General features: G+C 41.5%; 2 protein-coding genes across 4 annotated transcripts in view; both read left to right on the forward strand.

The window, feature by feature from the left end:
• The first annotated feature begins 234 nt into the window (after positions 1–234).
• BORCS5 (BLOC-1 related complex subunit 5) lies at positions 235–28173 on the forward strand. Its single transcript, XM_074109255.1, has 7 exons — positions 235–828; positions 2060–2170; positions 3214–3380; positions 7275–7350; positions 9360–9472; positions 12547–12681; positions 27936–28173. The coding sequence occupies exons 1-7, from the start codon at positions 735–737 to the stop codon at positions 28017–28019; spliced, it is 780 nt and encodes a 259-aa protein (XP_073965356.1). The 5' UTR covers positions 235–734; the 3' UTR covers positions 28020–28173.
• Positions 28174–52247: 24074 nt separating this feature from the next.
• The window catches only part of LOC141443957 (fatty acyl-CoA reductase 1), a 97075-nt gene continuing 77233 nt past the window's right edge, over positions 52248–72089 (forward strand). Inside the window, exons 1-2 of one of the 3 annotated variants that reach the window (XM_074109387.1) lie at positions 52248–52314; positions 71942–72089. The exon at positions 71942–72089 is cut by the window's right edge and continues 3 nt beyond it. In XM_074109387.1, the coding sequence (XP_073965488.1) occupies positions 71953–72089 (137 nt within the window). In that variant the 5' untranslated portion in view covers positions 52248–52314; positions 71942–71952. Of the gene's footprint in view, positions 52405–71941 lie in introns of all 3 variants that reach the window. The other 2 variants (XM_074109389.1, XM_074109388.1) reach the window with 2 other exon arrangements.

Below are 72089 nucleotides of genomic sequence, written 5' to 3' on the forward strand. Positions count from 1 at the left end.
TCATACATTTCATAATGGTTGCGTTCACATTTATCTGCTGCAGTGTGTTGTGTCGCATCATAAGCTATAAAAAGAGAAAGAGAGACAGAGAGCATCACAACACAACACGACAGATAAATGAGAATGCGGCTTTATTTTGAAGTCCTCGCTTGTTATTTTGCTCAAAACGTAAACGGTAGCATGGGCTTAGCGTCCTTTGCTTTTTTTGTTCAAGTAAAAAAATGCCATGACATTTGGCATCATGACATTTGTTTGACAATTTTGGCAATGTTTTTATCGTGGTTTCCTCAGGTTCACTATGTGAGAAGTCTATTAACAAACCAAAATAATAATTATTGTATTTATTTTGCTCATAGTAACTTAAAACTTAAGTTCTCAACATACCGTTAATAGTTTGACGGGCAACGGTCCAGTCAGTCATAAAACGTGCGAAGTATCCGTGTGTGAAAAATTACCATAGTACAGCATTACTTTTATTACATCCTTATGGACTGATTTGTTTTGTATTTTCAATACATAGGTCATTGCTACGTGCTAGATTATTATCCATGTGTTAAATATTAGGAAATATCCGGCCTATTACGCTTACTACATCGAGTATGTGTTGCCTAGTGCATTCATAATTCACCTTCGTGTATACATCCCACTGCTGTAGACTGTAGTTCCTACGCGGGCCCAGTGCGGATTGTGAACTTCACACGCCATTTGCTTCTCTGTTTGAGTACATTTCGTCAATGGGGTCTGAGCAGTCGTCAGTGCCGCGGCAGAAGGCCCAGCGGGCGCCGCCGGTGCGCCGCGGGCATACCATAGCAGTCAGCAATGTACCAGGTCAGTCAAACCAGTAATACTAGTACTTCACGTGGCATGTTTGTCGTAATATTTCTGGGAGTGAAAAAGATGCCTTTGGTGAAAGAGACAACCCGATTCGTACCAGATTGCCTATATTTTCAGTAGCGGCGGTAGGGTAGGGCGCGGTGGGGCGGCCGCCCAGGGCGCCGGACTTAAAGGGGCAGTTGAAGCCTATAGCAGTATACCTTCTAGAAAATACCCGAAAGTTGGGGGTGCCGTGGACTCTCGCCCGGGGTGCTGGAAGTGCTAAAACCGGCACTGTATATTTTTTTCATCACAGTGGGCAGTATGATTGCAAAGAGATGTAGTGAATAAAGGTCGGGGAGAAAGACCAAAGATGTGTGCGAGTAAAGACATAGATTTTACCATCAGTAAAAGTAACCAAGCAGTAATACCATCCAGTTTTAGGTTTCCTTTCTTTTCCTCCTAAATCAAAATATTATATACGTAAACCAAACATCATGCCCAGCAGGCAGGTCTCTGTGAGGCCCTTTGTCCTTCGTGAATAGTATGTGATGGCTTATCCAGTATTGGAATGTGAGATGTGCTGCGACTGGCCATCCTCACAGGGACCAGTCTGAAAAGCAGCGCCGGGAAATTAAGCCCAGCATATGTTGAGACTGGGGACCCATTGTCCAAACTTTTTATTTTTCTCCCACATTTTTTTATTTTTATAACAATGTGTAATTTTAAGTTGTGGCAATAAAGGTTTTTTTTTTAATATATAGTTAAAAAAATCTATATTTTTTTAAAATTTCGTTCGGTTGTTGCGCGAGGCCCCTGCAGGAGCGTGGCCCCGGGCGATTGCCCTGTTCACCACCCACTAAGGCCGTTGTTGATCATGCCTCATGTGGTCCTCGCATCTACATTGGTAAAATACATCATGGTACAACAGCAAGTGTGAAAGCCATATAAAAATACTGTTTAAAAGATAATCAAGAATTAAAACAATTATGTAATTATGTGCAAAACATTTAATCTAGTATTCTACCGAAGATCATGTGTCCATACTCAACCTAAAGTTGACTGGCAGTGTCTTATCCAACCTCGACATTGACATTGGCAGAATCATTGCATTGTTCGAAGGGGCCATTATAATCCCAATTGTCTACAATATACCAGGTAGTTTCTATCAATGAACTTTGTCGAAGTTAATTGAATTCAAGAAAGATACATGGTGTATATGATTTTAATCTAGTCTTGTGTATAGAATCGCGGAGAGTGGAGCCTTCTGCCAGCGGCAACAACTCTCCAGGAGCCAGTGTGTGCTCCGACTCCGAGTTACCATACATATCTTACACTGTGGACAGGCCCATCGGAGGTAGGTGGAACTGATTTAATCTTATTACAAGCTTTTATTACATATTAATTTAGTTTCACCTGTCCTGTTGTCTGTATGTCTGTACTGTAGTCAAATCTTGTAAGCTAAATTCGACCAACTTCCAGTAGTCGGATTCACTTGAAATTTGGCATACTTATGTAAATTGCATGACAATACAATAATCTGGTAGTGACATCCTGGTAGCCCGGCCATTGACTTGAAATTTGGTATGCTAATGTAGTTTGGGTGACAATGCAAATAAAGTCGACAAAAAGTACAGTCAGCAAAAAAGCTTGTATGAAAAATGATTTTTTTACCAAAAACTTATATAACTACAGTTTAACTTCACTAGTTTCACTAGTTGTTTAGTAGCTTTGCATACCTTAAATATTAGATCAAATTCTCTCCTTCCAATTCATCCTTAGATGTACATAGATTTTATCAAGTTCCCATGGGTATTCCTAAAGATCACATTAAAAAATGTTGTTTATAAAATACCTGCACTAAGTTTCATCACAATCCATGTTTTAACTGATGATGCATTGAGTCTTCCGATAAGGCTGGCATGGTCACACAGGTGGACTTAATGGTGATTTTTGAACGGCGAGGCGAAACGAGACGAGAAATGAAATTTGTATGCAATCTCGCGCGCCCGCCGCGGGCGCCGTCATACAAATTTCAATTCTCGTCTCGCCTCGCTGGTTGTAAATCACCTTAATCCTCGCAAAAAAATAGGATAAAAAATTGATGATGATGATGATGATGATGATCCGACCGATTCCGGCCGTGTCAGTACTTAATCACGAAAAACTTTTTCACGAATTACTTTATCACGAATAGACTTTATCACAAAAAAAATCAAATCACGAAAACTGTTTCAAGAAAACTTTATCACGAAAACATAATCAGGAATAGACTTCATGGCAACCATCGACTCCTAATTGTTATAATTATTTGCACCTGTTAAAGGGCCCACTCGGTTTAATAGGAACTGTGGCCTGACTGCCCCTGACATGACTGACCTTTCTAATCTTCCCATCCAGATTCCCCAAAGGCATCGCTGAAGAACCAGAGTCAGAGCTCGAAGAAGTCCCTGCTCCAGCGACGACAAGCCTCCCTCCAGGCGCGGAAGACCAAGCGCGCGAGGGACATCGTGGTGGTCAAGCCGGCCACGGACACTGCCCTGGATGAGGACATACGGCGACTGCAGGTAGCCTGACTCGTCATCATCATCATCATCATCATCATCATCATCATCATCATATATCATCACATCGTGGTGGTCAAGCCGGCCACGGACCCTGCCCTGGATGTAGGGCATGGATACCGGTATTCGGTATTACCGAAAAACCGGGATACCGGTCATTTTTTTCCCCTCTTTTAATACCGGTATTAAATATCTACAAAACCGGTTTTTCGGTATTTTGACTTGTGCTTAAAATAGTAATAGTCGACTTTAATTTGAAACAAGAAGCACTTTTAATAACTTGTCTTCAGACTTATGGCTTTTGAAGTTACTTACCTCTTAATCTACTTTCAAATTTCAAATTTACCGCGCACAAGTTTGCTTTGCTTATTTGTAGTGTAAGCTTTCTCGAAGTTGGACCTACCTAACTGGACCGTTTGTCCCAGGTATAGGTACATAGTCGTCAACAACTTCGAGCGCAGAGCCCCCGACTATTGCGGGAGTTGGGACAACATGGACATTAGTTAGACATGACTTTCGTCTTGCCCATGTTCATTTTTAGGCCAACTCGGTTGGAACCTGCTGAAGTCGGCGAGCATAGCACTGAAGTCTTCCATGGTCTCAGCCATGACTACAATATCGTCGGCGAATCGAAGGCGATGCCTCGTCCTTTCCAGTCCAGAACCTTAAAAGCATCCTCCAATGCAACGGTGAACAGTTTCGGAGCGATCACATCTCCTTGTCTGACTCCCCGCTGCAGAGGAATAGGCTTCGTGCTCTGGTCATGTAATCGGACGGACATAGTGGCGTTTTTGTACAGACACTAGACACTTCAACACTTCGGTATACCGGTAGTCAACTGGACCGCTGGAGAGCCTGCATCACAGTCCAAGTCTCGATCGAATCGAAGGCTTTCTCGTAGTCCACAAATGCAAGGCAAAGGGGGAAGTTATACCCTTCGGTCTTCTGTATAACCTGCCGCAACGTACATGTGTTCTACGGTACGATAGGTTTTCGGAAGCCGGCTTGTTCGGGAGGCTGGAAATCGTCAAACCTGCTTGCGAGACGATTTGTGATGACCCTGAAAAACAGCTTGTAGGTAAACATGGCTCAGAAGTGAGATGGGTCTATAATTCTTCAGCAAGGTGTTATCACCTTTTTTGAAGATGAGCACCACCACTGTCTTCTGTTCCATGCTTTCGATGTTCCCCCTTGGTGGAGGACGGAACTAAACGGCGTCTTAGTCCTTAAGGACTGGTTTACCACCCGCCTTCAAGAGTTTCGGCTGTAATTTCATCGTCACCCGGGGCTTTGTCATTCTTAAGCTATTTGAGGGCCATACTAATCTCGTACAGGCTGACGTCTGGGATGTCTTCGTGATAGTGTCGGGTTAATCTAGCCCTCGGGTCTTTAGCTAGATTTTCGACGGGTGTTCGGTTTGTCGTGTCACTATCCATAAAACCTCTCGTTTTCCCCCAACAGCTCAGGTTTGGGTGAAATGATTCTGCTGTCGTCGGTCTTCAACTTCATTAACCTGCTTTGACTTACAGACAGATCCCTGGTAAACACCTTAGAGCCTCTGATACGCCCAATAGCCTCTTCAATGCTATTTATTAGTATTAAATCGGCGTACATCGCGCTTCAGAGATTTTGAGATCTGCCTATTGAACTGCTGATAAAGCGTCACCAGAAGACTGTAGCAGCATCTCACGCTTCACCTGCATGAGCCTAAGGCCAGAGCGCGAGAGCTTATTGGTTCTAGTACGGCGGGTTTTGAAGAAGTTAGATCCGATCGTATGAACAGCTTCCATAAACCCGTCGTTGTAATCGTCCACGTCGCTACCTAGGCATTCGAAATGGTTTTGAAGTTTTAGCTGAAAGCTCTCGGGGTTTTGGAGCTGAGCTGGTTCCGGGCGGAGCGTATATTTCATCAGTTGAGACCTTTCAAGCTTGAACTGGATATTTAATGAGCCTCGTACAAGCGAAAGAAATTATGCGAAAATTTGGTTGGGAACTAATAATCGGTGAAACAATTTTCACCGAAGAATTAGAGAATCCAATTCCATATTATATAAGTCATCATCATCATCATCATCAGCCCGAAGACGTCCACTGCTGGACAAAGGCCTCCCCCTTAGAACGCCACAATGAACGACAACTTGCCACTTGCATCCACCGGTTTCCCGCTACTCTCACGATGTCGTCAGTCCACCTGGTGGGAGGCCTGCCAACGCTATATAAGTATTGGTTAACAATTAACAACTTAAGTTTTTTTTTTTAATACTTGCTCATTAAAAGGGAAGTTTATTAAATCTTGCTTTTCATGTATATTGGTTATATTTCAACAAAACAACAGACTTATACAGAAAGAAAGAAAAATAAAGGGAAAATATGGAATATACCGAAAAATTACCGAAATACCGGGATACCGGTTTTCAAAATTTGAATACCGGAATAATACCGGTATTGCCATCAAGCCCAATACCGGCATAGCCCTACCTGGATGAGGACATACGGCGACTGCATGTAGCCTGACACTTCGTCATCATCATCATATATCATCACATCGTGGTGGTCAAGCCGGCCACGGACAATGCCCTGGATGAGGACATACGGCGACTGCAGATAGCCTGACACGTCGTCATCATCATCATATATCATCACATCGTGGTGGTCAAGCCGGCCACGGACACTGCCCTGGATGAGGACATACGGCGACTGCAGGTAGCCTGACTCGTCATCATCATAATCATCATCATCATCATCATCATCATCATCATCATCATCATCATCATTATCATATATCATCACATCGTGGTGGTCAAGCCGGCCACGGACACTGCCCTGGATGAGTCATACGGCGACTGCAGGTAGCCTGACTCGTCATCATCATAATCATCATCATCATATATCATCACATCGTGGTGGTCAAGCCGGCCACGGACACTGCCCTGGATGAGGACATACGGCGACTGCAGGTAGCCTGACTCGTCATCATCATAATCATCATCATCATATATCATCACATCGTGGTGGTCAAGCCGGCCACGGACACTGCCCTGGATGAGGACATACGGCGACTGCAGGTAGCCTGACTCGTCATCATCATAATCATCATCATCATATATCATCACATCGTGGTGGTCAAGCCGGCCACGGACACTGCCCTGGATGAGGACATACGGCGACTGCAGGTAGCCTGACACGTCGTCATCATCATCATATATCATCACATCGTGGTGGTCAAGCCGGCCACGGACACTGCCCTGGATGAGGACATACGGCGACTGCAGGTAGCCTGACACGTCGTCATCATCATCATATATCATCACATCGTGGTGGTCAAGCCGGCCACGGACACTGCCCTGGATGAGGACATACGGCGACTGCAGGTAGCCTGACTCGTCATCATCATAATCATCATCATCATCATCATATATCATCACATCGTGGTGGTCAAGCCGGCCACGGACACTGCCCTGGATGAGGACATACGGCGACTGCAGGTAGCCTGACTCGTCATCATTATCATCATCATCATCATATATCATCAGTATCTAGTGTCTATGTCGCAGACAGATCGTATAATCCGCCGTTATCAAAAACAGGGTCGTTTTGAAATGCAGCGGTTCAACGATTAGCCGTATTGAATGCGGCTGGATACGTTCTTCAACACGGCTAGCCGAAATGTAACACGGCTAGCCATAATGTAATACAGCGAGTCATTAGCCGCCGCTTTGACAGTTTTTTTAGTTCTTTGGCTCTAAATCGACGGAGCTCCGCTATTTCGCGTGGCTAAGGCGCTTGTATAACCTAACCTATGTTTTTTTTATATGTTTTCTATGTTTTAAGGAACACAACATAAACAATATATTGCATGTTTGAGAAAACTCATTCCACCATACTGTTTGTCCACAGGAAATTCCCACTTTCCTGCCTATAATGCGTGGCACGCTGGGCCTGCCTGGCGCCCGGGACCCGGAGGTGTTGGAAGGTATGTCGTTGCGTCTGTTTAATATTCCAATACGTCTGTAGAGCTAAATATCGCCGAGTGTAGGCTGGCGTACCCTCTGATCGATACAGCGCCATCTATAGTTCATTTGCTGAACTATGATCAATGCCTGTTGACAACCACGCGCCTCATTAGTTCCAATATAAAACGTAATATGTGGCGGCGCTAATATCGAACATCAATATAAATAAAGTAGTTTAGAGTTCGTTTGTCTCTGTTCCATGGCATTCAACCTCGAAGTATTAAGTTCCAAAATACCAAACGTTCTCTTATTTTGGGCACACAATTTTACACCACCAATGCACGCCATAGTGTATGTATGTATGTCTATTTCTTGGATCCTCTCTACAGTCATAACGGATTCATCATAAGAATCATAACTGTCGGAGTGACATAGGGGGGACGTACCTCGCCGTATTTTTTTTTGTAGACGCCATATTTATGTAATATTTCAAAATGGCGTCCGCGAAAAAAATAGGTACCTCGCCATATTATATAGTAAATAGGGATGGGTTGATATTCATTTTACATTTGGTTTAACCTCATATCGGCAGCTTGAGCCGAACTTCGGCATTCGGCCGAAATTCGGTTTAAATGCCGAACATTGGGTACCGGAATTTGTTTTAACAAAAAAATTAAACCGCCAAAAAACTGAAAAGTAAAAGATAATAAACCTTTTTTTTATTTAACCTTTATCTAGGTGCTAGTTTAAGTCGGTGCCTCAGCACGAGCCAGAAGGAGTGATATAAGCCCAAGACAAATATAGGTCCACTCCTGATGGCTTGTGCTGTGCTGAGGCACTGATTTCAAACTAGTACCTAGATTAAGGTTAAATAAAAAAGGTTTTTTTTGCTTTTCAGTTTTTTTTGGCGGTTTTTATTTTTTTGTTAAAAAGTTTTTGTTTTATCCGTTTTTTCCACTCTTGGAATATTTTTTTTCTAAATTTATATAGTACCAACTTCGAGGGATATCCAATATTTTTTTTTTTATCAAAATTGGACTACTCAGAAAAAAGTTATGCCTGGTCATACATAAAAAAATATATACGTGTCGACTCGAGAACCTCATCCGTTTGTTTTTCGTCGGTTAAAAAGCCCTATTATTTTATTTATTTAATGTAGACAATCTCAAGCGACACGCCGATGACGCATCTGCTTATGACCGGCCGGCTTCGGGCCACGCGGGGGAAATTGAAATGCAAGTCAGCGTGGGGAAATTGAATAGACGTTCGGGTGAATTTTTTATTTTTACCCAATGTTCGGTCAAAGTTCGTATTCAGACCTTTGCGTTCAAACCACATTCGGCCCATCTCTCGTAAAATCCGTGTATTTTTATGGTTCCGTAGCCAAAATGGCAAAAACGGAACCCTTATAGTTTCGCCATGTCTGTCTGTCCGTCCGCGGCTTTGCTCAGCATCAATGCTAGAAAGCTGTAATTTTGCACGAACATATATATGTAAACTATGCCGACAAAATGGTACAATAAAAATTCAAAAAAAATTTTTAGAGTTCCTCCCATATAGACATAAAAGGGGGGTGTTTTTTTTGTCATCCAACCTTTTAGTGTGGAATATCTTTGAATAGGTTTTTTAAAACCATTAGGGGGTTCCTAAAACGATTTACACGATAACGATTCAGTGATTTGTTTGCAAAATATTCAACTTTAAAGTCCAAATTTTCATTAAAAATCGAGCGTCCCCCCTCTAATATCTAAACCGATGGGTAGAAAAAATTAAAAAAAAATCAGAATGGTAGTAAGCGTATCAAACTTACAAGGAAAACTTGAGAATTATTAGTAGTCTAAGAGTAAATAGCAGCCTAAGGTATAAAATATACCTAAACTTGGAACATTCCGTATAAAATACGAAATCCTTAGAAAAATATTACTTATTTTTTTCGTAACGGCTACGGAACCCTATTTTGGGCGTGTCCGACACGCTCTTGGCCGGTTTTTGTTGATCCAATGGGCTTGACTGATCTGTGTTGTGTCAGGTCTGGACGCGCGCGGCTGGGAGCGGCTGGCGACGCGGCTTCAGGCGCACCTCGCGGCGTGCGCGGTGCCGCTCGCGGCCGACCAGGTGGCGCTGGCGACGCAGGGGAAAGAGGTGGGTGCCGGCACTAGTGTGTGTGTGTGTGTGTGTGTGTGTGTCGGGAGGGGGGACGCGCGAGGCTGGTAGCGGTTGGCGACACGGCTGCAGGCGCAAGGGAGGGAGGTGGGTGCCGGCACTAGTCGGCTCAGCAGAAAAGCAAGTAAACATCGTAATAAAAATCGTAGTAATATGTTGGTTTGTTTGTTTACTCTTTATTGTACAAAAAGGAAATACAAAATGGTAACAAAAAAAGTGTAAATTAACAAACGTAAGAAACAGATTTACGAACTTTCGCGCATTTATATAACCTACTTGCGGTTATCGCGCGCTATTCCCTCGGGAACTGTGCATTTTTCCGGGATAAAAAGTAGCCTATGTTGCTCTCGGGCCCATAAACTATCTCTATGCCAAAAATCACGTCGATCCGTCGCTCCGTTACGGCGTGAAAGACGGACAAACACACAAACACACTTTCGCATTATTTTAAGTATATTAAGTATTAAGTAATTAAGTATAAGTATGGATGTGTAACGTATCGCAGTACTAGTGATTACTCGCGGCTTCGCACGCGTAAATCATTAGATACAGCAGTTGAATTGAAATTACGGGATTTTACAAAATTCTCGCGTGATTTTCATTGACGTTGCGTTGAAAATTGCTCGCTAATCCTGCCGTGAAGCAGCAGTGCTTGCACTGTTGTGTTTCGGCGTGGAGAGTAAGACAGCCGGTGAAATAACTGGCACTTGAGGTATTACATCTTAGGCCTCTAGGTTGGCAACGCATCTGCAATACCCTGGTGTTGCAGTTGTCTATGGGCGGTGGTGATCTCTTACCATCAGGAGACCCACTTGCTCGTTTGCCAACCAGTCGAATAAAAAAAAAAAAAAAAAAGAAAACAACCATGCCAATTTGCATGTCGCCCAGCGGTTGTTATTTCGAATTATAACATTTACTTTGCTCATTTGCTTTTTATTTCGAGATTTTATGGAGAGCTATCTATATACCTAATTTCATCCAAATCCGTCCAGCTGTTTTTTGCGTGAAGAAGTAACATGTCTATATGTTCCGTCACCTACTAGATTTCTTTTTCGGCCTCGTTGTCGCCATTTATTTGCGAAACCGGTAGCGCGTAGTGTGTCCCGCCGAAAATCGTCTCTAGTTCGCGCTTTACAACTAATGAACTCGCTCCTCGAATCGGCCCCAAGCTTCGATGTGTTTGCGAGTAGTTGGTTAAGCTGGTGTGATGAATGTCTGAAGTTCTGCGAGAAGATGGATGTACGACCGTCCTCTGTTAAAGTGTAATTGCTTTTATTGTATTTGTTCCATAATGTACTATTTGTGTTAATCCGTATATAAATTTCACAGTGCGTTGGTTAAACTGTAATGCTGTGAAACTTTTTATGAATTAAATAAATAAATAACACACACACACACACACACACACACACACACACAATGTCAGATGACGCGTAGAACACGGATTTGAAGCCCCGCCTACTAGGGCACGCAAGGCCATTTTTCTAACACAGTAACAATTCCTGACTTATTATTTTATTCGTAGATTGAAACGGGTACGTATCTTAATGGGTCGATCAACTTTTCCCTGTACCGCGTTGCCATGCTTACGTCCCCTGGACAACTCTTTAAAACCACGAGTTTCTCCATGTTTTCTGTGGTTATAGTTCATAGAGCGTACATTTTTGTCGTAGTTAAAAGTCCGTTATTTCATGGACAATCTCCTGAGCGCATTAGTAGCATATATCATAATAACAGTCTTTAAGAAACTCTGTCACTGATGTCTCTTGGTTGTCCAAGCCCGGGTGCCCGTGCCCAGTGCCCGGGACAGAATAAAAAACAAGAAAAACTTGATCGACCCTACAGATGTGCAAGTTGCAGAAAGTTTCCAAAAAGTAGGAAAAGTTCTCGGAAATTTTTGGAAATTTTCACAAGAAATATAGGAAATTTAAATTTAAAAAACGGAAAGTTTCAATCCCCATACAAAATTGTGAGAAGTTTCCGAAATTTTCCTATATGACAAATTCCGCAATTTTGGAAAGTTTAGTACAAGTACAGAAGCTTCATTGCACCAAATGACAGTAAATCATATGCGGCTTTAACCTCTGGTCTGCCGTGTGACGGATCCGTCCGCCCCCCAATGTACCTAAGAGATTCCTCGTTAGAACCCAATTTTCTTCTTTCTTTCTACGCTGTACGGAGGGTTAATGGCAGACAAGCTACTAAGCCTCCCTTCATACTTAAAGAAAAAAAAGAGATGTAATTATGGAGAATATTGTTGTCAAAATTTGTCAATTGGGCATTTCTGTCTACCGTTGTATCTTTAGTTTATCTCCAATTTCAACAAAATCCATGATTCCGAGGTGTAAAAACAGTGTTTCCAGATGTGTCCCCAAAAGATTGTATGGAAGTGTCCATTTTGTTACGAAAATTATTAAGAAAAAAACGTAACAAAACGGACACATGCCCGGAAGGACAAAAGTCGATGCCATTAACCGCTGAGGAGTTCCATCCTGCGGAGACGATCCCGGCCGGACTACCAGGATGTCACTACTAGATTATTATAATTGTCACTAGATTTACATAAGTATGCCGAATTGAAGTCAATCTGACTACTGGGAGTGGGTCAAATTCAACCCGCAAGATTTGACCCGCACATAATATGTACAGTTACATTGCAAGTTAAGTAAAAGCTTGTAAAAGAAAAACAATTCTGGTATTTAGTATAGATTTTTACAAGCTATTTAACATGCAATGTTTGTGCGGGTCAAATCTTGCAAGTTAAATTTGACCCACTTCTAGTGGTCAGATTGAGTTGAAAATTTGGCATAGGTACTTGTGTAAATCTGGTGACAGTACATACAATAATCTGGTAGTGAAATTATGGTGGTTCGGCCAGGATCGTCTCCGCAGGATAGAACTCTTCAATTCAACGGTTACTGGCATCGACTTGTTTGGCACTCAAATGTAGTTTGGATGACAATGCAAGTACAGCCGATAAAATGTGCAGTTGGCAAAAAAAAGTCTGTTTGTGAAAATATAATTTTAATAAAAAGTTATATTGTTGCCCTCAGGCTGATACGGAGATATCGCGGTTATACAGCATGATGGTGGAACGGCAGCGCGGCAACGCGCGGCACGCGGAGCGACTGTCGCGGGTGCACGAGGTGCAGCACCAGCTGGCGCGCAGCTGCTCGCTGCTGCAGCAGGTGACTGCTGACACACTGACACACTGACACACTGACACACGCGGAGCGACTGTCGCGGGTGCACGAGGTGCAGCACCAGCTGGCGCGCAGCTGCTCGCTGCTGCAGCAGGTGACTGCTGACACACTGACACACTGACACACTGACACACGCGGAGCGACTGTCGCGGGTGCACGAGGTGCAGCACCAGCTGGCGCGCAGCTGCTCGCTGCTGCAGCAGGTGACTGCTGACACACTGACACACTGACACACTGACACACGCGGAGCGACTGTCGCGGGTGCACGAGGTGCAGCACCAGCTGGCGCGCAGCTGCTCGCTGCTGCAGCAGGTGACTGCTGACACACTGACACACTGACACACTGACACACGCGGAGCGACTGTCGCGGGTGCACGAGGTGCAGCACCAGCTGGCGCGCAGCTGCTCGCTGCTGCAGCAGGTGACTGCTGACACACTGACACACTGACACACTGACACACGCGGAGCGACTGTCGCGGGTGCACGAGGTGCAGCACCAGCTGGCGCGCAGCTGCTCGCTGCTGCAGCAGGTGACTGCTGACACACTGACACACTGACACACTGACACACGCGGAGTGACTGTCGCGGGTGCACGAGGTGCAGCACCAGCTGGCGCGCAGCTGCTCGCTGCTGCAGCAGGTGACTGCTGACACACTGACACACTGACACACTGACACACGCGGAGCGACTGTCGCGGGTGCACGAGGTGCAGCACCAGCTGGCGCGCAGCTGCTCGCTGCTGCAGCAGGTGACTGCTGACACACTGACACACTGACACACTGACACACGCGGAGCGACTGTCGCGGGTGCACGAGGTGCAGCACCAGCTGGCGCGCAGCTGCTCGCTGCTGCAGCAGGTGACTGCTGACACACTGACACACTGACACACTGACACACGCGGAGCGACTGTCGCGGGTGCACGAGGTGCAGCACCAGCTGGCGCGCAGCTGCTCGCTGCTGCAGCAGGTGACTGCTGACACACTGACACACTGACACACTGACACACGCGGAGCGACTGTCGCGGGTGCACGAGGTGCAGCACCAGCTGGCGCGCAGCTGCTCGCTGCTGCAGCAGGTGACTGCTGACACACTGACACACTGACACACGCGGAGCGACTGTCGCGGGTGCACGAGGTGCAGCACCAGCTGGCGCGCAGCTGCTCGCTGCTGCAGCAGGTGACTGCTGACACACTGACACACTGACACACTGACACACGCGGAGCGACTGTCGCGGGTGCACGAGGTGCAGCACCAGCTGGCGCGCAGCTGCTCGCTGCTGCAGCAGGTGACTGCTGACACACTGACACACTGACACACTGACACACGCGGAGCGACTGTCGCGGGTGCACGAGGTGCAGCACCAGCTGGCGCGCAGCTGCTCGCTGCTGCAGCAGGTGACTGCTGACACACTGACACACTGACACACTGACACACGCGGAGCGACTGTCGCGGGTGCACGAGGTGCAGCACCAGCTGGCGCGCAGCTGCTCGCTGCTGCAGCAGGTGACTGCTGACACACTGACACACTGACACACTGACACACGCGGAGCGACTGTCGCGGGTGCACGAGGTGCAGCACCAGCTGGCGCGCAGCTGCTCGCTGCTGCAGCAGGTGACTGCTGACACACTGACACACTGACACACTGACACACGCGGAGCGACTGTCGCGGGTGCACGAGGTGCAGCACCAGCTGGCGCGCAGCTGCTCGCTGCTGCAGCAGGTGACTGCTGACACACTGACACACTGACACACTGACACACGCGGAGCGACTGTCGCGGGTGCACGAGGTGCAGCACCAGCTGGCGCGCAGCTGCTCGCTGCTGCAGCAGGTGACTGCTGACACACTGACACACTGACACACTGACACACGCGGAGCGACTGTCGCGGGTGCACGAGGTGCAGCACCAGCTGGCGCGCAGCTGCTCGCTGCTGCAGCAGGTGACTGCTGACACACTGACACACTGACACACTGACACACGCGGAGCGACTGTCGCGGGTGCACGAGGTGCAGCACCAGCTGGCGCGCAGCTGCTCGCTGCTGCAGCAGGTGACTGCTGACACACTGACACACTGACACACTGACACACGCGGAGCGACTGTCGCGGGTGCACGAGGTGCAGCACCAGCTGGCGCGCAGCTGCTCGCTGCTGCAGCAGGTGACTGCTGACACACTGACACACTGACACACTGACACACGCGGAGCGACTGTCGCGGGTGCACGAGGTGCAGCACCAGCTGGCGCGCAGCTGCTCGCTGCTGCAGCAGGTGACTGCTGACACACTGACACACTGACACACTGACACACGCGGAGCGACTGTCGCGGGTGCACGAGGTGCAGCACCAGCTGGCGCGCAGCTGCTCGCTGCTGCAGCAGGTGACTGCTGACACACTGACACACTGACACACTGACACACGCGGAGCGACTGTCGCGGGTGCACGAGGTGCAGCACCAGCTGGCGCGCAGCTGCTCGCTGCTGCAGCAGGTGACTGCTGACACACTGACACACTGACACACGCGGAGCGACTGTCGCGGGTGCACGAGGTGCAGCACCAGCTGGCGCGCAGCTGCTCGCTGCTGCAGCAGGTGACTGCTGACACACTGACACACTGACACACTGACACACGCGGAGCGACTGTCGCGGGTGCACGAGGTGCAGCACCAGCTGGCGCGCAGCTGCTCGCTGCTGCAGCAGGTGACTGCTGACACACTGACACACTGACACACGCGGAGCGACTGTCGCGGGTGCACGAGGTGCAGCACCAGCTGGCGCGCAGCTGCTCGCTGCTGCAGCAGGTGACTGCTGACACACTGACACACTGACACACTGACACACGCGGAGCGACTGTCGCGGGTGCACGAGGTGCAGCACCAGCTGGCGCGCAGCTGCTCGCTGCTGCAGCAGGTGACTGCTGACACACTGACACACTGACACACTGACACACGCGGAGCGACTGTCGCGGGTGCACGAGGTGCAGCACCAGCTGGCGCGCAGCTGCTCGCTGCTGCAGCAGGTGACTGCTGACACACTGACACACTGACACACTGACACACTGACACACGCGGAGCGACTGTCGCGGGTGCACGAGGTGCAGCACCAGCTGGCGCGCAGCTGCTCGCTGCTGCAGCAGGTGACTGCTGACACACTGACACACTGACACACTGACACACGCGGAGCGACTGTCGCGGGTGCACGAGGTGCAGCACCAGCTGGCGCGCAGCTGCTCGCTGCTGCAGCAGGTGACTGCTGACACACTGACACACTGACACACTGACACACGCGGAGCGACTGTCGCGGGTGCACGAGGTGCAGCACCAGCTGGCGCGCAGCTGCTCGCTGCTGCAGCAGGTGACTGCTGACACACTGACACACTGACACACTGACACACGCGGAGCGACTGTCGCGGGTGCACGAGGTGCAGCACCAGCTGGCGCGCAGCTGCTCGCTGCTGCAGCAGGTGACTGCTGACACACTGACACACTGACACACTGACACACGCGGAGCGACTGTCGCGGGTGCACGAGGTGCAGCACCAGCTGGCGCGCAGCTGCTCGCTGCTGCAGCAGGTGACTGCTGACACACTGACACACTGACACACTGACACACGCGGAGCGACTGTCGCGGGTGCACGAGGTGCAGCACCAGCTGGCGCGCAGCTGCTCGCTGCTGCAGCAGGTGACTGCTGACACACTGACACACTGACACACTGACACACGCGGAGCGACTGTCGCGGGTGCACGAGGTGCAGCACCAGCTGGCGCGCAGCTGCTCGCTGCTGCAGCAGGTGACTGCTGACACACTGACACACTGACACACTGACACACGCGGAGCGACTGTCGCGGGTGCACGAGGTGCAGCACCAGCTGGCGCGCAGCTGCTCGCTGCTGCAGCAGGTGACTGCTGACACACTGACACACTGACACACTGACACACGCGGAGCGACTGTCGCGGGTGCACGAGGTGCAGCACCAGCTGGCGCGCAGCTGCTCGCTGCTGCAGCAGGTGACTGCTGACACACTGACACACTGACACACTGACACACGCGGAGCGACTGTCGCGGGTGCACGAGGTGCAGCACCAGCTGGCGCGCAGCTGCTCGCTGCTGCAGCAGGTGACTGCTGACACACTGACACACTGACACACTGACACACGCGGAGCGACTGTCGCGGGTGCACGAGGTGCAGCACCAGCTGGCGCGCAGCTGCTCGCTGCTGCAGCAGGTGACTGCTGACACACTGACACACTGACACACTGACACACGCGGAGCGACTGTCGCGGGTGCACGAGGTGCAGCACCAGCTGGCGCGCAGCTGCTCGCTGCTGCAGCAGGTGACTGCTGACACACTGACACACTGACACACTGACACACGCGGAGCGACTGTCGCGGGTGCACGAGGTGCAGCACCAGCTGGCGCGCAGCTGCTCGCTGCTGCAGCAGGTGACTGCTGACACACTGACACACTGACACACTGACACACGCGGAGCGACTGTCGCGGGTGCACGAGGTGCAGCACCAGCTGGCGCGCAGCTGCTCGCTGCTGCAGCAGGTGACTGCTGACACACTGACACACTGACACACTGACACACGCGGAGCGACTGTCGCGGGTGCACGAGGTGCAGCACCAGCTGGCGCGCAGCTGCTCGCTGCTGCAGCAGGTGACTGCTGACACACTGACACACTGACACACTGACACACGCGGAGCGACTGTCGCGGGTGCACGAGGTGCAGCACCAGCTGGCGCGCAGCTGCTCGCTGCTGCAGCAGGTGACTGCTGACACACTGACACACTGACACACGCGGAGCGACTGTCGCGGGTGCACGAGGTGCAGCACCAGCTGGCGCGCAGCTGCTCGCTGCTGCAGCAGGTGACTGCTGACACACTGACACACTGACACACTGACACACGCGGAGCGACTGTCGCGGGTGCACGAGGTGCAGCACCAGCTGGCGCGCAGCTGCTCGCTGCTGCAGCAGGTGACTGCTGACACACTGACACACTGACACACTGACACACGCGGAGCGACTGTCGCGGGTGCACGAGGTGCAGCACCAGCTGGCGCGCAGCTGCTCGCTGCTGCAGCAGGTGACTGCTGACACACTGACACACTGACACACTGACACACGCGGAGCGACTGTCGCGGGTGCACGAGGTGCAGCACCAGCTGGCGCGCAGCTGCTCGCTGCTGCAGCAGGTGACTGCTGACACACTGACACACTGACACACTGACACACGCGGAGCGACTGTCGCGGGTGCACGAGGTGCAGCACCAGCTGGCGCGCAGCTGCTCGCTGCTGCAGCAGGTGACTGCTGACACACTGACACACTGACACACGCGGAGCGACTGTCGCGGGTGCACGAGGTGCAGCACCAGCTGGCGCGCAGCTGCTCGCTGCTGCAGCAGGTGACTGCTGACACACTGACACACTGACACACTGACACACGCGGAGCGACTGTCGCGGGTGCACGAGGTGCAGCACCAGCTGGCGCGCAGCTGCTCGCTGCTGCAGCAGGTGACTGCTGACACACTGACACACTGACACACTGACACACGCGGAGCGACTGTCGCGGGTGCACGAGGTGCAGCACCAGCTGGCGCGCAGCTGCTCGCTGCTGCAGCAGGTGACTGCTGACACACTGACACACTGACACACTGACACACGCGGAGCGACTGTCGCGGGTGCACGAGGTGCAGCACCAGCTGGCGCGCAGCTGCTCGCTGCTGCAGCAGGTGACTGCTGACACACTGACACACTGACACACTGACACACGCGGAGCGACTGTCGCGGGTGCACGAGGTGCAGCACCAGCTGGCGCGCAGCTGCTCGCTGCTGCAGCAGGTGACTGCTGACACACTGACACACTGACACACTGACACACGCGGAGCGACTGTCGCGGGTGCACGAGGTGCAGCACCAGCTGGCGCGCAGCTGCTCGCTGCTGCAGCAGGTGACTGCTGACACACTGACACACTGACACACTGACACACTGACACACGCGGAGCGACTGTCGCGGGTGCACGAGGTGCAGCACCAGCTGGCGCGCAGCTGCTCGCTGCTGCAGCAGGTGACTGCTGACACACTGACACACTGACACACTGACACACTGACACACGCGGAGCGACTGTCGCGGGTGCACGAGGTGCAGCACCAGCTGGCGCGCAGCTGCTCGCTGCTGCAGCAGGTGACTGCTGACACACTGACACACTGACACACTGACACACTGACACACGCGGAGCGACTGTCGCGGGTGCACGAGGTGCAGCACCAGCTGGCGCGCAGCTGCTCGCTGCTGCAGCAGGTGACTGCTGACACACTGACACACTGACACACTGACACACGCGGAGCGACTGTCGCGGGTGCACGAGGTGCAGCACCAGCTGGCGCGCAGCTGCTCGCTGCTGCAGCAGGTGACTGCTGACACACTGACACACTGACACACTGACACACGCGGAGCGACTGTCGCGGGTGCACGAGGTGCAGCACCAGCTGGCGCGCAGCTGCTCGCTGCTGCAGCAGGTGACTGCTGACACACTGACACACTGACACACTGACACACGCGGAGCGACTGTCGCGGGTGCACGAGGTGCAGCACCAGCTGGCGCGCAGCTGCTCGCTGCTGCAGCAGGTGACTGCTGACACACTGACACACTGACACACTGACACACGCGGAGCGACTGTCGCGGGTGCACGAGGTGCAGCACCAGCTGGCGCGCAGCTGCTCGCTGCTGCAGCAGGTGACTGCTGACACACTGACACACTGACACACTGACACACTGACACACGCGGAGCGACTGTCGCGGGTGCACGAGGTGCAGCACCAGCTGGCGCGCAGCTGCTCGCTGCTGCAGCAGGTGACTGCTGACACACTGACACACTGACACACTGACACACTGACACACTGACACACGCGGAGCGACTGTCGCGGGTGCACGAGGTGCAGCACCAGCTGGCGCGCAGCTGCTCGCTGCTGCAGCAGGTGACTGCTGACACACTGACACACTGACACACTGACACACGCGGAGCGACTGTCGCGGGTGCACGAGGTGCAGCACCAGCTGGCGCGCAGCTGCTCGCTGCTGCAGCAGGTGACTGCTGACACACTGACACACTGACACACTGACACACTGACACACGCGGAGCGACTGTCGCGGGTGCACGAGGTGCAGCACCAGCTGGCGCGCAGCTGCTCGCTGCTGCAGCAGGTGACTGCTGACACACTGACACACTGACACACTGACACACTGACACACGCGGAGCGACTGTCGCGGGTGCACGAGGTGCAGCACCAGCTGGCGCGCAGCTGCTCGCTGCTGCAGCAGGTGACTGCTGACACACTGACACACTGACACACTGACACACGCGGAGCGACTGTCGCGGGTGCACGAGGTGCAGCACCAGCTGGCGCGCAGCTGCTCGCTGCTGCAGCAGGTGACTGCTGACACACTGACACACTGACACACTGACACACGCGGAGCGACTGTCGCGGGTGCACGAGGTGCAGCACCAGCTGGCGCGCAGCTGCTCGCTGCTGCAGCAGGTGACTGCTGACACACTGACACACTGACACACTGACACACGCGGAGCGACTGTCGCGGGTGCACGAGGTGCAGCACCAGCTGGCGCGCAGCTGCTCGCTGCTGCAGCAGGTGACTGCTGACACACTGACACACTGACACACTGACACACTGACACACGCGGAGCGACTGTCGCGGGTGCACGAGGTGCAGCACCAGCTGGCGCGCAGCTGCTCGCTGCTGCAGCAGGTGACTGCTGACACACTGACACACTGAAAAATGTAACTCCTTTTAGGTTCCGTCCGTCCGATCCGACAGGTTGTCTGTCTGACAAGACCCATTTTGTCAGGAACGCGTGGAGGTATCAAGCCCAAATTATTACAAAGAAATTAAAAAGAAGACAAATACAACAAAAAACCGGCCAAGAGCGTGTCGGACACGCCCGAAACAGGGTTCCGCGCCATTACAAAAATATTAAGTAATATTTTTCTAAGGATTTCGTATTTTATACGGAATCTTCCAAGTTTGTAAACTGATATACTTACGTATTTCATTTAATATTTTGCAAACACATCACTGAATCGAAAATCGTTTTAGCATCCCCTTATGGTTTTCAAAGACCTATCCAACGATACCCCACACTACAAGGTTAGATGAGAAAAAAAAAACACCCCCACGTTTCGTCTATGGGAGGTACTCCAAAAAATTTTTGTCGGCATAGTTTACATATATATTCGTGCAAAATTACAGCTTTCTAGCATTGATAGTTTCTGAGCAAAGCCGCGGACAGACAGACAGACAGACAGACATGGCGAAACTATAAGGGTTCCGTTTTGCCATTTTGGCTACGATACCCTAAAAACACAAGTGTTTATATAACGTTAAAGCACGTTTCATCTTTGTTACGACCCAAGCCTAATTTGAAACTCTAGCAAAGTGTATTGAATTGATCTGAGATTGCTATTGCTCTGACTGTAGGAACTTTATTTTTTTGGCTTGGAATGGAATACACCTGTGTTTTCTACTGCTACTATGTGTTGATGTTCAATAAAGAGTCTTCGAGTCATTGTATTGTGTTGTATGTAATCCTAAAATAATGATAATTGGGATGTCCCAATTTTTGACAACATATAATAAATTCGAAAACCATTTGGAGAGGCTTCGTGAAGCGTTTTCAGAAATCAGATTCCAAAAATGTGATAAACTGATTTAAATAAACAAAATTTAAGTAATGACCCTCATTTGACCCCTGGAGTATCTCGTCACAAAGGCAGTTATAAAGCAGGTCTACACTCTTAAGCAAATTGACAGTTTGAAATGTTCCTGTCCTGCTTATAATAGCAAAGAGTGTCAAAAATAGAACTTTAATCACATGATGCGCAACTGGCCTTAAACAGTTGTCATCCTACTAATATTATAAATGTGAAAGTTTGTGAGTGAGTGAGTGAGTGAGTGAGTGAGTATGTTTGTTACTTTTTCACGCTTAAACGGCTGGACGGATTTGGATGAAATTTGGCGGAAAGTTAGTTTATAACCTGGATTAAAACATAGGATACTTTTTTATCCCGATATTCCCACGGATAGGGATAAAATCTCGAAATAACAACGCTAGGCTTAGAGTCATGAAATTTGGTATGTAGGTAGTTGGACGTCTGGAATAAAACATAGGTGACTTTTTGACCCGATATTCCCACGGGATACCTAGGGATAAAATCTTGAAATAACAACCGCTGGGCTTTGAGCAATGAAATTTAGTATGTAGGTAGCTGGACCTCTGGAATAACACATAGGCTACTTTTTATTCCGATATTCCCACGGGATAGGGATAAAATCTCGAAATAACAACCGCTGGGCTTAGAGTCATGAAATTTGGTACGTAGGTAGTTGGATGTCTGAAATAACACATAAGCAACTTTTTGACTCGATATTCCTACGGGATACCTAGGGATAAAATCTTGAAATAACAAGCGCTGGGCTTAGAGCCATGAAATTTAGTGTGTAGGTAGCTGAACCTCTGAAATAACACATAGGGATAAAATCTTGAAATAACAACCGCTGGGCTTAGAGCCATGAAATTTAGTGTGTAGGTAGCTGAACCTCTGAAATAACACATAGGCTACTATTTATTCCGATATTCCCACGGGATAGGGATAAAATCTTGAAATAATAACCGCTGGGCTTAGAGTCATGAAATTTGGTATGTAGGTAACTGGACATCTGGAATAACACTTAAGTGAATTTTTGACCCGATATTCCTACGGGATAACTAGGGATAAAATCTCGAAATAACAACCACTGGGCTTAGAGCCATGAAATTTGGTATGTAGGTAGCTGGACCTCTGGAATAACACTTAGGCTACTATTTATTCCGATATTCCCACGGGATAGGGATAAAATCTCGAAATAATAACCGCTGGACTTAGAGTCATGAAATTTGGTATGTAGGTAACTGGACATCTAGAATAACACTTAAGTGACTTTTTGACTCGATATTCCCATGAGATAACAAGGGATAAAATCTCGAAATAACAACCACTTGGCTTAGAGCCATGAAATTTGGTATGTAGGTAGCTGGACCTCTGGAATAACACATACGCTACTTTTTATTCCGATATTCCCACGGGATAGGGATAAAATCTCGAAATAACAACCGCTGGGCTTAGAGGCATGAAATTTGGTATGTAGGTAGCCGGACGTCTGGAATAACACATACGCTACTTTTTATCCCGATATTTCCACGGGATAGTTTTGTAACTAAGGGACCCCATACATCCGTGTATTATTGTTATTATTGTTTTGTAATTTTTTCTTTAATTGTAGACTTACTGTAGTTTTTAAGTATTTTATTTGTACTTATTTTATTTTGAAAAAATGACTTTCTGCTAAGCTTCTTGCGGCGCATTCTTCTTGGCAATGATGGTCTTTCCGAAAGTGCTGGTATTTAAAAAAATTACGTGTAAAAGTGCCCATTGCGGCCTATTTACTGAATAAATGATATGAATTTGAATTTGGATAGGGAAAAATTTTGAAATTTTAGCAATGGGTTTAGAGTCTTGAATTTTGTACAGTTATTCACAACACAACCTCAATGAAGACCACGATATAAATTTGGAAATTTCCAGGGGAATTTTGTAAAATCCCGAAAATTTCATTTGCAACTACCAGACCGAATAGTTTACGCGTGCTAAGCCGCGGGTAAAAGCTAGTTTATCATAAAGTCCGAAATGTATACGAGTATTTCCAATGTATTTTTACAAATTAAATTATTAAAGTACTATGTTACAAGTAAATACAAAAGAATTTAAATATCAGATTTTTAAAAAGATAACTATTCTATTTACTATCACACCATTAAATAAACAAAGGAATAATCGAAGCTAAAAGAAGAGAAATAAAATAAAACTATTTGTCATGGTTCATAAACCGTGTTTGAATTATTGTCAAATTGTAATGCCACAGATTATGTTATGTACGACCTGAATTTTTCCAGGCAATGGAATGTGGCTGTCTCACTGTGACGTCATCCAGCGTATTTCGTAAAAAAAAAATACTTATCCAAATTCAAAATCAATGAAAATGGTATCTTAAAATATCCTATTCTTTCCAAAAATAAGATAAAAACTATAGGTTATTTTTTTTTGGTGCATCCCAATTCGTGTTTATGGCTCGCATGGCATTTCTTCCTCGAGTGGCGACCACGAAACGGAACGTTGGAACGTTGGCAGGCCTCCCACCAGGTGGACTGACGACATGCGGGCAACCGGTGGATGCAAGTGGCGTTCATTGTGGCGTTCTATGGGGGAGGCCTTTGTTCAGCAGTGGACGTCTTCCGGCTGATGATGATGATTGATAATATAATGAGCGGCATAAAATCTGTCCCTCATCACAAAGTAGATAATATAACAGAGACACCATCTAGTACAAGCAAATGGTATAACCCTAATACTGGCTATTCAACTGGCTATTTTTCTTTCCTTCGATTTTCCAATAGATGGCACCAGTGAGAACACAAATAACACGATACGTATTGCCATCTAGTGAGACACTAAGGATACGGTACACTGACAACAACCAACAAGCTCACCAACTGAGCCTAGACGAGTAGAGATACGCATGATGTCTCTGTCTTATTTACGTCGTTAAAAGAGAATGGCATGTTTCTCTCAAATAGTTTCGACGAATGTGTGCAAGCGCGGGGCAAGCCCAGCAAGCGTATCCTGGTTATTCGTTCGCCATCTAGCGTCACAATTGCAAAACACTACGAAAGCCTCATAGCTGAAATGAAGCCACATGTAGCCTACACTTTCGTATTCTCAATTTATTATTTATGGTGTTTCTTATCTTCAAATTAAGGAGTTGAATTTAGGTTGATGTGAAGTTTTATAATTTACAAATGTGAATGGTAGTGCCATCTATTGCTGTTTTTTAGTATTAAATATAGCTTATAGGGGCTGGTAGGCCATGCTCAAATGTATGCAGTAATAGGTAGTTTTGTATGTAGTGGGCCAAATTTTTGCCGCTGAGTATATTTATATTCTTTTTGGCTCTGTGGTGTGGGGTTAAAGAACCTAAGTAATAACAGGAAAATTAAACAAGATTACTCTTTGACCGAGCGTCATCTTTGCGAAGGTCAATTCTATGACGCCATGTTGCTTTCGACAATAATGTTACGCCACACGCACAAAGCGCGTCGGGAGTTGACTTTATCTCGTGTCTGCATTGTATTGTATACTTACTCGTACTGTTACTTTTCGCGTGAAACAATCCTACTTATAGTGCTAGCGGTACACCCCGAAATTCAGTAAAAAGCTGCACATGGTAACATAAAAGCATGGAAATCGGAACGATTGATCTTTAGGCCATACCGAAAAGATATATAACGAAAAGGGGAGGAGTTATGACGTCATCTTTTCAAATGCATCAGAGATTTATTGAAGTAGATATTTATATATGCCTGTATATGGGCTCAAGATAAATTGATGATGTTAATATTGCGTATAGGTATATGTTGTACGTTAAACGTGTTTCATATTTTTTAACAAAAGTTAACTGTACTTAATATTCGATTTTTTATAGGAAACTGTAGGTCCATTCATCATCATCATCATCCCAGCCTATATACGTCCCACTGCTGGGCACAGGCCTCCTCTCAGAGCAAGAGGGCTTGGGCCATAGTTCCCACGCGGGCCCAGTGCGGATTGGGAACTTGACACGCACCATTGAATTGCTTCGCAGTTTTTGTGCAGGTTCCTTACGATGTTTTCCTTCACCGCAAAGCTCGTGGTAAATTCAAATGTAATTCCGCACATGAATTTCGAAAAACTCAGAGGTGCGAGCCGGGGTTTGAACCACAACCTCTGTTGAGAGCGATAGGTCAAACCACTAGGACCACGGCTTCGCTTAGGTCTATTTATATAAAACTAATTCCTAGCTTTAGCTAAAATGCAAAATTATTGTGTAAGACTAGTTTCTAAATCATTTTTTTGTATGGGAAAAAAATATTTTGTTCTGAAACCTATCGTGTGTGGTATCTAATGAAAGGGCTTACTAAGCCGATTCTAAAAATATATCACATCATTATATTTCAGTCACTTGTTTTAAATTGAAATAAAAATCATTTTCAAAACATACCAAGTTTGGGCTCCTCCAGATATGATGCGGTTGAATCATTATTTGTAAAATATATCTAAAATGTTATGTAATAGCCTCATATCCAAACCCAAGAAAGCAATTTTGAAAATATTTACATATAGTATTTTTTTATTATTTTTTAATATAACCCTGCTCCCTGCCTGCTTCCCTTTCTTGTTCGCTCGGCGGCCGGCGGCACTCTCAGTCACTACACTACACGCTAAATGTAGTTTAGGACTTTGAAATCTCTAACATATCAAAATCTCAGGATATTTAATTGAAAACACATTTTTCATACTTTAGATCCGGGTTTCTTTGGAATACTTATGTAAATCGCGTGACAATACAATAATCTAGTAGTGACATCCTAGTAGTCCAGCCAGGATCGTCCCCACAGGACTGAACTCGCAACGGTTACTGTATCTTGTATTAAATATGAAAATTTTATGGCTAGTTTATTTAATTAAAATGTTTTTGAGATATTGAACATTAAAATGACGATGTTGTTATTTAATGTTTTTTTAAGAGAAGAAGTATAGTTAAGTGCCACCATCTCCAGTAATAACTGCTTGATCACCATCATACGAATGATTTATGACGCATAGATATATATTTTTTGAGAAATATTTGTTTGTTTGTGTACATGAGGAAAATTGCGAATAAATATTATCTATTACGCGTTAGTTGTTTTTGTAATTGCAAAGTTAAAAATACATTTTGTAATGTTACGATGAAAACCTATGACGAAATGGTTTAACGCTGCGGGGCGTGCGTGCATAGAGCATTGACGTTGTTTTGTTTACATTTAGTCAAATACCTATCTACCAGTCTTAAATATTGGAATTCCCCCATTAAACTATATCAGATTCCAAAATTGCGAAGGTAAACCCGAGAACAACATGAAAAAGCCACGGCATGTATCTTGTTTTGCCTACTTTTAAGACAGCACATTACAGAAAAAGTATGCTGTATATGTCAGTCAAAATATTTAATCACTTGCCCGAAGAACTTAAGCAAACTGAGCTCCCAACATTCAAAGCTAAAGTGTATAAATGGTGTGTGGAGAAGGCATATTATAGAATCGATGATCACTTTATAGTTGTAAGAAATTTTTGACATTATTATGACATTATAAAATTAATTTTGGCCTATCTTAATAAATCTATTGCCACAATTTAATTATAACGTATTGTATTAAATAGTTTGACATGGTTTGTTTTTTTTTTCAAATGTTTTGTATTAGGATATTTACTCGTAATTTATTTATTTTTGAAGATTTTAATTTTATAATTTTTGCATTAGGTACATACATTTAAACTTGCAAATTATTTGTATGCCTGTGGGCGAAACATAGTGATACCAATAATTACGCTATAACACCTTGTGTATATGTAACCACCTATGTTTACAAATAAAGATACTTTGACTTTGACTTTGAAACTATCTAAACATTTAAATTTCTGTATTGAAATACACTAGTCTAGTTTGTATTACAACGATAGATAAATATTATGTTTAAAATCCTTCAATGTACCAAATCTGGCAGCTGAAGTTTGTTTACATGTAGTTAAATTCATACCTATCCAAACCAAGTATAGGTATTTATCTACATGCATATCATAACTTCCCTATTATATGTTCAGAAACGACTATCAAATGGCCTTTATTAAGAAACCTGGTATCTGCGGGTGCATCTTAATGTTCACATTAAAGTATCGGTAATACTTTTTTTAACAATGCATATCTGTACATATTGTAGAAAACTTATGACATGCATGTAGATAATAATTATTATTCAGTCAGTCAAAGTCAAAGTCAAAGTCAAGTCAAAGTCAAAATCAAAGTCAAAGTCAAAATACAGGCCATATCTGAACATATTATAGAAAACTTATGATATGCATGTAGATAAAGTTATGTATGCGGCTATACATAATTGGGCATTAAAACACTCGTGTGATCTTATTATGAAACTCGCCTTCGGCTTGTTTCATAAAACCACACTCGTACTTTAATGCCTCTCATTATGCACCAGCCACATAAATAACTATTAAGAACCAGTGTACTTTTCTTATGCTATATATGTTTGTCCGTAGACGCTGCGCGATGTGGATGAGTTAAACGCGATGCTGCCTCCCGAGAAGAGGTTAGAGCCCTTCGTGTGGAATCAGGAGGGATGAGCGGCTGGTCTGACTGTACTCTAACATTGTAAAGACTGCCTGGCGTCGAGCGCTATCATCATAATAATGAATAAATATCACGGGACACTTGACACCAATGAGGGCTATCGTTCTTTGCCTCACTAGATGGCGCACTGTTGCGTGAGGTTTATTAAGTGTGGCTTTAATCAAAGTCTGTTATTGCGGCGTGAAAGCAAAGTTTAGAAAAATCATATTTAAAACACCTCACGTACCATAAAAATATCGCCATCTAGTGAGACAAAAAACGATAGCCCTCATTGACCTAGTCCCAAACTAAGTCGAGTTCATAAACTTCTGAGCAAACATTTGATCAAAAATATCTGAACACGACTCTATTGTTAACGGCGTAGAAGCGTGTGCAGATATTTTTGAACGTATTTTTGCTCAGGTGTTTACGAACTGGACTGTACTATGGATACTAGGCAACGGATAAACATACTTATGTCGATAAAAACATGCTTAAATATATATTAAACATCCAAGACCCGAGAACGAGCATTCGTGTTATTCATACAAATATCTGCCTTTAGCTATCATCATCATCATCCCAGCCTATATACGTCCCACTGCTGGGCACAGGCCTCCGCTCAGAACAAGAGGGCTTGAGCCGTAGTTCCCACGCGGGCCCTGTGCGGATTGGGAACTTCACACGCACCATTGAATTGCTTCGCAGGTTTGTGCAGGTTTCCTCACGATGTTTTTCCTTCACCACAAAGCTCGTGGTAAATTTCAAATGTAATTCCACATGAATTTCGAAAAACTCAGTGGTGCGAGCCGGGGTTTGAACCCACGACCCTCTGCTTGAGAGGCGATAGGTCAAAACACTATGCCACCACGGCTTCACATAATTTTTTAGCTATACTATAGCATAATTATATGTCCCACTGCTGGGCATAGGCCTCCTCTCAGAATGAGTGGGCTTGGGCCGTAGTTGCCACGTGGGCCCAGTGCGGAACTTCACACACACCATTGAATTGCTTCGCCGGTTTGTGCAGGTTTCCTCACGATGTTTCACATGAATGATATTCGAAATTTACCACGAGCTGTACGGTGATGGAAAATCGTGAGAAAACCTGGACAAAACTTATGTAGGCCGAAATAATTATGTAGCAGTAATCTTTCAACTCCCCTGACCTACCTACATATATGTATAGCTTACCGATCCGCTGCTGTGGAAAGGCATATTTAGCTTAAACTTAAGTTAACTGAAGGGTAGTTCATATAGTTTCGCTCAGTTCTATTGTATTCATATTTTTAAGATATTTAAGCGTAAATTATTAAAATAAATGTTATAACCAGTTAAGATTGTGTTTTTGTGAACACTGCGGGGTCCTAGTGGAACAAGGGATAGGTGAGTGCTCCACATAACGGTCACAAAAAAAGGAGGTTCTCAGATCGACGCGTATTGGCTCTGTGCACGACATCAGCGCCACCTAGCGTCCGCAACTTTTTTGGCTCTGATGCTCTGACGTTTTGAAATTTCATCGCGACATTGTGACCAAAATCAAACCTATAACATATTAATTTATAATACAAAATTACTGTGATACCGTGATTTGGGTGGACAAAAGGTGAATTCATTTTTGGTCATTAAAATTAAATGAGGTAAGTAAAATTTATTCAAAAGTGTGTTTTATTTTCGTTATGTCATGGTTTGTTTACTTCATGTTTAGTTGTACTTTTACTGTAAAACGAAAAGATAATTAAGTAAAATATCGTTTTCAGAACAAAATGAGTATCATTTTGAAGACCGGTTTTGTGAGTATCACTCAATATAAAATTTCAACCACAAACCGTTTCATAAGGAAAATTGTTGCTGGACATGTCCGAGATGTACTTAGAGGAATTAAGAACAAAACAGGGACAGTGTTCAATAATTCAAGCTCGCATCATAACATCTATTACTAAAGTTAGGTAAGTAGTTAAAGTCTATACAAATTGCTTTGTTAATGACAGATTCATATGAGTATGACAGATGACAGAGCCAGAACTATTTCTACTTTTGGCCACCATGAGCGCTGCGATAGATTTCTTCACCCCCACCTAGTACTTCGCACCCTCCCAATATATACAATATATACATTATGTATGATCACGCATAACTTTACACAGAGTAGTCCGATTTTGATAATTCTTTTATTGGATTGGGTATATGCGCCTCGATGTTGGTCCCATACAAAATTTGAAAAAACATCGTGGTGTGTGGGAAAAATTAGAATTAAAAACTTTTTAACAAAAAAAATTAACCGCCGAAAAAATTGAAAAGCAAAAATAATAAACAAACCTTTTTATATTTAACCTTGATCGGTGTACCAGTTTGAAGTCGGTGCCTCACTCCTGACACGACTTTGAATGGGTCCCAACTGTTGAAAATTAAGTTACTTAACAGAGTTCAGGACTACTAAACTTGTTTTCCTTCATTTTGTTCCAAGTTATTTCGTTTTTTATTTTAAAATGGTATTTAGCAGGAGCAAATTCTTGCAGTGTCAACACAAACATACACTCGTTGAAAGTGTGTTTAATACAATTCATAACAGTTTGTTAGAAACGGGGGACCGATAATCTCAAGTTACATGATTACCAGCGTAATGAGTTGGCCACTTTATAAACTAGCCAGCCAATTTGATTACAAGGTGAACCGTGTGACTTGGAATTATCGGCCTCGTACAATATTTACCTTCACGATTTTGGTAATACTATATTGTTCTATTGTGGAACAATGGTCCCGAAGCTCTAAGGTTCCTAGTAGCGACATCTAACGGTACAATCTTCAAACCTAGTTGTTTTACTACTCCCCGCTCGAGGCACTGCATGACTATTGCCTTCAATATAATATAGATGGCGTTGTTACGTTAGTTCTACTATTCAACACTAGATGACGCTGTAAATTTGTTACAAATAACTAACTACAGATAGCAGTGTTACCTTAGTGCTACTATCTGACACTAGATGGTTTTAAATAACTACTTTTGCTGGTTTCGTTCATACACATACAATTCATACAAATTACTATTTTGGATTTCTTGTGTACGTGTATTGTATAAATAGTTAGATTTAGGGGCTGTTTCAGCACCCATTGATTAGTGTTAACTGACGGTTAAATGTGATGCCGTCTCCGTCTATTCGAACAAAACAAATAGAGACGGCATCACATTTAACCGTCAGTTAACACTAATCAATGGGCGGTGAAACAGCCCCTTAATGTAAGCTAAACGTACTAGGTGCTCGACACGCTAATGCCCAATAGACGACACCCTGCTGTCATCTCTATTGCTAATGACATAAGATTAAAGATGCCAACTATTGGGACAGCGACGACCACTCGTACATTAACCTTATTCCTTATGTTGCTCATTAGAGCAATATACAGTACATTAGTAGTACTGTAAATTGCGCCACCTGCTAAAATTAATTTTAGCCTACCCAACAAAGACCAAAAACTGTCTCTCAGGGGAAAAAACTCGTGTATAAGCGAATTTTGGCATACTTTTTTTTTATACAGTGTAGGCTTGCGTTTGGCCACAATCACGCCTGATGGAAAGCGAGGATGGGGCCTACGATGGAGCACGCTTGCCTAGTAAATGCTCATTCATCCTAGACTTGAAAGCGGCCAAACTGTAGTGTTCAGGAAACACAGTCGCAGGCAGAGAATTCCAGTCTTTTGCTGTGCTGTTGATGAAGGAATGAATGAATGAAGTTGTGGGGAATGGTGTTTTAAACCACATACTAAAAGTACTGAAGGGTGGGGGTAAAGCTAACGGGTGGGGGGGATGTAAAGGTCCCATTTTTTAGTTTTTCGTACATAACTCGTAAACACTGGCCCACAGCACAAAATGTTCTAAGACATAAGTAATCCACATAAAATTCTCTACAATTTTTTTTATATGGACAATAAAAATTAATCACATTTCTTTAAGTATGGCGATGGTTGGATGTTTGTTACTCTTTCACGCAGAAACTACTGTACGGATTTGCATTAAATTTGCCATACAGGTAATAAATACGCTGGATTAACATATAGGCTACTTTTTATTCCAAAATAATCTATGGTTCCTGTGGGATCAAAATGATCACAAAGTTTTAAACTAGATACTAATTCAGCGCGACCGAAGTCGCGGGCAAAAAAAAGTAGCCTATACGTTAATCCAGGTTATATCTATTACCCGTATGGTCTTTTATTATGTCATAGCTGTGTCTGAAGGCCACATGCAGTCGCTGGACGCTCGTTTGCAGCGATAAATCTGGTCACGTGACCCCATTTTGAAATTTCCCGCGACTCAAAAAAGTGGCGTCAAGTCGCCACAAGATGGCTGCTTGCAGGAATGATGTTGGTGTTTGAAGCTGATTTCTTAATCCCATCCTAGTCGCACAAATACAAACAGGCAGTCGCACAAATAAAAGGAATTGGAGTGAATGAAAAAACCCGCCAAGAGCGTGTCGGACACGCCCGAAATAGGGTTTCGTAGCCATAACGAAATAATTAAGTAAATTTTTCTAAGGATTTCGTATTTTATACGGAGTCTTCCATAGTTTAGTATATTTTATACCTTAGTCTACTATTTACTCTTAAACTACTAATAATTCTCAAGCAAACTTAACCGTTATAGTTTTCCTTGAAAGTTTGATATACTTACTACCATCCTGAATTTTTTCAAATTTTTCCTCCCACCGGTTTAGATTTTAGAGGGGGGGGGACGCTCGATTTTAATGAAAATTTGCACTTTAAAGTTGAATATTTCGCAAAAAAATCGCTTTATCGAAAAATTGTCTTAGTAAACCCCTAATGGTTTTTAAAAGACCTATGCAACGATACTCCACACTATAGGGTTATATGAGAAAAAAAAATCACACCCACTTTACGTCTATGGGAGGTACCCTAAAAAAAAATTTTTTTTAGTTATTTATTGTACCATTTTGTCAGCATAACTTACATATATATCCGTGCAAAATTACAGCTTTCTAGCATTGATAGTTTCTGAGCAAAGCCACGGACGGACAGACAGACAGACAGACAGACAGACCGAAACTATAAGGGTTCCGTTTTTGCCATTTTGGCTCCGGAACCCTAAAAAGGGGTATTTTTTTCGAAATTAGATGTTTTTTTTCAGCGATAAAGCTCAACATTTTCAGATTTATCGCCATATGGTCACGTGACCAGAGGGTCTACTGCCTAACGTTTCTGACGCTCACGATCGCAATCAAATGACAGTTTTTGTATGCGATGTGTATGCGAAAGCAACTTTTGTCTCCGTGTCTATTTTGTCTCTCACATCAAATCTATGGGTTAGTATGGAAGTGCGCACACGTAGCGACGCGACTACCCATAGACTTGATGGAAACATTAAAAATAGTCGTGGAGACAAAAGTTGCTCGTGCGCGCATACCCTAATGCCCTGATCACACGTACCGAGTAGCATGGCGAGACAGCAAATTGGTACTCGGCCGAGAGAATAGGGTGGGCGAGTAGGTGTTTACACGCATTTTGATTTTCCTGGTGACAGTGGCGAGTCAGTTCACTACGCGGCCAATACGTGGTTGCGCGGCCGCTCGCTACGACGACGCTACTGACTGGCGAGTGGCGAGTGAACGAGTTCATACCTGCCGAGTGGCGAGCGAGTCGGCGCGGGGTATGCTGGGAGGAGTGCGGGGGTGGGCACTCGGCCTAGTAAACCAGGGCTTGTTAACGTTACCAAATTCACACTATAAGTAACGTTAAATAACGGTAAAAATCATAAAAATACCTAGTACCGGTATTAAAATTTAACGTTAATTGATAACTTAACATTATTTAACGTTACCTAATTACCGTTATTTTTACCGGTAAATTTACTTTACATTGTAGGGCTTGTTAACGTTACCCAATTCACATTATTATAACGATACCGAAGTAACACTATCGGTAATTTTTGCTATGCTACCGAGTGTTGCCAATTTAGCGCGTGCATACTCGCTCGATAAATGAGGATAATCTAAAATTTAACGTTACCCAAGCTTACCGGTAAATAGTAATATAAATACCGTTAAAATGATTTAACGATACTTTTGAATTAACGTTAAATTAATGAATAGCTGATAACGTTACCATTTTTTTTACCGGTAAAAAGTTGTATAAGTAACGGTAAATCGTTTAACGTTAATTTTCATTTAACGTTAAATCGGTTTGACAGTTGGTAACGTTACCACTTTTTAACGGTATTTAAAGCCCTGTAGTAAACAAACCAGGGTCCGAGTGGCTCGCTCGCCATTTTGCTCGGCCGAGTACTAGGCCGAGTACTCGTCACATAGTACACACGAACCGAGCACTCGGCCGAGGACACTCTCTCGCCACTCTACTCAGTACGTGTGATCAGGGCACAATTACAATATTACAGTTTATAGAAAATAGGAGAAGAAAAAAACTGTAGTCAAATGCTTCAAAGGAGGACTACCTGCTATACATCTTTAACTCAAATTACATTTCAGCCACTTCTATATTAAATTTAAAATGTACAGCACGACGCTCTTCAATCAATTGAAACATTTGACTTCAATTTTTTTATCCCCATTAGTACTGATTTAGTTTCGGTTAGCTTATTATATAAATCTTTTGCGAGACACTCAACTCGAAATTCTAAGTCTCTAGTTGCGACATCCAACGGTAAATGCAAATAAACATTGCTTTACCTACTTGACACTAGACGCGCTGTGTTGTCACGTTAGTAAAACTAGTCGCCACTAGATGACGCTGTACACTAGTAAAACCAGTGCAAACGTATTACATCAGATTTTTCTAAAATATTGTATTCGGTTATCTTGTACTGCAAATTTTTCACTAAATTATATTATCTTATCTTATTTTAATTTAGTTCTTTATTTCACACTTTTTGATGCTGCTGTCAAAATCGTAGCTACAAAGCAACTTCAAAGCATTACAATGTCCTTAGATTGAAATAAAAAAAACAAGTAATATTTTTCTAAGGATTTCGTATTGTGTACGGAATCTTCCAAGTTTAGGTATGTTTTATACATTAGGCTGCTATTTACTCTTAAACTACTAATAATTCTCAAGTAATTTCAGCCGCTATAATTTTCCTTGATTTTGATTAAACATGTCTGAGACCCATCCCTAGAAAACCTGATTTTAAATAAAAAAAACCGCATTCAAATCGGGCCACCCGTTTAAGAGCTACGGTGCCACAGACAGACACACATAGCAGTCAAACTTATAAGACCCCTCTTTTTGCGTCAGGGGTTAAAAAGTCGTGATTTATGCCCATTGGAGTCGTCTTGCAAGTCAACCTGTAATCTAATATCAAGCTAATATATAAAATTCTCGGGTCACAAATTTTTGTAAAATAAAAAAAAAACAAAATAAAAAATTGCTTAAACATAACATAACCAAACTCCTCCGAAACGGCTTGATTTCTATGATTTTTTTTTGTGTGTATGTCTCAGGTAGGTCTGGGAATAGGACGTCAGCTATTTTTTATACCCCTAAGTGTTAGTGGCCCGACCCTATTTTTTTTACCTGACTGCCCGAAGGAGGGTTATGTTTTTCGAGCGTATGTATGTATGTATGTATGTGGGTATGTATGGTCCCCATTTCTATGGTCCTCGCTGCAGCCTAAACGGCTAGACGGATTGTAACATATGAGGTATCATTGGATTCGTTATAACTGTCGGAGTGACATAGGGTATATAATATTTCAATATGGCGTCTGCGAAAAAAATATGGCGAAGGATTAAAAAAAATATTTTGTATTGTAACAATATGGGAATCAAATGAAAGCTAATAATTAGCCCATTCTAAATATATATGGGTTATAATACTTTTAATCTACTATTTTCACAGAAATATAAAAAAATTATAAAATAAAAAACATTAAAAAATTAAGTCAAACCCATTTAAATCGTAACCAACTCAAAAAATCTTGGTAATGTGTCCCGACTGTTGAACCTTAAATGAGCTTCTTGACAGAGTTCTAGACCACTAGACTTATTTTCTTCCTTTTAGTTTTTAAGGCAGTCGGGTTTTTTGATTTTTTTAATCTATATATATAAAAGAAGAAACTGACTGACTGACTGACTGACTTATAGATCAACGCACAGCCCAAACCACTGGGGCTAGAAACTTGAAATTTGTAATATATGTTCCTTAATAGATGTAGACGCGCACTAAGAAAGGATCTTTCGAAATTCCCACGGGATAGGGAAATATATCTAAACTTTTTTCGCTTCTTTGTTTGTAGGCGAATCTCTGAAACTATTGAGCCGATTTTAAAAATTCTTTCACCGTTAGTGAGCTACACTATCCTTGATTGACATAGGTTACTTTTTATCCGGGATAATGCAAAATTCCCGCGGGATAGAAATAAATTAATTCAATAACGGAGCTGATTTCAAAAATTCTTACATATTATGTGATATGACTATCCCCAAATGACAAAGGTTACTTTTTCTTCGGGAAATTACAAAACTCCCATGGGATAGAAAAAACTGAATGCAACTTCGGGGATGATTTTAAAAATTCTTACATCAATAGAAAGCTACACTATTCCTCATTAGTATAGACTACTCTCTTCTTCGGGAAAATACAAAATTCCCGCGGGATAGAAATAAGTGAATTCAACTTCGGGTCTGATTTTAAAAGTTCTTTCAACAAAAGTAAGCTACATTATTCCTGATTGACATAGGATACGTTTTTCCGGGAAAATGAAAAATTCCCGCGGGATAGAAATAAGTAAATTCAACTTTGGCACTGCTTTTACAAATTCTTTCATATGATATGACTATCCTCGATTGACATAGGCCACTTTTTTTCGGAAAATCCAAAATTCCCATGGGATAGAAAAAACTGAATTCAACTTCAGAGCCGATTTTAAAAATACGCATACCGTGGACAGCAAAGAGAACCAACAAATCCATTCTCGACCAGCTGAATGTCAGAACCAGATTGTCCACGACCTGCTACCAACGAGTACTCGGCTATTTTGGCCATATCGCTCGAAGGGAGTTAAACAACCTCGAGAAACTGATAGTGCTAGGCAAAATAGAGGGGTAAAGGCCCAGAGGACGGTCACCAACCCGATGGTCGGATCAAATTAAGGCGATCACGGGGCTCACTTTGCATGCAGCGCTGATACAGGCCGAGGACAGAGTGGTATGGAAGCAGTTCGTCAACGTCTCCGTAAAGGCTTTTCAAGACGGGGACGACCTTCAGGAATGAAGAACACGACAAAGAAGAAGAATAATTAAAACATATGCCCTGATAACTAAAGTACACGCGGACGAAGTCGCGGGCAAAAGCTAGTATAGCATATATGGGTGTTTCAAATTTTAGGGCCCAAATATGTTTGGAAGTAAAGTACCTAAATACCCGTTTTGCGTCTAAGATTCCTACCGCAGCGAACAAAAGAGCTGATGATCTTGAAACGGCTTAACCGATTTTGATAAAACATGTCTAAGAACCATCGCTAGAAAACCTGCTTTCAAATAAAAAAAACCGCATCCAAATCGGTCCACCGGTTTAAGAGCTACGGTGCCACAGACAGACACACAGACATGCAGACACACAGACACACATAGCGGTCAAACTTATAACACCCCTCTTTTTGCGTCGGAGGTTAAAAACAAATAGGATGTTTTTCTCCTTTAAGTATGTTCGTTATTGTGCTCATAGATGGCGCTGGCTTGTTTAAAACACGCTATTGTTGTGCCTCTGTAATTTGGTTAAATTATTCCAACCTCTTGTCAATAAACGTAAATCAAATTAAATTATAATTTTTGAGACGTAGCTTCATGAATACCAGTGAGGTTACGTAACATGAATAAAATTCAAATGATTTATTTATTCAGTAAATAGGCCGCAATGGGCACTTTTACACGTCATTTTTTTAAACTACCAGCGCTTTCGGAAAGACCATTATTGCCAAGAAGAATGCGCCGCAAGAAACTTGGCAGAAAGTCATTTTTTCATAATAATATAATTACAAATAAAATACTTTAAAACTATATTATACAATTAAGGAAAAAAAAATACAAAAAATAATAATAATAAAAATACAGGGATGTATTATGGGGTCCCTTAGTTACAATACCAAAACACCAACTATATCATATATTAAAACATTAAAACAAAACAATAATTTAGTTCTGAAATATACATTTCAGGTCAAGTAACCATTAAGCTTTTGGATTTCGAAGGCAAGTTCACGTCTGCCGCCCCCAAAGTTAGCTCACAATATGTACCTAATGCGATTAATATCACAAATGTAATATCACACTGCTCTGTTAACTATTCGACCGTTTATCTGAGGATTGAAAAATCGGCCCTAAGAGTAAATAGCAGCCTAAGGTATAAAATATACCTAAACTTGGAAGATTCCATATTAAATACGAAATACTTCGAAAAATATTACTTCATTTTTTCGTATTGGCTACGGAACCCTATTTTGGGCAGGTCCGACACGCTCTTGGCCGGTTTTAAGTAAAGTTAACTTCCCATTTCATGAATTGGCTAAAGGACATCCGCCATATCCTAGTGACGTTTAGGCAAATCATGAAATTCCTAGGCATATCATGAAACGCTGTCATATCGGTTCTGGCACTTCGCCGGCCGCTGCCGCGGCACGCTTGCTTCGCTCGCTCGGCTCGTGCGCCTATCTCAGGATAATCCTCTGCTACTTTTTTATTAGCAGTTCCTTTTGTGCAGGGGCCGCAGCTCTAACCAAACCTAACCCCCTTTTTCTGGTAGCAGTTCCTTTTGTGCAGGGGCCGCAGCTCTAACCTAACCTAACCCCCTTTTTCTGGTAGCAGTTCCTTTTGTGCAGGGGCCGCAGCTCTAACCTAACCTAACCCCCTTTTTCTGGTAGCAGTTCCTTTTGCGCACAAGCCGCACAAAGTCACAATTCACACTAACCACTCCTCGCTTCGCTCGTCGTACTGAAATTTTTATTTATTTCGTCAAATCACGACGTGCGCGGTATAGATCTAGGAATATCGACAAATGCGTTGCTCTAATCGATCTGCCGTGTTGTTTCTCAGGCACATCGGGATGTGCCTGGTCAACTTTTAGGCATATCATGAAATGGCGGCATTTCACGATATGCCTAGGAATTTCGTGATCTGGTGGATTTTACGATCGGCCGCCGACATATACATATACATATGTACGTACATACATATTGTCCTTCACCGTTAAATTCGTGGCAAATTTTAAATGTAATTTCGCATGCATTTTGAAAATCTCAAAGGTGCGAGCCGGGGCTTGAACCCATGATCCTCTGCTGCTGTGTAGATAGGTACCTAAATATTTATGTTCAAAGGTAGCTTAAATTGTAAAATGATCAACAGAATGAAAAAAACGCCCGACACAAAATAACGCCAGCAAAAATAAAAAAAAACTACCTAGCTGTGGCCCGCGACTTCATCTGCGAAGAATTCGTTTATCCCTGTCCCGCGGGGACTATGCTGATTTCCCGCAAAATTAGCCTAAATTAATTTAGTATAAGTACCTAGTAATATTTTTTTTATCTAAGCGTCGTCGGTGTCCGGGGACCGCTAAGGTTAATACTTTAAAAAATACAACATATGTACTTTAGTATCCTGTTAACCTATGTCGAACTATGTGCCACACGTTGATGCGAGTTAAAAAAAATAGCGGCTTTGACAAGACATCTGTACTCCAAATTTCATTGATGATATATTGATGATAATTATCTTGTAGTTTTCGAGTAAAATGCCTGTGACATATACGGACGGACAGACAGACGAAACTATAAGGGTTACGTTTTTGCCATTTTGGCTCCGGAACCCTAAAAACCGGCCAAGAGCGTGTCGGATACTCCCAAGATAGGTTTCCGTAGCCAGGGTCATTACATGGCATGGTAGCGGGCAAGGTTGATTGCCCTTCATGGCTCAGTGCACTGTGTTGCACCGACCTGCTACCGTCATCATGTGGTGAACCTCATTGTTTTATTTTTATTGTTGTGTTATTAACTATTGTCTTAAATCTTTTGTATTACTAACCAAATGTTAATGTTACACGAATAAACAAGATTTTATTTATTTATTTATTACGAAAAAATCAAGTACCTAATATTTTTCTAAGGATTTCGTATTGTTTACGGAATCTTCCAAGTTTAGGTATATTTTATACCATAAGTTGCTATTTACTCTTAAACTACTTATAATTCTCAAGCAATCTTAGCCTTTATAATTTTCCTTGTAAATTTGATGTACTTACTACCATCCTGATTTTTTTCATTTCACCCAATAGTTTAGTTTATTTATATTTTAGAGGGGGGACGCTCGATTTCAATGAGAATTTTGTGACAGAATGGAAAAATCATCCTGGCAGCATTTGAGGGTTCCAATGCTTTTGAAAGAAAGAAAAAACAGCAGGGCTCAACTCGAATTTCGTATCGAACAGTCCCTTTCGCTCTCGTATTAAATAGTATAAGTGTCAGAGGGTCCGCACGACACGAACTTCGAGTTTTGAGTTTCGTAGTAGCCCAGCAGATGTTTCAAGAGTCGCCAGCACGCCCCCCGCTGATCGCATTTTCAAACAAAAGTAGTTCTAATTTACAAACAGCACATTCAAACAAAATCAAACTGCGAATATACTGGATGCTTATAATTAGTTTCCGTTCATATTCAATATAACAAAATAAAAATCACACTAAATTTAACTTTTGTATGAGAAATGGAAATTCGTTATTGTTTTTTCCGTTACATTTTATTTTTAACCCCCGACGCAAAAAGAGGGGTGTTATAAATTTGACCGCTATGTGTTTATGTGTGTGTGTGTCTGTCTGTCTCTGGCACCGTAGCTCTTAAACGGGTGGACCGATTTGAATGCGGTTTTTTTTAATTGAAAGCAGGTTTATTAGCGATGGTCCTTAGACATGTTTTATCAAAATCGGTTCAGCCGTTTTTAACCAAACCTAATTATATTATAGTTGCAAAGTTTTTTTTTTTTATTCAACTGGATGGCAAACGAGCAAGTGGGTCTCCTGATGATAAGATCACCACCGCCCATAGACACCTGCAACACCAGGGGGATTGCAGATGCGTTGCCAACCTAGAGGCCTAAGATGGGATACCTCAAGTGCCAGTAATTTCACCGGCTGTCTTACTCTCCACGCCGAAACACAACAGTGCAAGCACTGCTGTTTCACGGCAGGATAAGCGAGCAAGATGGTGGTAGCAATCCGGGCGGACCTTGCACAAGGTCCTACCACCTGCAGAATTTGTTGCAAGAATAAGTTGCGTTTTGATCCGTAGTGCTGCTTGTAAATTAGAACGAAAGTACGTTTGTGTTATTTTGGAGTATAGGAACGTTGGAAATGAGACGCGGGTATTTGCTAAACGAGCTATATTTCGACTGACCGAAAGCCGGGTGCAACCGGCTTGTATCTTATATCAATCACTACCCTCTTATCTCAATAATAACAGTGTGTATGGGGACGCGAGCGTACTGGGGACTCTTAAGAGTTTTATAAGACCTATCCAACGATACCCCACACTATAGGGTTAGTGGAGAAAAAAAAACACCCCCACTTTACGTGTATGGGAGGTATCCTAAAAATATTTTTTTTTCTTTAACCACTGTCGGCGTGACTGATAGGTATGTATATTCATGCCAAATTACAGCTTCCTAGTTGACTACGGAACCCTCAAAATATGTTTTGTACCATCAGCCAAATATGTGGTCTACCTCTACCACTACTAACAAGGTACACTAATAATACCGATATACGTGTCTGTCAACTTGAAAGTTCGACTTTAGCGACATATTCATTTCTAGATAATTTATCTGTGTCGGAGTCACCGGCATGTGAGGTTAATTATAATCCTATTTCAAATTTCAAATTTCAAATCATTTATTCAGTAAATAGGCCGCAATGGGCACTACTACACGTCATTTTTTAAACTACCAGCGCTTTCGGAAAGACCATCATAGCCAAGAAGAATGCGCCGCAAGAAACTTGGCAGAAAGTCATTTTTTCAACAAAATAATTACAAATAAAATACTTAAAAACTACAGTATACAATCAAATACAAAAAAAATACAAAAAAATATAAAAAATAATAAAATAATAATAATCATTATGCACATTTTATCAACACACAATCAATCGCACAATTTCTAGGTCAAATGTAATAGACATGATGTCTTAATCAGCAATCTATGAACCAACACTCTAACCCAGTAAAAATCCACTGACGCACAGTATTTATGTTTGACCTGATAATATATCTTTTAAGTAAATAATATTACAAATTTTGTTATTTTGATTTTGTCTAATTTCTACGTAGGTACTACCTATTATAGAAACTTTGTTTAAAAATTAATAGACCACAATTTGGCTGACCGACACACTAAATTAAAGACACCCGTTAACAGCGTGAATAGATCATTACAGTTTATTTATAGAGAACCTGAGAGAGGACAGAAATTTTCAGGATAAATGTTTCAGTCAGAGGACTGTATAGGTAAGTTACGTACTTCTCATAATTCAATCTAAGAAGTAGAGTAATAACGGTCTTCTGACGAAACATTTTGCTTGAGATTTTCTGTCCCTCTCTATTTAATAATTCTCGGTTAGCTTATTATAAATCTTTTGCGAGACAGTCAACAAGAAATTCTAAGTCTCTAGTTGCGACATCTAACTTCAGATTCATATAAACATTGATTTATCTACTGAACACTAGAGGCGCTGTATAACTAATGCTTAATCTTGTCACGTTAGTAAAACTAGTCACTACTAGATGTCAGTATAAATTTGTGCTTAAAGCATTATTTTCCTACTCCCCGCAAGAGGCGCTGTTTGATTGTTGCCTTTTACAAAAGATAGATGACGCTGTTACCTTAGTTAAGCTATTGAATACTAGATGGCGTTTTAAATTTGTTGCAGATATCGAACAATAGGTGGCAGTGTTACTTTAGTGCTACTATCTGACGCTAGAGGGATTTAAATAAGATATAGACTACTTTTGCGGTTTTCGTTATTAATTTAGCCCGGTCATTCTACAGGTTTTTTTGGAAATAATTCGATATAAGGCTAATTTTTAGTACGGCTTTTACGTGTCATTTTAAGAAACTGTATTTTCGAATCCACCAAAATTTGGTTCAGGAAGATGGTAAAAAAGTTTTAATCTAAAATAGGTGTTTTTTTTTAGCAAAAATGTTATCAGTATATTTACTGTCAAAATATGTTTGAATAATTCATTTTTTAGACCCGCAAGCTGAATCCACCAATATATCTATCAGGAAATAAAAAAAAACCACTAAAGTAAAGGAGAAAAATAAAATAAGATTTTTTAATTCACATAATTATTCTCAAGAAATTGGATTTCAAATAATTATCATAGGATTGAAAATTACGTATTTTGTTAAACCGATATAACATTAGCAGCAAAAATAAGTACATAAAATCTTAAGTCACGTTAAACAGACATACTTAAACCTTAACTGTACCAACTATACTTACCTTTTAAGCCACTATCGTTACTAATTTTCAATTTTTACTTTTCAAAATATGAAGCCTTTTTTTAAGTTCCTTTAAAAAAAAATAAGTGGATTTTACATGTGTTACAAAGAACATAAATAAAACTGATAAATTATGAAGTAAATAGAATTATTAAAGATTCTTTTTTTATAAAATTTTACTGTTGCGCTGATAAATTTTGGTGGAGTATTGAATTATATATTCGCGAATTACCTGACCTAATTTTTTATGCAAAAAATTGCTTATTTGAATTAATGTTGATTTTACTTAGAGCGAAGATGACTGGGGTATTAGCTCATTGGGTGATTGGGGTATTTTGGGGGCTTGAGCTCGTTTGTGGTGCGCGTGCCGCGGCTGCTGATGGGGACCATCGCGAGTGCTGCCTTCTGGCCGAAAGACGTCGTGTTCCGGCGGTTCCGGGGCACCTTCATCATCTCAGCCTATATACGTCCCACTGCTGGGCACAGGCCTCCTCTCAGATCAAGAGGGCTTCGGCCATAGTTCCCACGCGGGCCCAGTGCGGATTGGGAACTTCGCACGCACCATTGAATCGCTTCGCAGGTTTGTGCATGTTTCCCTCACGATGTTTTCCTTCACCGCAAAGCTCGTGGTAAATTTCAAATGTAATTCCGCACATGAATTTCGAAAAACTCAGAGGTGCGAGCCGGGGTTCGAACCCACGACCCTCTGCTTGAGAGACGATAGGTCAAACCACTAGGCCACCACGGCTCCGGGCTCCGGGGCACCTTGCCGTAGTTGAATGCGACGTCGGGGACGGTGACTCAACGGGGTCACGCCGTTTTGTCACCAAATTAGTTTTAAATATTTTTAATTATAAATATGTATGTTAGTCTGTAAGGTATTTATTGTATGGGCCAAGTAGCCTGAAATAAATGAATTTATTATTTTTATGTTAGATGAGGTTGAACGCTAATTCCATTTCAGTTATAAAAGGTTATTAATTAGACAATAGCGATTACAATTCCAGGATGCAAGTACAAGGGCAAACTATATGTAGGTATAGGTATAGGTATTAGCGGGCCGTTTTCCGCAACTCCACGTCTAAGTGCACCTATTTTGCGTGATTAGGCTGTAGGCACTATTCATGCCAGCCTAGCTCCTGGAGGAAGCCTAGCAGACCCTTCACGTTGCCGGCGACTTCCTGCAGTGTGCCCGATCCGAGGTGTAGTGCCCTGTAGTTCGCCACACCAGAGCATTCCAGAAGGATGTGTGGCTGTCTCTTCTGCCTCCATGCATGCTATGCATTGCCAAGCTTCGGCAAACTCTCACAAGTAAACTTTCGGCAAGTGCTTGCGACGTGTCTACTTACACGTTGGCTCGTGTTTAGTGCCGCTCAAAAGCTCACGCCATTATCCATACTTAATACTTAATATCATATATGTGAAATTGTGTGTGTGTGTGTGTTTGTATGTTTGTCCGTCTTTCACGCCGTAACGGAGCCACGGCTCGACGTGATTTTTGGTATAGAGATAGTTTATGGGCCCGAGAGTGACATAGCACTTTTTATCCCGGAAAAATGCACAGTTCCCGAGGGAACAGCGCGCGATAACCGAATACCTCGCGGGCGGAGCCATTATGAGTGCTTGGACTAACGAAGTAATTTTATCCTTTTTCTTTAAATGAAAATATGTCAAGCTCATCACAACAGCTGAGGCAACTTCGAGATCCACGTCTGCCATGCTTGCCTGTCCGGAATACATTGCGCGCTTACAAGCGTGTATATGGCATTCAAGCGTTTGTATACATAGGCTTGGAGTTTGTAGACGCTTGGCAAGCTTCGGCAAGGGTGTAAATGTAGCATAACACCTAGATTATGTAAGTGTTTGATTAGAAAGGGCAGACTATACAATAATGTCGAAGGAAACAGTTACTTGGAATTTATTTTTGCAAACAATAAATAAAAATTTTTTCATCGCGCTGGTCCCCATCATTAACGAGTAGCTATACTGAAAAAAAAATATACATCTTTTTCGTATTTTTTAAATAAAAATATCTAACTAAAATTGTTGTTGTTGTTTCTTTAAAAAAAAAGCTCTGTCTGACAATTTTGCCAGTGTCTAGTAGTTTTTGCCGTTATACGGTAAAAAAAATCTAGAAAACGAAATATGAGAGGTAATGGTGGATGAACGATGACAGCGCGAAATCCATCTAACTAAAATAAAACTCTATTTTATTGAAAGTTCTAAAAATCCTATTCTTGAGATTTAGATAATGCTGTCGGGTTACTAACGGTCTACTCATTTCTGTGCATATGTCATAAACGCGAAGGTTGCGATGGCGCAACGACTGCGACCCCCCGATATCGCGAATTTCATATCAAACCGGTTTTATAATCAGTGTTTTAAGTGAAAAGGATATCAACGAAGTATTATAGCGACTAGTGACCCGCCCAGGCTTCGCACGGGTACTATTCGAAAAAGAAGAGGCGAAAACATTAATAAACAAAATAAAAATGCTTTTTTTCAGACTTTTATGCGTTGTGTTAGATGCGTAGTAGTAGTATATATTAACCGGTCTTATTTCCTACCTGGATCCTGTAACACAAGGACTCCTAGCTCAGGATCCAGAGCCGTAGCTCTTGTTTATAAGTTTTTATGCAATAAATTATTTTCATTTTCATTTTTAATTTTTTTGACTTGACCGAATTAGTAATATTTACTATTTATCAAAAAAAAAATATGATTTTAAATAACAATTTAAAGTAACTCAACCAACTTAGAAAAAAGTTGAAAAACCCTTGACATAGTTTAACTTTATCTCGAAAAACAGTTCAACTGCTTAGGTTAGCTTTAGATTAGCTTGAAATATCCCTTTTAGGGATAAGTTCGCCTGCACTCTTTTTGTTTTGTTGTTTTCTTTTTGTATTATTAGGTGTTTTATGTACAGTAAAGTATTTACATACCTACTAATTTTAATGAAATATAGGGATCACTAATGTAAATATGGGCAAAAACTTTTCTCAAAGTATCACATCCCAAAATATTTTACTCAAATTATGATTTGGCAAAAAATCATTTGCCAAAAATGTTATTGCAATAGTTAATATATTTAATTTTTTTTTTGGCAAATTATTGTTTCACAAATAATTACTTAGTCATGTTTCATATTACCAAGTATTATTTAGTCAAATGTATCGTTTGTCATAACGTACTCTTCCCAAAATATCGCATGACATAATAACCTACTTTTCTGGGAGCAGTTCGTTTCTGTGGGGGGCGCAGTTCTAACCTAACCTAACCTACTTTTCTGACAGCAGTTCGTTTTTGCGGGGACGCAGTTTTAACCTAACCTAACCTAATTTTCTGGTAGCAGTTCGTTTCTGTGGGGGACGCAGTCTAACCTCATCTACTTTTCTGATAGTAGTTCGTTTCTGTGGAAGACGCAGTTCTAACTTAACCTAACCTACTTTTCTGGTAGCAGTTGGTCTCTGTGGTTGGTTTGTGCGAAATGTCATTTTGAACAAACATTTTTTTGGAATAAAATATTAGCCAAAATAAAATGTTTGCTTAATAAACGTTTGTCCTAATAAAATTTGACAAAGTAAAATTATGCCAAATAATAATTTGACCAAATGAATAAAATGCGAAATGTAAATATGCTAAAGATTCGTTTGGGAAATTAAACTACTGCGATAAGTTTTTTGGGAAGTGAAATTTGGCGAAAAATATTTTGTCGAAACGGCAGTACACCGAAATATAGCTCAGAACCACCGCAACGAAACTCGCTTTCACATAGATTTTTTGCTACGTGTGTTAAAAATATATTATTAAATAACCTAACCATAAAAATTTCATTTTTAATACAAGCTTGTTTTGCTGACTGTACTTTTTGTTGACTGTACTTGCATTGTCACCCATCTACTTTTGCATACAAAATTTCAAGTCGATGCTTTAACCGTTGAAGAGTTCCGTCCTGCGGAACGATCCTGGCTGGACTACCAGGATGCCACTACAAGATTACTATATTGTCACGCGATTTACATAAGTATTCCAAATTTCAAGTCAATCTGACTAGGTACTGGAAGTAGGTCAAATTTAACATGCAAGATTTGATTACAGACGGACAAACAGACAGAGACAGACTCAGGGACAGGTGAAACGAAAAAAAAAACCTTGTAAAATATTCAACGATTACTTTTAACAAGCTCTTACTTAACTAGCTCTGGTTGTTGTTTTTGGGTCAAATCTTGCAAGTTAATTTTGACCCACTTCCAGTAGTCGGATTAACTTAAACTCGATATAAGTTAGATGCTAGTTCAAGTATTTACAGTAAACGAAACTTTTGTATTTAAAATGTTTTTTTTTTCACAAATTTATTTTAGAGTAGTTAAAAGCTGTTTTTTACCCGACTGCCCGAAGTAGGGTTATGTTTTTGTAAATGTCTTTTAATTTTTATTTTTAGGGAACCGTACCTTGAAAGGAAAAAACGGAACCCTTATAGGATCACTTTGTTGTCCGTCCGTCCGTCCGTCCGTCTGTCAAGACCCTTTTTCTCAGGAACCCGTGGAGGTCTCCAGCTGAAATTAATATCGAATACTCATATTTGCGGTCCCTTGTAGCCTTGAATAAATTAAACTTTTAAGTCAACGCAATCAAAAGTACCTACAGTCATTAAACAACGTGATTCCATACAAATTGCCGTGCACTGAAAACCTATAGGGTACTTCCAGTTGTCCTAGAAACTTGAAATTTGGTGTGAAGGTATATAGCTATTATAACACAATTTGCCAAGTTTCTTGCGGCGCATTCTTCTTGGCAATGATATTCTTTTCGAAAGCGCTGGTAGTTTAAAAAATGACGTGTAAAAGTGCCCATTGCGGCCTATTTACTGAATAGATGATTTGAATTTTGAATTCGACCAACTAGAAAGGTCTGAAAATCTTGATTTTTTATATGTGTCTGTAAATATAGAACCAATATAATCTGACCCCACACTGCGTACGTTTTGCTTAGGAGTAGGGCTCTGCTCACACTGGAAGTATTAAATCACTCGGAAAAAGCGGGAAATATCTTCAACACACGATTCCCGTTTACACACCTATAAATGTGTACGGAACCCTCGGTGCGCGAGTCCGACTCGCACTTGCCCGGTTTTTTTAACAGTTGAATTGAAATTTCGGATTCCGGTAACAAGTTACTTAATGTAATTATGTAGCTAGGTGGAATTAAATGGAACGGCTGATGGTGAGCAATCGCCGCGACCTTGGTTGCCGCTTGCAACACCAGCCAGCGGGTCGGACCACACATTTAGGGCCATGGTCAAGTTTAGCTGGCCATTGCAGATGGAGGCGGACTTACCACCGCACCTAGAAACGTCAGTCGAATCTTATGTCACTGAGCCCCCCCTCTTAAGAGCTATAGGTACCTAATATCGCCAGAATATATTTATTTCAAATTCTGAGTCCAAGTAGCCTTTTTTTGTAAGGGGCATGTTTTTTAACCCCCGACGCAAAAAGAGGGGGACTGTATGGTAAACGAGCAAGTGGGTCTTCTGATTATAAGAGATCACCACCGCTCATAGACACCTGCAACACCAGGGGGATTGCAGATGCGTTGTCAACCTAGAGGCCTAAGATGGGATACCTCAAGTGTTAAAAGTTTGACGGCTATGTGAGCCTGTCTGTGGCACCGTAGCTTTTAAACGGGTGGACCGATTTGAATGCAGGTTTTTTATTTGAAATCAGGTTTTCTAGCGATGGTTCTTAGTCATGAAACATCAAAATCAGTTTAGCCGTTTTTGAGATATTGAACTTTGAAGTGACCAAGTCGGGCCAAATTTTTAGGGTTCCGTAGCCAAAATGGCAAAAACGGAACCCTTATAGTTTCGCCATGTCTGTCTGTCCGTCCGCGGCTTTGCTCAGGGACTATCAATGCTGAAAAGCTGTTATTTTGCACGGATATACATATATGTAAACTATGCCGACAAAATTGTGCTTGTGCGCATAAGGAACTGCTACCAGAAAAAGGGGGTTAGGTTAGGTTAGAGCTGCGGCCCCTGCACAAAAGGAACTGCTACTAAAAAGTAGCAGAGGATTATAACTGAGACAGGCGCACGAGCCGAGCGAGCGAAGCAAGCGTGCCGCGGCAGCGGCCGGCGAAGTGCCAGAACCGATATGGCAGCGTTTCATGATATGCCTAAGAATTTCATGATTTGCCTAAGCGTCACTAGGCAAATCGTTAAACGGTGAGCTTTGAACGATATGGCGGATGTCCCTTAGCCAATTCATGAAATGGCGCCATTTCACGATATGCCTAGGATATTCGTGATCTGGCGGATTTTACGATCGGCCGCCGACATATACAAAAAAATAAATCAAAAATAAATAATAAATCTCAAAAATTCCGATTCATTAATAAATATGTTGGTATTTTTTTCAGTAAAATATTAGCATCAAATTTTAAGTTCAGTATTATGTTTTCTCATTTATTTGTTTTTCAATAGTTATTTTTAAAACAAAATGTGCAGTTTTTAGGGTTCTGTAGCCAAAATGGCAAAACGAAACCCTTATAGTTTCGCCATCTCTGTCTGTCTGTCTGTCTGTCCGTCCGCGGCTGTGCTCAGGGACTATCAATGCTAGAAAGCTGTAATTTTGCACGAATATTGTATATGTAAACTATGCCAACAAAATGGTACAATAAAAAGTAAAAAAAAAAACTTAAGAGTACTTCCCATAGACGTAAAGTGGGGGTGATTTTATTTTTCTCATCCAACCCTATCAATTGTGAACCGATTTTCAAAATGTTTTTTTTATTCAAAAGAGTACTCTTCTGAGTTGGTCCCATTGTCACCAAGTCAAGATCTGATGATGGAATCCTAGGGAAATTGAGGGCAAACCTCAAATTTTATAGGCACACCTATGGCGATTTTGGCATTTTTAGCATTAAGATAAACATTTACATTCAAAAAGTATCATTTGGTAAACTGGACCTTATGATGAAGACCATAGATGAAGATGACCAATGGAACTCGTCAAAGCTAAGTAATGCTCGCTCGTCTATATACGATCATGATTAATATACCTAGATAAGCGACTAAGAAGGAGCTTTAAGTTAATGATTCTTTCGAATTGATCTAATGCTGAAGCCGGAAGGTAGGCAACGGAACTCTGTTATAAAATAACGTAACTAAGCCGTGTTTGGGCTTCATGGAATCGTTGTGAGATGTACTTTGGCTACGAATCACTAAAAAGTGAGAAATAAAGACTTTTTTTATCAAAAAAGTAAAACCAAACAACAAAACCAAAAAAATTAAAAAATAACAAAAAATGGAACCGACAACTAAACCCTTGAAAATATTCTTCTAGGTAGGCACCTACTAGCTCGAAGTCGGTGACTCAGCACGACCCAGCAGGAGGGATCGAAACCCATAGTATGTTGGTGAGGTAGACGACTATTGTTCCACTCCTGCTGGCTCGTGTGCACGATTTTGTAGTCTGTTCCATATTTTGATATTTTTTTATTTTTTTTTGAGTCGGTTTTACTTTTTTGTTAACGTTATACTCGCAAAATATGAAAGGACTAAAGCATGAAGCCAATCAGACGCCTCACCTTTTTAGGGTTCCGTACACAAAGGTCTCAGCGGGGCTTTCCGAAATCAGGGGGCAACTACGAAAGTATTGTACCGTCCCTCTCACTCTCGTATTAAATACCTAATATAAGTAGTCAGCGGGAGCGGGACGGCAATATGCGAAGTTAGAATTTTGCACTTCGCAGTACCTATAGGTCTATAGCAGGCCTATAGACTGAGTTTGAAGTTACTCTACTGGAAATCTAAGAAAAACTGGCCAAGAGCGTGTCGGACACGCCCAAGATAGGGTTTCGTAGCCATTACGAAAAAAATCAAGTAATATTATGTGCCCTCTTGTTCTGAGAGGAGGCCTGTGCCTAGCAGTGGGAAGTATATAGGCTGAGATGGAATATTATGTGCGTTATAACACAATGAAAACACTTACTACAGTCTTAATATCTATTACCAGAAAAAGAGCGTATCTTCACGGCACTTGCGTCCTTTTGTTGAGAAGCGCAGTTTTTCGGCAATAAGTCAAAAATCCGATCATGTTGAATCCAATTTTCTTTGAAAGTATTTATTAAGCGTTAACTTTTCATATTTTTTGCATATTTTTTGGATAAACGGTTTACAAGATAGAGGGGGGGGGGGGACACAATTTTTGCTACTTTGGGAGCGATTATTTCCGGAAATCTTCACTTAATCAAAAAAGTTTTTGAGAAACCTTACTATCTTTTCAAAAGAGCTGTCGAATTATGTGCCACATCTTGACGCGAGTTAAAAAAAATATTCAATTTCCGTTACGTGTATGGAGTGTCCCCCCCCCCCCTTATAAATATTTAGTTTTGTAATTTCACTACAAAACTAAATAGCGGCTTTGACAAGACATCTGTACTCCAAATTTCATTGATATACATTTTGTAGTTTTCGAGTAAAATGCCTGTGACATACGGAAAGACGGACGGATACACAGACAGACGGACTTGACGAAACTATAAGGGTTCCGTTTTTGCCATTTTGGCTCCGGAACCCTAAAAAACCGGCCAAGAAAGAAGATGTTGAGAATAATGAGGGTATTCCCTCCCATGACATTTGTTTACTTAACCTACGGAACCTTTGTACCGAAAACAGTACGCACTTGTCTCAAATCCACCGCTTTCCCGAAGGCCAAAAGCACGAGTTTTCGCGGCGCACGCGCAGCCGCAGTCCGTAGCGCCGCGCCGGCTGAATACCTCGTGTTCAAAATAATAAATTAGGTAAGTTTTTACTATTACTTACCTAAAAACGTTTACCTAAAACTCAGTGACAGTGGCTCAGGGAGAAAAACTTACACGGAACTACGGTAGGTAGGTTACTTTAGATTTGAAATACTACTTACTAAACCTACTGAAAAAAATGTAAGACTTAACTTTTTAAATTAGAAATTAGGTAATATCAAAGAGGACCATGTTGAAGTCAAAACAGTCACGCCAAAACACACTTCGGCATTTTTTTTTTCTAAAAGTTACGTTGGTTTTCAATAGGTAACTAAACTGTTTGTTGCTGCAGGTACCTAAATATTAATTAATTGATTCATGCGTTATATTGTGGATTATACGTAATAATGAATAAACCCTTTATCGTGCTACTCTGTTACCACATGATTCAGTGACAATAAAAGAACATGTTGACTCTCATCTACTCAAAGGTAGCACTGGTAGAGATCCCTTAAAGGGATAAGTCCGCCTCTGTACAAGCATCTCAAAGTCTGTCAATTGTATTTTGTTTCTCTTCTTTTGTACAATAAAGAATTTACATGTGGTCTACATACATTACGTACATGTTTGACCGATTTGGATTTATATAGAATATTCAAATATATAATATAATAATAAAAGCATAATATTATTTTTTACGACTTATTTGACTGTATGCGCCCTTGAGTTGTACATTTTTGGACGCAACATTATTCTATTAACCTATTCAATAGAGCCGTTAAAAAAAACCAGTATTCGTTGTAAAAACCACATCTATTTGTCTTATAAACATACGTATTACTATTTACTTACAAATGTGATGAACGACGAACAACGTTGAATGTCACCCGGTCGGTATTTTAATTACAAACAACGACTAAATAGATAACCCTCAATTTTTAGGGTTCCGGAGCCAAAATGGCAAAAACGGAACCCTTATAGTTTCGCCATGTCTGTCTGTCTGTCTGTCTGTCCGTCCGCGGCTTTGCTCAGGGACTATAAATGCTAGAAAGTAGTAATTTGCACGGATATACAGTGGTGGCCACGTAATTAAGAACGATTTGAAGTTCCAGATTATTTTTAACTAAATCATGTCATGTGTAGTCGTGGGTCCTTCTTAGAAGTAACTAGTTACGTTATGAAATAGCCACATGAATAGAGCAAACGGGATTTAGAATAAAGAATAAAATTACTGTCATTTTTTTACAAATTTTGTTTTTATTCTCTTAAGTAACAAATTCAAATAGTAATGAAGCTGGACAAATAATTAAGAACGATTTATTGAACTGTTCGAAAGTTTTTTTATTTGAAACTTAGATTAACTAAATCACACTAACGTGAAGTTTGTACAGAAAAAAAAGCAATGTAATAACATTTTAACTAAAATTAATAGTTAGTAGCATGTCCACGGCTTTTTATTACTGCCTTACACCGGCGAGGCATTGAATCTATCATTTTTTGACATTTCGCAAGAGAGATAGAGTTCCATTCTTCTAAGAATACGTCATACAGTTCTCTTAAATTGCCACACTGTCGATTTGAAACTTTTTTCTTGACTTCGCACCAAAGGTGCTCTATTGCTCTAAGATCGGGGCTGTTGGCTGGCCAATCTAAGACAGAAACTGATTGCGATGTGAGGAATTCCTTAACGGTACGTGCAGTATGCTTGGGATCATTGTCGTGCTGGAATGTCCAAATAACCGGAGGCACGCCTTCAGCATATGGTAACATTGTTTCTTCCAGTATGTTTTTGTATTGAAATTGATCCATGTTTCCTTCTATCAGCCTAACAGGTCCAACACCATGTCCAGAAAAACATCCCCAAATTTTTACATTTCCCCCGCCATGCTTTAAAGTTACTTTTGTGTACTTTGGGTCGGATGCTTTATTTGGAGGCCGTTTTACATATCGTTTGCCATCAGAACATACCCTATTTATTTTTGTCTCGTCAGAAAAAAGAACGTTTTTCCACTGTCTGACTGTCCAGTTTTCATATCTTCTTGCAAATGCAAGCCGGGCTTGCCTATGACACCGTTTCAACATAGGCACCTTCCTTGCTATCCTTCCGTGCAACTTTTCTTCCACCAAACGCATTCGAATACTGCGTGCCGAGATTGCTGAAGGGTTGTTTTCGCCAAAATATTCTTTTCTCAACTCATTAGACCCTTTAAAAGAATTTTGTTTTGCCAAACGAACGATATTTCGATCATCTCGACGAGATGACTTTCTTTGTCTAGGTACACGCGGAACATTTGAAGTAGTTTGATACGTAGCAAAATGCTTTATGGCGTGGAAAACCATAGTTTTTGAACATTGCAGATGATCGGCTATGTGTTTATACGACCAATTCTTGTCGCGAAGTTTTAGTATTACTTTTCTTGTAGATTTTTACAACTTTTATTTTTCCCCGTTGTTTTTATATAAAGCATACGCCTTTAAGACTTTATTAATTATTCAAATAATAACCTAAAACCACAAAGCGGCGGTCCGTTCTCTATTTAAATTTGAATAAAAAAAAAAATTCAGTGTTCTTAATTATATGACCAGCCAGTAAGTAGTAATACTAGGTTTAGATGTAATATATAAAGTTTACCTATTTATTTTTTAGCCAATTATATGTATAAATGAATTTACCTCTAGTAAGGAAAAGTTTTACAAATACCGAGAGAAGTACAAAAATATACATACAGTTAGTAACACTTGTCAGTTTGAAAAAATCTTCTCTATAAAAAATCGTTCTTAATTATATGACCACAACTGTATATGTAAACTATGCCCACAAAATGGTACAATAAAAAGTTTAAAAAAATAATCTTAAGAGTACTTCCCATAGACGTATATAAAGAGGGGGTGATTTTATTTTTCTCATCCAACCCTATAGTGTGGGGTATCGATGGATAGGTCTTACTTAGCCATTGAAAGTAAAACCATTACGGGTTTTCTGAGACGATTTTTCGATTCAGTATTACCGGTGGGTGGAAAAGTTTAAAAAAATTCAGGATGGTAGTAAATATATCAAACTTTCAAGGAAAACTACAACGGCTAAGTTTGCTTGAGAATTATTAGTAGTTTATGAGTAAATAGCAGCCTAAGGTATAAAATACGAAATCCTTAGAAAAATATTACTATTTTTTTTCGTAATGGCTAACGAACCCTATTTTGGGCGTGTCCGACACGCTCTTGGCCGGTTTTATTTGACTTCGGGTTCCTAATAGAATCTTATTTACCGCCCTTAAGACAATGTACTATTTCAGTTCGCAGTGCAGACCTTTCATTACATTTTTCTATTGGTGTGACCTGTTGCCTCTCAAGCAGAATATCGTGGGTTCAAACCCCGGCTCGCACCTCTGAGTATTTCGAAATTCATGTGCGAAATTACATTTGAAATTTACCGCGAGCTTTACGGTGAAGGACGAAACTTGTGCAAGCCTGCGAAGTATTTCATTGATGCGTTTGAAGTTCTTTATCCGCACTGTCGAACCAATTGAATCATGGCCCTCGGTAGAACCTTTTAATAATCAATTTCACTATGATTTCCTTGACAAAAGTATGGGATGTCAACATGACATTAGTAGCACAAAGGTTCTACCCTAGGTCATTCATGATTCCATTTGTTCGATTGTACGTGAGACAGAGAGATATAGACGAAACAGTGACCACCACCGCAGACAATATTGGTGCAGTACTAAAAAGGTCGAGCCGTGGTAGCCGAGTGGTTTCACCTTTGGCCTCTCGAGCAGAGGATCGTGGGTTCAAACCCCGGCTCGCACGTGTGAGTTTTTCGAAATTCATGTGCGGAATTACATTTGAAATTTACCACGAGCTTTACGGCGAAGGAAAACATCGTGAGGAAACCTGCAGAACAAACCTGCGAAGCAAATCAGCGGTGTGTGTGAAGTTCCCAGTTGGCACTGGGCCCGCGTGGGAACTACTGCCCAAGCCCTCTCATTCCGAGAGGAGGCCTGTGCACTGCAGTGGGACGTATATAGGCTGGGATGATAATGATGATGATGATGACTAAAAAGGTCGCCGTTGTAATATTTCTAGTGAAAATTATAATTACAACTAAAACTTATGCCAAGTATTATAAGTAGAATTATTAGTAGTTTTACTCTTAAATAGCAGACTAAGGTATAAAATATACCTAAACTTATAAAATACGAAATCCTTAGAAAAATATTACTTATTTTTTTCCTAATGGTTACGGAACCCTATTTTGGGCGTGGTCGACACGCTCTTGGCCGGTTTTATCCTTTGGGTACGGAACCCTAACAATGGGACTTTTCTTATGGTTATGCTATAAAAGCTACTTCGTACAGACAGATGTACGGACAGTGAAAGTGAACCTATAAATAAATAATGGTTCCGTTTTTTTTTGAGTTACGGAACCCAAAAAAATACGAAAACATGGACGTTTTAAATTGTCAATGATGCAGATACTCGAATTAGACATGAACTATGACATCATACTTAAATTCTTTTTCTCGAAAGAGATAAATGAAAACTTTGTACACTCGTATTTTCCTTATTTTTCAGCAGAAACTGGTGATTTTGACGTCATGAATTCGCTTAAAAACCTGCTTTCAAATAAAAACACCGCATTCAAATCGGTCCACCCGCTTAAGAGCTATGGTGCCACAGACACACTAGCGGTCAAACTTATAACACCCCTTTTTTGCGTCGGGGGTTAAAAATTGGTGATAAACGTGAGCATTCATTTGTAACTGCACATCGCGTGTTCTCCGTGGTGGCCTAGTGGTTTGACCTATCGCCTCTCAAACAGAGGATCGTGGGTTCAAACCCCGGCTCGCACTTCTGAGTTCATGTGCGATATTACATTTCAAGAAAGTCCAGAAGTCAATTGCCTAACATGCCGCCAACTAGGAGTTAGAAAGAACTAGTCCTACGTTCTGTAGATGGCGCAAACCGCTACAGGGCCGCTACAGTTGCCCAACGCGTCGCTTCAATACTTCTAGTTGCGAAAACTGGACATTTACGTTTGTTTAGCTTGTAAAACTACAGGACCAGTAACTGGTCAAGTTCAGTAGCATTCACATTTTAAGACATTAGCACCATAGCTAATATTATGCTCATTCAATCCTATTAATTCCTAATTCTACTAATATTAAAATGCGAAAGTTTGTGAGTAGGTATGTGTTTTTTTTTTATTCAACTGGATGGCAAACGAGCAAGTGGGTCTCCTCATGATAAGAGATCACCGCCGCCCATAGACACCTGCAACACCAGGGGGATTGCAGATGCGTTGCCAACCTAGAGGCCTAAGATGGGATACCTCAAGTGCCAGTAATTTCACCGGCTGTCTTACTCTCCACGCCGAAACACAACAGTGCAAGCACTGCTGTTTCACGGCAGGATTAGCGAGCAAGATGGTGGTAGCAATCCGGGCGGACCTTGCACAAGGTCCTACCACCTGCACCTGCTGTGTGTGTTTGTTATTCCTTCACGCTAAAACGACTGCACGGATTCGGATGAAATTTAGTATGCAGATAGCTCTGGCGTACTCATCTCACTAAATAAAACATTCAATGTACAATTGGTCGTTTCGTAGATCTTTCCATGTCATAACATCGAAGATATAAAAAACCGGCCAAGAGCGTGTCGGACACGCCCGAAATAGGGTTCTGTAGACATTATGAAAAAATTAAGTGATATTTTTCTAAGGATTTCGTATTTCATACGGAATCTTCCATAGTTTAGGTATATTTTATACCTGAGGCTGCTATTTACTCTTAAACTGCTAATAATTCTCAAGCAAACTTAGCCGTTATAGTTTTCCTTGAAAGTTTGATATACTTACTACCATTCTGTATTTTTTTCAAATTTTTCCACCCATTGGTTTACATTTTAGAGAGGGGGGGGGGATTAATGAAAATTTGCACTTTAAACGTGAGTATTTTGCAAACAAATCAAAAAATCGTCTTAGCAAACCCCTAATGGTTTTAAAAGACCTATCCAACGATACCCCACACTATAGGGTTGGATGAGGAAAAAAAAATCATCCACACTACGTCTATGGGAGGTACCCTAAAAAAATTTTTTTTTTAGTTTTTTTATTGTACCATTTTTTCGGCATACTTTACATATATATCCGTGCAAAATAACAGCTTTCTAGCATTGATAGTCCCTTAGCAAAGCCGCGGACGGACGGACAGACAGACATACAGACATACAGACAGACAGACATGGCGAAACTATAAGGGAGCCATTTTGGCCCGGGAACCCTAAAAATTAATTGAAAAATATAAACACCCGTCTGCCTTAATTAAACTTCAAAACATTAAATTTAAAAAATCGAAAAACCCGACTGCCTTAAAAAGACAACAAGTCTAGTGGGCTAGAACTCTGTTAAGTAGCTAAGTTAAAGTTCAACAGTCGGGACCTATTCAAATCGTGTCCAGGTCAAAAATTCTTAGTGTGTACCTAATATGTCCCGACTTGAACTTTAAATTAACTAAACTACTTAACAAAGTTCTAATACACTAGACTTATTTTCTTCCTTTTAGTTTTTAAGGCAGTCGGGTTTTTGATTTTTCAAATTTTCTGTTTTATTTAATAATTTCTGTGAAAATGGTACATAAAAAGTTCTATATCTCAAAAACGGCTGAACCGATTTTGATAAAACATTTCTAAGAACCATCGCTAGAAAAGCTGCTTTCAATTAAAAACAAACCGTATTCAAATCGGTCCACCCCTTTAAGAGCTACGGTGCCACAGCCATACAGACACACAGACACACATAGCGGTCAAACTTATAACACCCCTCTTTTTGCGTCGGGGGTTAAAAAGTATTATCCATACTAATATTATAAATGCGAAAATGTGTTTGTTTGTATGTTTGTCCGTCTTTTACGTCGAAACGGAGCGACGGATCGACGTGTTTTTGGGCATAGAGATAGTTTATGGGCCAGAGAGTGACATAGACTACTTTTTATCACGAAAAAATGCACAGTGTTCGAGAGAACCGAATTCCACGTGGGCGAAGCCGCGGGAAAAAGCTGGTAACTCATATATATTTAGAATGGGCTAATTATTAGCTTTCATTTCATACCCATATTCTTAAAATACATTTTTTCATTCCTCCGCCATATTTTTTTTCGCAAACGCTATATTGCAATATTACATAGCCTATGTCACTCCAACAGTTATGACGAATGATACCTCATAATATGTTTAAATCCGTCCAGCCGTTTAGGCTGCAGCGAGTACCAAAGAAATGGACATACATACAATATATGTATATACATACACTCGAAAAATAAAAACAATAAGTATTCATATTCAGTTATGTAATGGGTACTTCATAATATTTATATTATCGAGTGAACTACCAACATTGCAGAAATGAGTGGAAATCGTGACATTTTGTACGCGCAACGATCACTATGTTTACACATGCAGGTCGCTAAGTCAATGTTTGTCTGTCTGTTTGCGGCAACGCAACTACTGTCGCTTTCTATTGGATCAATGTTTGCTAATTGTTCAATTACTAATGACGACATTTTGTGAAATTTGCGCATTTTCGGGGAACCAAATCAAAGATTAGTAATAGAGCCTTATCTTGGACGTGTCCGACACGCTCTTGGCCGGTTTCTTTTATTTGTCACCTGTGCAATAATAATAACCTAACCAACAAAAAACTTTGTCACTTCAAAGTGTATCTCAAAAACGGCTGAACTGATTTTGATGAAGCATGTCTAAGAACCATCGCTAGAAAACCTGCTTTCAAATAAAAAACCTCATTCAAATCAGTCCACCCGTTTAAGAGCTGAGGTGCCACAGAGAGACAGACAAACACACAGACACACATAGCTGTCAAACTTATAACACCCCTCTTTTTGCGTCGGGGGTTAATGAAAGAAAGAAAGAAAGCTCTGACTGAGCTGATGACTGCTCTTACCGAAAGGTTTTTTGGAATTATTGTAATATTTTTTTAAATTCCAATACCGAAATGAGAGGGCGGCAAAATTATCTTCCGCCCCGGACGGCAAAAAGAGGGGTGTTATAAATTTAGCCGCTATGTGTGTCTGTGTGTCTGTCTGTGTGTTGTGTGTCTGTCTGTGGCACCGTAGCTCTTAAACGGGTGGACCGATTTGAGTGCGGTTTTTTTATTTCAAATCTGGTTTTCTAGCGATGGTTCTTAGACATGTTTCATCAAAATCGGTTGAGCCGGAACTTTGAAGTGACAAAGTCGGGGTTTTCCAACGTTTTGTTGGTTAGGTTACGTTATTCCACGTTAAATTAAATTATTCCTTAAACTAAGGGGCTGTTTCACCATCCACCATCACATTAGGTTTAGCGGTTAGGTGTGATGCCGTCTCTATTTGTTTTGTTCTAATAGACGGAGACGGCATCACATTTAACCGTCGGTTAACACTAATCAATGGATGTGAAACAGCCCCTTACTTAAGTATTTCGTTAGTTACCGCTTAAAACCACTTGGCACTATTTAACTGTGGTATTTGCTGTAACACGAAGACTCGACTATTACGCAACGGCGTGAGATAACTGCTCGAGTTAACTGAACGCTTGTGGCGCGGTGTGGCCGGAACAAACGCTGGGGTCAAGGTAACTGTCCCGGAAGTGGTTTGGCGAAGACAGCCTCAGTGGCGTGGGCGCCGGCTCGAGTCGGGATGCAAAAAGAAAAAAAAACACTTCTCATGCTCGGAAAGTCCAAGGCGACATAAATAGTTATTTGTGTCACAAGGGAGCAAAATGGTGTATTTACGGCGAGGGCGTACATTGAATCCAGAATGTAGCGAAGGATTCTGCAATAGAATCCTGAGCATAATGAGGGATTCAAGTGTTAACGCCCAAGATGAAAATAATTTTGCTCCCGAGTGGCTCATACAACTTTTCACACCGAGCATTAAGATACTTGAAAAAAATAATTCTAGATATTATTAAAGAACAACCAGCATAGAAAATGGCATAGCTTTACAATTATCAATTTCAAAAAAATGGCATTTGCAATAAAACACTTAGAAAAGCCTTGAACAGAAAAGTTGCACTTTGCTCCCTCTCGTCAGGGAGAAAAAGTTACTTTTCTGAAGGAGAGGTGTGAAAATGACTTTTTATACACTAGTGCATAAAGTAAAATCTTCATCTAATACCAAGGTGATCAGGCGTCAACAGCCACAAACAAAAAAGTTTCTACCTACATATTTTTTAATTTATATATAACTAAAAATCTATCAAATCAATCAAAATAAATCGATAAAATTAAAAAAAATATAATTATATAATAATGTATGAAAAAAAAAAAAGCCGTGGTGGCCTAGTGGTTTGGCCTATCGCCTCTCAAGCAGAGGGTCGTGGGTTCGAACCCCGGCTCGCACCTCTGAGTTTTTCGAAATTCATGTGCGGAATTACATTTGAAATTTACCACGAGCTATGCGGTGAAGGAAAACATCGTGAGGAAACCTGCACAAACCTGCGAAGCAATTCAATGGTGTGTGTGAAGTTCCCAATCCGCACTGGGCCCGCGTGGGAACTATGGCCCAAGCCCTCTTGTTCTGAGAGGAGGCCTGTGCCCAGCATTGGGACGTATATAGGCTGGGATGATGTATGAAAAATAAAAGGTATATAGAAAGTGAACAATTGTTTCCTTTGTTGCTAGGTATTTCAATTCCTCGCAATCTAAGTGAAAAGCAGAGTGTAAAACTCAAGCATTTAACCCATTTTCCTCTCGTACTACCTTCCATACTACCATCAAGTAAGTATATCAAACTTACAAGGAAAATTATAACGGCTAAGATTGCTTGAAAATTATTTATCAAAGAGCGTGTCGGACACGCCCAAGATAGGGTTCCGTATAAATTACGAAAAAATCTAGTAATATTTTTCAAAGGATTTCGTATTGTGTACGGAATTATCCAAGTTTAGGTATATTTTATACCTTAGGCTGCTATTTACTAAAACTACTAATAATTCCCAAGAAAACTTAACCGTTATGGTTTTCCTTGTAAGTTTGATATGTTTACAACCGACAATCCTGAATGTTTTCAAATTTTTCCACCCACCGGCTTAGATTTTAGAGAGGAAGGGTGGAACGCTCGATTTTACTGAAAATATTCACTTTAAATTTGAATATTTGGCAAACTTTTTTTTTATTCGACTGGATGGCAAACGAGCAAGTGGGTCTCCTGATGGTAAGAGTTCAACACCGCCCATAAACACCTGCAACACCAAGGGTATTGCATATGCGTTGCCAACCAAGAGGCCTAAGATGGGATACCTCAAGTGCCAGTAATTTCACCGGCAACCGGGTTTTTTTTTATTTTACTACTGTCTATTCATGCCAAATTTCTAGTACTAACAGTCTCTGAGCTTAGCTGCGGACGGACAGACAGACAGACATGGCGAAACTATAAGGGTTCCTAGTTGACTACGGAACCCTAAAAACTTCCAAAAATACTAATAGTTTATCCGTTTTTACAACGGCTGTAAAAGGCCGTTGAACATTTTCTTATATGACGGATACGACATATTCGGAGTAATGCTCCAAGGCTGCGCGTGCGTTGCGCCACGCGGCGGCGGAAAACGCTGTCGCAACGCGCCAACCGGCACGATATGGCCGGCCATGCTCGCTTAGCCCCAAGTTATTTGGTTGAATCGTATTTTTTGGAGAAGATACGTATTTTAATTGAAATACTGAAAACCACTTAACTGAAACTTTTGCAGGTGGTAGGACCTTGTGCAAGGTCCGCCCGGATTGCTACCACCATCTTGCTCGCTAATCCTGCCGTGAAGCAGCAGTGCTTGCACTGTTGTGTTTCGGCGTGGAGAGTAAGACAGCCGGTGAAATTACTGGCACGTGAGGTATCCCATCTTAGGCCTCTAGGTTGGCAACGCGTTTGCAATACCCCCGGTGTTGCAGATGTTTATGGGCGGTGGTGATCTCTTACCATCAGGAGACCCACTTGCTCGTTTGCCATCCAGTCGAATAAAAAAAAAAAAAAAACCAGCAGCAGCCGTGGCAATACGCTGTGTCCCGGCCATTCTCAGAATTGCAAAAATTTCATAAAGTAAATGAAGCCGTGGTGGCCTAGTGGTTTGACCTATCGCCTCTCAAACAGAGGGTCGTGGGTTCAAACCCCGGCTCGCACCTCTGAGTTTTTCGAAATTCATGTGCGGAGTTACATTTGAAATTTACCACGAGCTTTGCGGTGAAGGAAAACATCGTGAGGAAACCTGCACAAACCTGCGAAGCAATTCAATGGTGCGTGTGAAGTTCCCAATCCGCACTGGGCCCGCGTGGGAACTATGGCCCAAGCCCTCTTGTTCTGAGAGGAGTCCTGTGCCCAGCAGTGGGACATATATAGGCTGAGATGATGATGATGAATAAAGTAAATACCTATTAGTGCAAATATTTTTTCACCTCAGCACCTCAAACAGGCCTATTTTTTGCTATTAATAATAAAAATCGCATTTTGCTTACTCCGTGAGACAAAGTAGGTACTTTTTTTTTTTAATGTTGAGGACATAGTTGGGTCTACTCACTGAATTTCAGATATTTGAACTTGACTTTGATCGATCACTTTCACTTCAACATGAATAAAAAAAGGTCTATTATTTCCGGTTCGGGTTCCGTACAAACGTGTAGGTAGTAACTTTACAATTATTAAAAATTTTTTTATTACCTATATGATGTAACTAAAAATTTACGGTTTTCGCAAGTTTTACTTTATCTGTGCTATAAGACGTTGCTTCGTACCAAATTTCAAGATTCACGGGAAGTACCCGTTGTAGGTTTTGATTCCCTTGCGAGTTTCGAAAATTTGCGGAAATTTGCAGCATAAACGGCTGCATCTTTTGATTGCGTTGGCTTAGAAGTTTGATTTTTTCACAGCTCCAAGGGACAGTAGACTTGAGTATTTCATATAAATTTCAGCTTGAACCTCCACGCGTTCCTGATAAAGGGGTCTTGACAGACGGACGGACGGACAACAAAGTGATCCTATAAGGGTTCCGTTTTTTCCTTTCGAGGTACGGAATCCTAAAAAAAGAATTATCAAAATCGGACTACTCTGTAAAAAGTTATGCGTCGACTTGAGAACCTCCTCCGTTTTTTTCCGTCGTTTAAAAAGCGAGAGATAGCATCAAATCGATACTAAGTTCGATTTTCAAATTCTGTACCTAATTAAACATTCGGAATTCACCCATACATACATACATACATGTACAATTGTACATACATAAGTACTTCATAGATTAATGCATGCATCTACGTCCATAAAACATAATGATCAAGCCATAATCTGATGCATCCTAGACCATCGCGTGATGTAGGTATAGATCATAAACAAGATTTCAATGTCCTTCAGAAAAACCGCAATGTTGCGGACGTGATGACATTTTAAAACGCAGTGCATTATAATTAATTGGGCTGGTTCTTGCATAAAAAAAAACTGGCCAAGAGCGTGTCGGACACGCCCAAAATAGGGTTCCATTGCCACTTCGAAAAAATTAAGTAATATTTTTCCAAGGATTTCGTATTTTATACGGAATCTTCCAAGTTTAGGTATATATTATACCTTAGGCTGCTATTTACTCATAAACTACTAATAATTCTCAAGCAAACTTAGCCGTTATAGTTTTGCTTGAAAGTTTGATATACTTACTACCATCCTGAATTTTTTCAAATTTTTCCGCCCACCGGTTTAGATTTAAGAGGGGGGGGGGGAGGCTCGATTTTAATGAAAATTAGCATTTTAAAGTTGAATATTTCGCAAATAGAGCACTGAATCGAAAAATCGTCTTAGCAAATCCCTAATGGTTTTAAAAGACCTATCCAACAATACCCCACACTATAGGGTTGGATGAGAAAAAAAAACACCCCCACGTTACGTCTATGGGAGGTACCATATTTTTTTTTTTAATTTTTAACTTTACCAATTTGTCAGCATAGTTTACCTGTATATCCGTGCAAAATTACAGCTTTCTAACATTGATAGTCACTGAGTAAAGCCGCGGACGGACAGACAGACAGACAGACATGGCGAAGCTATAAGGGTTCCGTTTTTGCCATTTTGGCTCCGGAACCCTAAAAAAAAACCCGACTGCCTCGTAAACTAAACGAAAGAAAATAAGTCCAGTGGTCTAGAACTCTGTCAAGTAACTAATTTAAAGGTCAACAGCCGGAAACAGGTTATTATTGTAAATAGCTAGTAAGTATAGAATATATTTATGTAGTTTCGTGTAAAAAATATTACACGTAAAATCAACTCTCAGTTTTTTCAACGACCTTGTTACGTTGCTATGACGCGTCGGTGTTTGACATCATATTCACAGCAACAACATAATTATTATGTTGTGAAATTGACAATTTTCGAAGAAACCTTCAGAAGTACTTTGTTTAGGGAACGTGCGGGAACCATAGATGGCAGCATTGGCAGCACAATGTTACGTTAGAAGACGTACAGAAAGAATTAAATAAAGTTTTTTTTTGTCAACGAAAAATTACAGCATTACAGTTAGAACACCAATGCGCTGTAAAATTCAAATTATACAAAAAAATATTGTTACACAAAAAGACACATCTAAAATACTCAAAAAAACCGGCCAAGAGCGTGTCGGACACGCCCAAAATAGGGTTCCGTAGCCATTACGAAAAAAACAAGTAATAATTATTTTTCTACGGATTTGGTATTTTATACGGAGTCTTCCAAGTTTAGGTATATTTTATACCTCAGGCTGATATTTAAGAGTAAAACTACTAATAATTCTCAAGCAAACTTAGCCGTTATAGTTTTCCTTGAAAGTTTGGTATACTTACTACCATCCTGAATTTATTCAAATCAATGAATCGAAAAATAGTTTTTAGCAACCCCCCAATGGTATAGTACCCCACACTATAGGCTTGGATGAGAAAAAAAATCACCCCACTTTACGTCTATGGGAGGTACCCTAAAAAAATATAAAAAAAAATATGTAGAAACTTTTTTATTTGTGACTGAAATGAAATGAAATATATTTATTTGCGTAACATTATGTCATAATAGGCGGTGATAAGTTTAAATTTCAATTAAGTATCAATAATGTCAATTACCTTATAGAAGTAGGCATGCAAAAATGTTCTTAGTGTAAATAAAGCTACAAGTAGAATAATGTTCACATTTCGATGTCATTAACAATTAAGTAGCTAGAATTATATATGTATTGAATATTTATTGTTTTTCATAATTTAAGAACTCACTAACACTATAAAAATTGTTTGAATGCAAGAATTTTAAGATAGCCACTTTAAAGTTTTTAGGCGGCAACTCTAGTAAATTAGTTGGGAGTTTATTATAAATTTTTACTGCCATCCCACCGACATTGTAGCGGTAGAAGGCAAGATTGCTTTTAATTGTCCGCAATTTATTAAGCCGCGTGCTTCTTGCGTTGGGATTCATGTGCGATATAGTAGTAAAGTAGTGAATATTTGCTTTAACAAAGATACATAATTCAGCGATATAAATACATGGTAGTGGAAGAATGTTAAGTTTTTTAAACATAGGCCTGCATGATTCCCTATTTCCAATGCCAGTTAAAGCTCTTATACACTTTTTTTGAGCTTTGAATGCTCTTACAATTTCTCCAGAATTACCCCAAATTATAACACCATAGCGCAAGACTGAGGAAACATAACCATGGTAAGCACTCAAAGCTGTCTTTAAGGACGTGATCTTTTTTAGCCGATTAAGTGCATAGACAAATCTACACCTTTGTACACACCAAGTCAATGTGCCTCTTCCAATTACAGTGCTGATCAAGTACTATGCCCAAAAACTTCGTTGTGTCTATTAAGTCTATTTTATCATTCTTGTAAGTCAGATTCAAATGTATTTTTTTACCTTTGTTTGTCCTAAATTGAATAGCCTTGGTCTTAGAAACATTAACTCTTAAATATTTTTTCTCCATCCATTTAATTATGTGTGCTAAAGTTACATTTATGTCATTTTCAAAAGTGGTCATATTATTACACTCAAACAATACTGTAGTGTCATCCGCAAACAGTATACATTTGTGATCAGTTATATCGGGTAGATCATTAATGTATAAGAGAAATAGTAAAGGACCCAAGATGCTTCCTTGGGGTACACCTCTATTATTATTAGTTTTAAACTGTGATAAAGCACTTTTTTTCTCCCCATTAACTATCTTTACTATTTCCGTGGACTGTTTGCGATTTCTCAAATAACTACTAAGCCAATCGTGGGCTTTTCCTCTGATACCGTAATCATATAGTTTGTTTAACAGTATATTGTGGTTCACAAAATCGAATGCCTTAGACATGTCAAGAAACAGTGCTACAATCGCTGACTTCCTATCAATGCATTCAGTTATATATTTAATCATTTCAAAACAGGCGAGAGAAGTTGATTTTCCCTGTTGAAATCCAAACTGCTCTGGTTTTAATATTTTGTTTTTGGTGATGAAGTCATTAATTTTCTTGGCCATTACTTTTTCAAATATCTTTGAAATTATTGGAATGAGGGTAATGGGTCTGTAGTTATCCATATCTGCGACATTGCCTTTTTTAAAGATTGGTTTTATTACAGAATACTTAAGCCTTTCGGGGAATATTCCTTGTTCAATTGACAAATTTATGAGATGGGCAAGTGGGATCGCCAGTTTGCTGGAGCATAATTTTAATAGTTTAGTGCTTATAGCATCATAGCCTACCGAAGCCGTGTTATTTAGTGTCATGATGATCTGTTTAATTTCATTTTCAGAAACAGGTGTTAAAAATATTGTATTAGTTTGTTTAAATTTATTTGTGGGAGATTTTGGTACTGTTGACGAATAATTGGTTAAGGATATAAAATAGTTATTAAAGGTTTCTGCTATGTCTTGAGGTTCGGTTATATATTTGCCATTGTGATTTATTTTGTCAATTTGTTTTACTGTTTTGTTGGAGCCAGTATTGCGATTGATGACAGTCCAACTTGCACGGCATTTATTTTTTGCATTAGTTATTGTTTTCTTATTGTCAATTCGATGTGCTTTATTTATGCATTTCTGCAAAATCTTAGAATATTTAGAGTAGGCTCTTTTGTTTGATAGCTTTTCCCGAGCATGTGATTTTAGATATGTCAGATAAAGGTAACGTTTATTTTTGCAACTCCTCCTTATGCCCTTTGTTATCCAAGGGCTATTTTTACTTTTATTGCTCATCCTTATCTTAATTTTAGGAAAACATAAATCAAAAAACAATAACAATAAATCATGAAAGTCATTGAAAGCCTTATTTGCATCAGTTTGAATTAATATGTCGTGAAAAGAGAGCGAGGAGATACAATGAACAAATTTTTCTATGTTTTCCATACTAAAGTCCCTTCTGTATTCCCACCAGTTTTGAAGGGTTTTTAATTGCCCTGCATTTAAAGATAATATTTGCCCCGCATTGTGGTCCGAGAGCCCTAAAATATCGTTGCGACCTGTTGCATCTGCAATATTACTCGCGATGATATCCAGGCAAGCGTATTGTCGTGTAGGTGATGTTATGTGCATCTGAAGGTTGTTTCTGTCTAAGATGCACATTAATTGCTGTGTAATACGATTATTATTTAGTATATTAATATTCCAATCCCCACATAGGATAATTTTATTCCGTTTTTTATTGATTTTTGATAATAGTAAATTTAACTTGTCAAAAAATATCTGTACATCTGAAGAGGGAGTTCTGTAAATACATATAATCATCAAACCTACATCCCTCATTAGCACACCACAACATTCAAATACAAAATCTTGAGAAATTTTATCACAGATGTTTATTTTATTACAATCTAGTTCATTTTGTATTAAAATGCAAGAACCCCCCCGTCTTTCCTGTTCACGCGAGTAGTGAGCAGCCAGTTTGTATTTATTAAGGCGGACATTGCCTTCCATACCTTTTCTTAAAAAAGTTTCAGTTAGGCATATAACTCTGATTTCTTGTTTTTTAACAATATAGTCAGCCAAAACAATCTCTAGTTCGTCTTTCTTTCTTAGAACGCTTGCTATGTTTTGATGCAATAAGAAAAAGTTATGTTCCGCATCACAGTGTAAATTTGCATCCGTTGTGATAGATGATGTGTGTGGTGAGTCTATTCTAAAAAAGAAGACTGAACATGCCCACTTACATCGTTTTCATGCTTATCAGATGTCTCATTGGCATGGTCATCAATATGAAGCGAATTACAATAATTTCCATTACCACATATACGAAATGACCTCATAAGAATCATCAGATCATTAAAAATTACTTTGAATCCCTTTCGATTCACGTTTCCATACCGAGAAAACATGCTGCTGTCATAGGACAGATTTAAATTAGAATCAAGGATGTAACCAAATTCTTCTCTCAAGTTAACCTTACATAGTAGTTTGTTAAATATCTCTACACGGTTGTTGAACAAATTTGAATAATTGTTCATTTTAAATGTTGGAGAACAAATAATAATGTTAGTGTGCTGGACTACGCTTAGCTGTTCTTTTATAAATTCAACTAAATAATGATAATTTGAACTGTTAGTAAAATCCCTGTCTCCGATGCAAAAGATACAGAAATCATTCAGAGTAAAGTCTTGTAGCTTGCCTGGGAGGCCACAAAACAGCTCGTGTATACCCGCACCAGGTGCCAAATATAGACACGTGTTGTCACTAGGAAATGCCTGCCGTACTAGTTTTAGCATATAATAGGAATAGTTACTAATAAGGCAAATTCTCGACTGAAGTATGGATGATTCTATAATCCTTGTAGCTCTAGGGGTTGACGAGTTCATCCGGTTCTGTTGCAGGATAGGTGGAAATTGTTCAATGCCTTGTTTAATCACGTCCATTTCGTCATTGGCAATAAAGTAGTCTGTATAGTTCGGGCAAGATCATTTTTGCGACAATAGTTCCAGTTGTATACTGAGCTGAGAGATTTGTCCCTTGATCAGTCTCAACTCCACTTCCAAGGTATCTACAGGGTTTTTCAATCGCATCAGATCCTCTACGTAGTTAGAAGTAAGGCTGCCCTTGGAACCTGCCGGTGAAAATAGCTTTGGTGGGGTCTGTAACGGGGTTTGATCAACCCCAATGTGTATAGAATTTCTCTTTTTCCATTCACTTCAGACATTGTGCCAGTGTTTGATGATTGACACATTTTTTCAAAGTACCGATGTCTTTTTGTAGTTTGTCAACCTGCCTATTCAGACCATTATTCTCGATAATTACTTCCTCAAGTTGATTTTGAGTACATGCGAGTTCAGACGTGAGTCTATTTATTTCTTCCTTCATTTCCAAGATCGTTAACACATCATTTACTGAGTAGTCCACACTCTTGGACAATTTGTCAGGAGACAAAGTAGATATTTCAGAAACTTCTTGTTCCGTATTCAATTGTGTGTCTGAGGAAAAAGACACCTCCTCTTGTGAACAGCCTTCATTGGGTTCCATATCAGCCTGCCTTCCTGTACTTGGTTGTGCCTCAATTGTTGTGCCTTTGCTATCGCAAGGACTGTTGACACCTGATGACCAAAGTATGGTCTTAGACGAAGATTTTACTTTATGCACTAGAGCATAAAACGTCATTTTATGTTGCCTTGATCCAGCACGAACTTTACGAGCATGAGAAGTGACCACAATTTTTTAGGGTAGGTTCCTCCCATAAACGTGGGGTATCTTTGGATAGGTCTTTTTTACATTGGGAGGTTGACTAGACGATTTTTCGATTCAGCAATCAGTTTGCGAAATATTCAACTTTAAATGCAAATTTTCATTAAAATCGAGCGTCCCCCCGCCTTCGGAAATCTGAACTGTTGGGTAGAAAATTTAAAAAAAAACAGGATGGTAATAAGTATACCAAATTTACAAGGAAAACTGTAACGGCTAAGATTGCATGAGAATTATTAGTAGTTTAAGGGCCTGTTTCACCACTTCGACTATCTTTAAGTGACGGATATCAGTGATGCCGTCTCTGTTCGTTTTGTCCGAATAAACAAAAACAGCACTACTTTTATCTGACACTTAAAGTCAGTTGACAAGTGGTGAAACAGGCCCTAAGAGTAAAATAGCAGCCTAGGATTTAAAATATGATACCCTAAACTTGGAAGATACCGTACACTACGAAATCCCTAGAAAAATATTATTTAATCTTTTCGTAATGGCTACAAAACCCTATCTTGGGCGTGTCCGACACGCTCTTGGTCGTTTTTTTTTTTACGGAAATAGATACCACCGCAAACTTGGTCTCTGAGAGTCACTTCATCACCAATATGTGCATGTAGGCTTTTGCGTTTTATAATCGGTAAAGGCTGAATAGAACACCACTAGAACTACTTAAAAATAGGCTAAGGTTTTGTAGGTAGCAAGTCGGGAAGACTTTCTAAGGGGTCATTATCTTGAGATTATGCCAGTTGGGGACTTGGGCAAAGTATGTCTTGGGATTAAGATGGCAAAAATTGTCTAAATTTTTTTCAAATAGAGTCAGAGAGGGAACGATGCGTAAGTGTTAATGCGAGTAGTCGAACGATAGAACGATTAATGGGGGAATTTCAATATTTGTCACTGACTGACGTTGTTTTGTTTACGTTAAGTTAATTACCTAAACCTTCCAAGTATACTTAAGATTTTTTCAAAATACAAATATTTATTAAATCTCACTTTTGTTTCGCAGAATCCTCCAATATGAGTGCGAGCGAGGGTATAAGTGCGAGCGAGATAGACGCTCTGCCGGACCGGATCGGCGAGACTTTCACTGGGCAGACCATCTTCGTCACTGGAGGAACCGGGTTCCTGGGGAAGGTCCTCATCGAGAAAATCCT

This window comes from Choristoneura fumiferana, chromosome 28 (genome assembly GCF_025370935.1).
Source record: "Choristoneura fumiferana chromosome 28, NRCan_CFum_1, whole genome shotgun sequence".
Classification (NCBI taxonomy): domain Eukaryota; kingdom Metazoa; phylum Arthropoda; class Insecta; order Lepidoptera; family Tortricidae; genus Choristoneura; species Choristoneura fumiferana.

What these genes read in the sequence shown, in the direction of transcription:
- BORCS5 (XM_074109255.1), top strand. Translation starts at nt 735, where the DNA reads ATGGGGTCTGAGCAGTCGTCAGTGCCGCGGCAGAAGGCCCAGCGGGCG. An exon ending in AGCAGTCAGCAATGTACCAG is followed by an intron (nt 829 to 2,059) that starts GTCAGTCAAACC and finishes TCTTGTGTATAG; the next exon opens with AATCGCGGAGAGTGGAGCCT. An exon ending in GCTGCTCGCTGCTGCAGCAG is followed by an intron (nt 12,682 to 27,935) that starts GTGACTGCTGAC and finishes GTTTGTCCGTAG; the next exon opens with ACGCTGCGCGATGTGGATGA.